This window comes from Lepisosteus oculatus, chromosome 14 (assembly GCF_040954835.1).
Source record: "Lepisosteus oculatus isolate fLepOcu1 chromosome 14, fLepOcu1.hap2, whole genome shotgun sequence".
NCBI classification, from domain to species: Eukaryota; Metazoa; Chordata; class Actinopteri; order Semionotiformes; family Lepisosteidae; genus Lepisosteus; species Lepisosteus oculatus.
The window spans coordinates 48,747,093-48,808,040 of NC_090709.1; the positions used below are offsets into that span (position 1 = coordinate 48,747,093).

The following is a 60,948-nucleotide window of genomic DNA, read 5'->3' on the forward strand; positions in this document are numbered from 1 at the left end:
ATCTAGGTTCTCCTGCTCTGATCTCCATTTGTGAATTCTCTTGACTTCTCTGACAAATGTAAAGGGATTTAAATCTGGACAGACAGCTAGACCACATGCTTGATTTCTCTAAAACAAGCTTTTCTTTTCTCTTCCCCAGGTTTGACAACTACAACAGTTACAACAGCTACTCCAGCAGCAGCAACAAGTAAATTACAAGGCTTTCCTGTTCCAAATAATCCTTATTCTCCATACTTATGCGTCTTCACATATCCAGTGCAGAAACCTTTTCTCTCTCTTCTTGGCATGACACTAACAGTTTTACTGGTCTGGTGGAGGGGGTTGGTTGACCTTCTGTTGGGTTCATCTGATTTAAGCTTCAAGGGTTTGTATTCAACCAACACTACATCTCACCTTCTGAGTTCTTCTCCTTTCCTGGCTTTACCAGGGGTCACTAAATCACCCAGACAGCCAAAGCAGGAGGCAGGAGGCTGGAATGTCCCGGCTGTGATCTTCTTCCCGTTGGGAGCTCTGGTCTTTGTGCTGCTGGTCCTGCTAGTCGGGCAGCTGCTGCAGAACAGGAAACTGCGTAAAGGTAAGGAGTGAGTCCAACTGTGAAAACCTGAGATGGTGTTTGTGTTTATTACACATGTAAAAGTAACTGTATGTCACGATTATTGTCCCTCCTCCTTAAGGGTGCTCGAGCCCTTTCACTTCAGACTTAATTCTGTGCACCTGACCCCTTTTCCCAGCCCACCTTAAAAGCCAGGTGCTGACGTTCAGCCTGGCTCTGCATCTGGTTTCCGCACCGTGCGAGTCCAGGACCTGGAAGCGCCTGGTCCCGTTAAAGTTTTAACCTCTGTTCCTGTTCCTTGTCCGCCGGTTCCGACCCGGTTCGTGTTTTTAATTCCTTGTTTGGATGGATCACCTGGCTATGGACTTTCTTGCTTTTTTGGATTCCCTCTATGGATTACTTTTGGATTGTTTGCCTCGGCCACACCTTCCACGTGCACCAGCGCACTTTGGACACGCCCCCCCCCCCCCTGTTTTCAGCCCCGTATTCCTGCATGACTTTTTCCTAGTGTTTCCCCACTTCTTCGGATTGTGTCGTCCGCATAGGGTCCGGAAAGAACTGTTCCTTACACTGTATATGCAAGTTTATGTTCAACTGTATATCTTAATAATCAAATGATACTCAACCTCAATGAGAAAGAATCTATTCACATTTCATTTCAAACTAAATATCACCCTAACAAGTTGAGAGAATCTTCCCAGGTCATAGACTCCAAACTAGGTGTACACACCTGTGCAGCAGCAACAGGTTTACATTGATCTGTTCAGACTTTCACAAAAGACATTTAGTCAAGCTCTGGGATGTGTGCTGTCTTTCACAGAGCTTTTACCTGACAATAAATTATGATCCAGGGATTCTTGGTGGGATTTCAGTTTGGGGAGATCACAGGCCAAGGTTCCGGGACTTTGGGTTTTGTTTCAGTGTGGGGTTCTTCTACAGTTCACTTCATTCTGTTCTGCTCTACTGTGTTGCTCTTGGGTGTTCTTGTGTGTTCATTTGTTTAAGTGTTATGTTAGGTCCCATTTATTGGTCAGAGCCTTCTATGTGTGCTCACTATGTACACATTGAAAAGTTCTTCACCTTACCAAATTAGGACAACTAATGGTGTCCTCTTTTCCCTTTGTTTCTGAAATGGCTACTTAATTGCTTGGCTATGGATTAGACTGCTTTCTTGTATTCACATCGTGATCCTTGAGAATATTCTCTTCTGCCCTATATACAATGTGTAAAGTGCATGATACATAAGTAAGAATTTATTGTATCTTAATTTCAATAAGATACAATAAGAAGGAACTTAACCTCACAAATATTGCCGGATGTTGCTGAAAGCTGTGTCTCACAGGAGTTCTGTATTTTCCAGAGGCTGAAGGAACTAAGGAAGGTGAACAGGAACTAGAGAAGACAGAAACAGGCAGGGAAAGCAGCCACTGCAAAGGTGCTGGGCAGTTTAGCCTCAGGTCTTGGACCTCAGGTTTCGGGGTTCACTGCTAGCATGTCTCTAGTAGCAGCTCAGTTATCTCAATGACAGAGCACCTTTCCAGTGGATTTTATACAAAATGCCATGTTTGATCAATGGGAAGACTGAGTGGCTGATTGATAGGATGACAGACGTATTAACAAATGGCCAGAGTGTATTTGAATAGGAGCCTCAGAAGAAATGTGATCATACATGGTAATGCTATGGTGTCCCGGGATAGCAGTAGTTTCTGAGCTGCTGTCGGTTTGGTTGCAACATTGTGCAGTTATGCAGTGACAAGTGGTTTTGTCTTCCCTCTGTTAAAAACACCCATAAGAAAATATAACAAAAAATTAAATATTTTTAAGATATCCATTAAGCTGTGTGTCCCCTTGTCTGTTCTTTCCAAAGCTTTAGCTGAAGCAGAATTCGAACCCATGAATGTCTACCAAGAAATTCCATTCAAACAGACTGTAGAGGGGGCCCACCGCACCGCCAGGAGAGGTGAGTGGACACACACACTGGCAATGACAGCACCCCCTCTTGTACAGGAGACAGGAGATCACACTGTTGACCACTCAATACTTCAGTCTCAACAAGTGAACAAACACACTGACACAGAATGTTTTCACAGGTTGTCATTACCGACTCTGTGAACCAACTGGATGTGCTTTCTCAGCGAGCAATGGATGCACAGCAATCTTCTACACAAAACATTTCAATTTCACACCTCAGAGCAATAGTGAAGTTACTCTTAGGGACACTGTACCTGGGGAAGGATAAAGACTTATCATTGTTGTCACGCCCTCTGCAGCCAGACGGCGTTCCTACCCTTTCCTGTCCCTAGTTTCCTGTGCTTTGCTTTCCTTCTGGTGTCTCTATCTCTGGGGCTATATATTTCCAGGTCTCTCATTCACCTTCACTCAGCATTGACATTCAGATGGCCTGAGACCTGCCTAGCACCAGGTTGCCCCAAGTCCGCTGCCTGAGGGCATTGGTCTATACGACTCCAGAACTGCTGAGCCGGGCTAATCTCCCATTCCGCCGCTACGAATAAGATCTTTTCTGCTCTCCTGCCATTCCACAGTTTGTCCCTTCCGACATCCTTAACAGAATGCTGAGCCTCCTACGGACCCCGCGAGTGGCGCATTTTTGTTTTTCCCGCAGGTTTTTTTTTTCTCCCTGGGCTTTTTTTTCTCTCAGCTCTCCTATTCTAATAATGGGATGCTAATTCCGACTGTGAGCGGGCTGCGGCCTGGCTTTCTTCGGGTTGTCATTCCGGCATCTGTGATTGAATGTTGAGCTGGCCCTCCTCTCCTCATTGCTGGATATCACTCCGGTCATCCGTACCTGTGAGCGGGCCGTGTGCCTGGCTTTCCTCGGGTTGTCCACTCCGATATCAGCGATAGGGTGGTGAGACTTTTTATCTCTCCCATTCTCATTGCTGGATATCACCTTCCTGACATGCGTGCCTGTGAGCCGGTCTAGTGCCTGGCTTTCCTCGGGTTGTCTTCTGCCGATATCAGCGATAGATTGGTGAGCCTTTTTGCCGTTCTTCTATTCTTATTGCTGGATATCACTCCAGACATCCGTACCTGTAAGAGGGCTGCGGCCTGGCTTTCCTCGGGTTGCCCACTCTGATATCAGTGATAGAATGTGAACGTGCCTATTGCGCAGTCGGCGGTATTTTTCCGGGGTTTTTGTGTTTTGATTTTTAGTTTTTGCTTGGTGTTTTGATTTTTTCACTTCCTGTTTTCCCCTTCTCTCTGGTGCCCCTTCCCCATGTGTCTCGGAACTTTTGGTTCCTATCTGTTTTTTGTGGTTTGTTTCCCTAGTCTCCCATGTTTATCTTTGTTGTGGTTTGTGCTTGTGTACTTTGTTTTAAGTTTCTGGAGCTCTACCTGACCCCCCCTTCCTCTACCCAATAAAGGTTTATACCCTGGAGGAGGGGGCAGCTCTCAGCCGTGGACTCCCGGAGGTTTCCTTTCAGTTAAATTAGGTTTTTCCTCCCCCCAGTGCTGTGCAGCTCATTTATTTGTATGGGCGTTATGAGCCGCCCATAAAGGGAGGGGGGGTTCTGTCATGCCCTCTGCAGCCAGAGGGCACTCCTACCCTTTCGTGTCCCTAGTTTCTTGTGCTTTGCTGTCCTTCCGGTGTCTCTCTCTCTCTGGGGCTATATATTTCCGGGTCTCTCATTCACCTTCACTCAGCCGCTATGCATAGGGTCTTTATCTCCTGCCATTCCACGGTTCGTCCCTTCCAACATCCGTGACACTTGGCCCATATGACATCCGTGACAGTTGTTTAGCTAAATAGAAAGAATTCAATGCAGTATTCACCCGGTCTCTTCTTAGAAACACAAACTCTGTGTTACTGTTCACTCCTAGTGGGAACAGCCAGTAGAGGACAGGGAGGCTGCTGTCTGACTGCAGGTATTACTGGTCTGTCCTCCTGTTCACAGGGAGATTCCTCTCTGATGAGCTGACTTCTGAATATGACAATCTGGAGGATAGTAAGGAGCACCCTGTCCCAGGTAAACATTGCCCACTCACACATGTGTACTCTATCAAGATTTGGATAAACTCAATTTTGTTGTTTTGCAAACCTCAGTAAATCAATTTAGCCCGTGTTTGTAGGAAAAATGCAAGAAGCTCATTGACTTATTTTTAACATGCTATTTGGTATTATGATGATGTTGGACATGTTAATGCCCACTCCGATCTTGAGTTAACTTTTTAAGTCTTAAATCATCAGACTGTTATCTTGTCTTACAGGGATATGTGTCCACATCAGTCCTGTGGCCAATATACACTGTCCTCCAAAATTTTCCTCTGTTCTTTATCTACAACAGTATTTTCTTGATTTGCTATTACAACTTATTACTTTGAAGTTGTTCGGAGTAATTAAAGAAATTAGAATAGAAAATCTAAACAAATTCACAAGTAATAAGAAGCAGCAGAAGAAAATAGCAGTGTGTTTGTTGAAATTAATTTACTAGCTGAAACACATACTGTATTTAATTGATCTCTTGTTCCCAGGAAAACTCCTCTGTGATGAGCTGCAGTCTGAATACGATGATGTTGAGAACAATGAGAATGAGCCCATCTCAGGTGAGGGCTGTGGTAGTCAGGGGAGCTCACATTGGGGGTGGGAGGTTAAGCAGGTTACATAGAGTGGGTTTTACTCAATCCCTGGAGTGCCAGCTGGAATCCCTACTCAGAAACGTTACATGAAGTCCTGACTAAAAAACACATCTATTAGTCTATTAGTATATTCTATTAATATATTCTGTTTTCTACAGATTTTAAATTGGAAGAAAGTTTAGATCCCAATCCCATTTACTGTTCTCCTATATTTAAATTGAAAGCAAAAAGGATGTTGGGACAGGCTATACATTTACAGTAATGTATGTATGGTTTGTGGCATTACTTGGGGGCGTGTTCAGTGTGGAGGCGGAGCCCTGGATAAAGGGTGGCGCGTTGCCCTAGCAACCACAGCTGTGTGACTGCTTAAGGACCACAGCATTTGAGGCCACGTTTTCCTCTGTTTTACTTTCTTTTTTCTTTTCGCCTGTCCCGCCGTGTATCTCCTACTGGGACAGGTTGAGTTCTTTTTTGTTTTGGCCTCGCTCTTCTTTTCTTCCATACTGGATCCCACTAAATAGGAATAGTCCAGTCTGGATGCCACTGTCCCAAGCGATCTTTCTTTTCCCCCAGGGTGGACCCCTGCTAAGAGTGATAGTCCAGCCTTTTTTTTGGTTTTCGCTATCCTCACACTGATGCCTCTGCCCCATCAGATGGGGCGTCGAACTTAAAGGTGGTCGCCGTGGCTCCTCCCACTCCCACACTGTTGCAAATAATATAAACAATATAACATTTTTAGAATTTTTAAGGAAGACACATTATCTAATTAATCTGTTTTTGATGTTTCTTGTTTCTATTTTATTGGGGATATGAATATCTGTTTACAAAATACATATTTTGTAATTTTAAAGTTTTCTACTGTGTCTTTTTTGTGGAACTTTGTCAGATTTGTGGAACTTTTTATATAGAGCCATTGTTGAAGATGATACCCTGGCTTTTTTTCAAGAACTACCTGGTTAATATCCTGGATCAATTAGTTACTGGGAACCACTAGTTACTACTGATTTTCTTGAAAATAACCTTTGTATGGTTGTATATGCTATAAACAAAGGTGAAAACAGCTACCATTTTCTATATATCCTTTCATTAAACAATTAATAGGTATTATATTCTGACATTAACTTATTTCACTCACATTTCACATTTTCAAATTGTGGGAAGAATGCCAATTGTAAACTTCTCAGCATTGATCGCCACATGTATCTTGACAGATGCTTCGGTTAATTTATATCTTTTCTACAAGCTTGTTTCTTTGACTAACTTTTCAGCCATTGTAGGCCTAAGTGACTAAACACATATATGTGCTTTCAGCACTACACTTTTCATTACTAAAAACACTTTTCTTTAAATATATCACATATTAATCTCCAATATTCTCTAAACACCACCATTAAGTTTGTTTTCACAGTAGCAAAACTATTGTGTAATAAACAAAACAATAGTATAATGCTGACAACAGCACTTCAGACAGAAACTGCTATTTCTAAATAGCAAAATAAACTAATATTTATATTAGGAAAAACAAGAACAGCAGCACAGACTACATGTCACAAGACACAAGGCAAGCCAAGCTTTTCAACAGTGTGTTTCATAACCAGGTACCAAATAATAAAGCAAATTAATCTTTTTATAGGTATATTTATGTAGTGTTTCAGTTAAGAGAAGCTCCAAACTCCATCCATAATTCGCAATTCTCAAAAACAACATCACAAAAGCAAATATTTGCCAAAATATATATGAAATATGCCAAATATAGTGAACAAAAAAAAGAAATGGCTGCCGGAGAACCTATTATGTTTTCAAATAGACCGGGCTATGGAAAACATTGATTTAATAGTTAGAAATAGCTCCCATAGCTCCTAGCTGTTCATCACATTGCCTTGTGTTTTTTATCCATTTTTTTCTGTCAGTGAAGATCCCATTTCCTCTTGTCAGGCTGAATCTATTTGCTGGGGCCTGTCTTCCTCTTGTGCTGACTGTGTTTCTCTTGTAGGTGTCTCTCCTATTGCCCCTGGAGTGCGGAGTCTCCTGGCCAAAGAGCCCTCAGAAGACGAAACTTCCTCTGTTGACAGCACTGACTATGATGATGTCAGAGTCTAAGCAGCTGTGTGAGCCTGACTGTGTTAGATTATAGCTTGGGACTGAGTAAAACCAATATAATGCACCTTTTGTTCCTGCACTGCCACTGTTAAAATACTATTTTTTCTCTCCCTTAATGTTTTCAGTTCTATATCTTATGAGGATTATGAAGATCCACAGAATTATAAGGTTAGGGCAGTGTACAGTAATTACAAAGTCACTGGCCTAGTGAGACCATGTTAATGTGTCTCCTGCTGTTTCTGCCAGGCTGTGAGACTGACCTACACATTTACTGTATACCTTTAAATTGAGAGACATTGCATTGCCACAGAAGGTCTAATGTCCAGCAATTCTGAGATCAGCACTGAACATTGTGATCGTGGTTACCTGTTAACTGCTGCTGACAGACAGATGTGTCTTATTTCCAGCACATGTAGATAAAAGAATGATCAATCAATCGGGCCTGATTTCATCTAGCAATTTCCAAAAACACTGCCTTCACAGAGCACTGAACAACAAAAACAATGTGTATACATCAGGGGAAATACAGAGATAGATACAAGCAAACAGAACAAGCAGCAGAATTGTTCAAATGATAAAAACATCTCACACGTAGACAAAAATGACTAAAATAATCCTTACTACATTAATCCTAGGCAACTGCAGCAAGGCTCAAACTCTAGACTCTTCAGTCAGAACTGATGAGTCATCTTTTCAAATTAGGTTTTGGAAGACTGAATGTAACCCGAATGCTTTTAGAAGACTAATTATTTTTGTTTTGAAGTACTCCAGGATGGTTGGGTATGAACTTTGCAAAATAAACATGTTGTCTAATAAACATGTCTGGATGAGTGTTGCCGCAGACATCTGAACACACAGATTGGAAGTCACGTTCCTGCTCAGTGGCTTTTTTGGCTTTGATATAGTCTAGCTTTTTATACTTACATAAGTCATTTTTAATATGTTTGTTATATGCTTTATGTACTGTAAATTGAATGTATCACTTTGGGCTAAATTTGTAAATAAAGCTTTACTTTTCACAGACCTGGTGAAAGTCTTTTTCCTGGTTAATAATATAATATTGAAAGTGACAGTAGGGTTAAGAACTACAACCATATACAGTACATATGGTTCAGCCACAGAACCAGGAGATCATATCTCCTTCTTCTAATAATATTATTGTGGCTTTGTTTTTGTTACAGAGAGATCTTGGTACATAGTATATATATAAAACAATTTTTTGTTGTAATTCAAGGTTCTGGATCGTAAAAAAAAATATTTTTCCTTGCTGAAAGTCTAACACACAAGAGAGAATGGTGATATACATAGAAAAATTGGTACCAGATGATAATTTATAGCGGCTTCCTGAATATTTGCCCTGTAAGAGGCACTTTTTTGTGGAAACTATCAGGTTTTGTTGTACTATCGTGTGAACTCTTGCTCTTAAGATGGTAAGAGATTGCATTTGGTATTGCATGTAATTAAATGGCAATTCTTTTATTTGCTCTGTTTCCTACAGTATATCAGGAAAATAAAATATATGCTCAGTAGAGGGGCAAAGGTTTTGAGTAGTGTTGTAGGAAGTTTCTCTAAACACTTAAATAAAAAAGCAGAAAGAGATTCTTCTTCAAATAGCGAATATGATGCCTTTTTGGGGCCGAATATTAGACAGAGTCATCGTGCGGAGTTTATTCCTCCTCTACCGCAGTCTCTGCCTTGGACCCACCCCTCTTGGTACATCAATTTTCTGTATAGAACACCGAATATCTTGAGGAAGTCTTGCAAGCGAGGACTGCTGGATTATTGAGGTACAAACATTGGTTCAAAATCAACATCCTCTGCTATTGCCGTTGCTTCTTTGATAGTTTCTTCAAATTCTTCATCTGACCTTCAATATCGAGGGATATTTATCATAATACTATACAAATAAACAAGCCTCTTTTACAGATATTTAAGATGGTTGGCAAGGTGTAATCCTCAGCTAAAATATTTTAAAAGTACAACAAAATAACATAATATTGAACAGCACTTACAGTAGGTTAACATTTAGAATTCAAATTAAGGTAAATATACGAAAATATTAAAGTACAACTCCGGTCGACCTGTTGTTTTGGCTTGTCAAGTTCTTAAACAATTTTGCGTTGTATTTTAAATTACTTAAGTTGAACATGCTCACACAAGCTCACACCTGAAGAAGGCTTCACAGCCGAAACGTTGTTTTCTCTCTTCTCTGTTCAGCATGAAATAAACCTATTACTTGTTCCCCTGCAGACTACGCATACTGATGCAGCTACCCACCTGAACTACTTTTATTAATAAAGCCGTTTATTGATGAAATTCATTCTGAATAGTTGTGGTGTCTGGAAAGGAATTTTATTTAAAATAACAATAATCTTCAATCGAGTGGTAAATAAGTTCATTACTTAGTGTCTATATTATTTCCACTACATTGAGGGCAGTTCCAATTGAGGTCAGCTGCAACAATCATGGCTGCTGAAATTTGTCAGCAGCTCTGTACAAAACCTATTCTCAATTGCAACAAACGTAAAATAACAACTGCTGCCCATTAGATGTTACTGAAGTAGGAGACTAACAAACCACCTCTTCACAGGTTAAAGCAACTCAGTAGGGGACTAAGCAGAACATTACATTTGTCCTGAATGTAGTGGAAATAATATAGTCACTAAATAACGAGCTTATGCACCACTCTCTTGAAAATTATTATTATTATATTTAATTACAATTGTTTTCCATACACCACAACTATTCACGATCAATCTTATGAATACACGTCTTTTATTAATAAAAGTGTTATTTATTAATAATTGTGTTATACGTGTAATAAGATACTATGTCGTTCAGTTTGTCTGTTTGAGCGTCGTCCTGAAATTCACACACGAGGGAAGTCATACGAAAGAAATCACAGAAAAGATATACAGTATCGTAGAAAGAAATCCAGAGTGGAGACACCGACAATTGAAAACGGCTTCAGACACGCGATGCATGTGGTCTACCACTGAACTTAACTCCACAGTGCTCCTTTCGCTTGCGGTTCTTTAATTGTGTTCGGAAGAGTGGGAGTCGACTGAACATTTTAAAGGTCGAAGCAAGACACCGGGGTAAAGTTAGCTTGAAGTTCGAAAACGATTTTGGCACGCCTGTAGCGTTTACACGAAACCTCTTAGAGTTGCGAGAATACTTCCTTTGTGTATAAAATATATTGTGAATGCTTTCTCAGCATTTACTTTTAGTTTTTATGACATTTGTTTGACCAAGCACGAATATTCTTTTGTCGATATCTTCGCAATGGAAGCACAGAATGCCTTCAAACCAAATGCATTTTAAAGACCACGACTTGTGGATATTTCCACAGCCTTTACATCAAACTATCAGTGAGCTAATTATCTTTTTTAAAACCTCCGGGTTTTCATTGATGCTTAATTACGCACTGGAACCCGGGGACCGCTGTGTACAGACGTTCACAACGCGAGAAATACTGTTCAATACGGCTTTGTGTGAAAAACCCGTATATGACCATAGGAAGCAGAACAGCCCTGTCTCCAATTACCCAGACTGTAAGCACGGGAATAAAGCTTTGTTTGATTTCTGAAACCCTTTCTTTATGTCCTGTTTTCATTCAGGTAAGGGTCAACTATATTGACAATACTACTGACAGCAGGAAGATTAAAATATTCTTTACTCAGCAGCTTATTAAAACAGCTCCCATGACGTTCAAACCGACTTTTTTCACAGAACACTGACACAGCTTTGTGTTCTGAATCTCTTTTCTCGTGCTTTTATTTAATGTGGCACAATGCACTGAGATAACGTGCCAAAACTGTTTTCGAACTTCAACGTAACTTTACCCCGGTGGAGGACGCTTGCTCAGCCAGCAGACTCAGCGCTTACAGAACGCAGATGGCTCAGAGCGGTGTGTCCAACCGACTGTAAAAGAGGCGAATTCTGCCGGCGCCGTAGCTTAGTTGCTTTAAGTACCTGTCTCGTTAACTGGAGATCCTGGCTCCACATCCCAGCTGAGCCTTTCTTCCTGTCTTTTTGTGCAGAAAGTACCATTTTGGACAACCGCGTAGGGCTTGATTTAGTTTAATGCATGAATGCATTTCCTTTCTGCAACAATTTGTTTTTCAAGACATTAATACAGCTTGTGAAAAATGAAATTTAATTCTTGCCTATCAGAGCAGAAGGAATATTGCCGACAGGCAAGAAAATGCAAGCAATGTTTATTTTTTGACCGGAAAAGTGCGAATGGAGTAGAGCCTCTCTCGTCAGTCTCTGTGGCGCAATCGGTGAGTGCTTTCAGCTGTTAACTGAAAGGTTGGTGGTTCAAGCCCACCCAGGGACGATCTTCTTATTATTGTCAATGTAAACACTGCCTCCGCTAAAGCCGAAACCTTAAACCTCTTTATATTTGCCGAAAATGCAAGTCTTTTGCCCGTGTCCAACAACAACACTTGAGACCGGGGAAGTCCAATAGTGATCAACACCGCAACTCCCCAGACAACCATATTCACCCATGGAAAAGTATCTTTGAAGGGCTGGCGGGAGATATCATTTACACTCCTGTTGCGTCCTCTGCTAAAATAGTTTAGAAATATTTTGATATATTTACCTTCATTTTAACATAAATATAAACATAAATGCTGTATAATCTACGCTGTACAGTCAAACACAGGTATATTTTGAGTCTCGTGCTGATCGTCCTGTGGATCCAAAAGAAAATGTTAAAGCTGATACATTTTCGATTGCATCTAGCTATAACGTCCCTGGAAAAGAGATTTTATTAGTTGCGTGCAATCGGTATCTTTTACTTTACGTATGGTAGTGGAAATAGTTTTAAAAATGTTTTCTAAAGAAGATTGTATTGCCAGGACCTGCCTTTAGCGCTCAGTAGCGATGACGCTGTTGATATAGATGGAGAAGAAATGTAAGATGAATTGATGATCTAAGCTAAAATATCCCTAACACGCCTCCTGTAACAGTGTTTGTATTCATAACAAGTAATATTCTTTTTCAAACCCGAACGTTGCTTTTGCATTAAGTGTTATGTAACCATTAGCGGTTTCGGTAGCTTCTGAAGAGCGCACTTTTCCAAACTGAAGCCTATAAGAACATTATTCAAGATGCACCATGGCCCAGAATCGTGCATCGGGACAAGGATCAACATCAATTGAAAGTACTCCCAAATAAAAGATTTGACCGAAAAATTGAAAGAGTAGGCAAGTATTAAAACAACACTATAACTTCTTGACTTCCAAACTCTTTCCTGGTTCAGGCCATGTAAAATGACATCATCAGTGGAGTCATGCCAAGGTTGTGAGTTTAAGCCTCACCTGGAGCAGCCTGGTTTTCTGTCTTGACAGGTAAACAGTGTTTTGTGTTATTTGCTTAATGGAGAGAGGATTCTGTGTTAATTGTGCTCTCTCCTGGGAGAGGTCAAGATGAGAAGTTCACGAGGCTGGTGGTAAATATCCTGTCCAGGAATATCGGGGCTGTAGGGGGTCAGATCTATAGATGTAGTAAACACATCAGTGGGGACGGTGTGTCTGCTCTCTGTGAGAGAGCCGGGCGGAAAGAATAATCTGTGGTCTGGGAAGAAGAGACCCTCGTTGGAAGAGCGGCGCTCCTCACAGGAGAGAATGAAAAAAATATTTTTCAGGGACGCTGATTGTTCTCTTTGGGGGAATTAAAAGCACATGTGGCGAATGACCTCGTGGTGCAACGGTAGCGCGTCTGACTCCTGATCAGAAGGATGTGTGTTCAAATCATGTCGAGGTCAGCTGATGTGTTTGCAGGTGCTGCTGGTACCGAACCTGGAAATTACACCACACAGTTGGGTTTTATCTGTCCACCACATAAATAATCTGAATGAAATAACAGTGCAGTACAGAACACCCAGTCAGGAGCGTATGCAGCAAATCATCTTGAACACGACAACAGAAAAGGCACACTGCACATGTGCGAAACATCACGTCCGACTTTAGAGACAGTAACATCAGAGAATAGAAGTTTCAGACCTTCTTTCTGTTACAGGTTCAAGCAAACCTGAAAGTTAGGGAGTGTTTGGTCACTTTTGTATGAAAAAGTGTCTGAAGCCTGTAATTATAATTTGCCCTTTTTTAATTGTGGTTGAAATCAACTCCCATGTACCAAGACCTTACAGTATATTCATGTTTACTTAAATGACTAACGCTATTGGACATTAGTTGGTGTTTTGTTTTTGTAACGATTTGCTATTTCATGCAGGAAAGAAAGGAACCCAGACCCACCGTTTGCTTTCAGGTGCGGTTCATTTACATAACGGACATCTATTTCTGAGGAGCCTGATTTAAATCACACAACCCCGGTAGAAGTCGAATCGACAATCTAATAAACCGAAATCAGACGCGTTATCCATTAAACCACTAGCCCGTCACGTAAATGAATTGCACTACGGTGAGTTCAGCGCCGCTACTAGTAATACCCCACCCCCATCTTAAATTTCTAAATGAGAAACGTGTTTTCTACATTTTTATCAGTTTTAAAAAATCATCACTTTTAAGCAGACAAAGCCTTTATTTGTCGCTCTGAATTTCTAATTGATTTAGAATTCCAAGAAAAAAGCATGTTGTTCCACAGCGGCGTGAAAAATTCATGTCTTTCACTCTACTTCTCTCTTGTAGTAAAGCAGATCTTGCTAGGTGAGCATTTGCTCCGGTAAATTAGGTCACTTTTCATGTTAACTCACTTCTTCTAAACACAACATTTCCTGGTGCATGTTTTCTCCATGAAAAAAAGACATTTTCCCTTACATGATTTCTGGTTTTGTTTCATCAAAGAGTACAGAAAGAAGAAAGAAAGGAGAAGTGTCGTAAATGAACTCTGTCATCCTTGGGAGATGTCAAGAGCATTGGACATGAAAAGTGCCCGATAAAAGCCATTTCTGTACGTTTCTCTTAGTGTCGGGGCCCGAATGTAAAGGAGGCAACATGCTCAGCCAGCCGACTCAGCTTACTGAACGCAGGTGTCTCCGAGCGGTGTGTCCAAGGGGCAGTAAAAGAGGAGAATTCTGCCGGCGCCGTGGCTTAGTTGGTTAAAGCACCTGTCTAGTTAACGGGAAATCCTGGCTCCAAATCCCAGCAGTCCATCGCCTGTGTTGCACTAGACACCCTGTAGATAATCAAAAGCATATTGAGCTCCTTGTTAATGAAATTGGCGGATAAAAGCCATTTCACATCCTTTCTCAACTTGCTCAGTGAGCAGGCTCACCGCACACCGAACGAAGATATAACAGAGCAGTGTGTCCAACTGGCTGAAAAAGGGCAGTGCTTTGCCGGCGCTGTGGCTTAGTTGGTTAAAGCGCCTTTCTAGTAAACAGGAGATCCTGGGTTCAAATCCCAGGAGTGCCTTACTTCCTGTCTTTGCCCACCGTTTATTGTTACAGACAATATGCTTCTGCATTATGTTTAAATGAAGTGTTCATTTCGTTTTTGGCACAACTTATTTTTCAAGAAATCCACACATTGCGAAAGATAAAATGCTCATCTTTCTTATTAGTGCAAAAGAATTACTGCCAGCTGGCAAGAAAATGACAACGATTTTTTTTTTTACTTTAGCCAAAAATCTGTGAATGTAGAAAAATATGACATGTGTCAGTTTCTATGGCACACTCAGTCGGGGTGTGCTTCAGTTAAACACAACGTTGGTAGATCAAACGCACCCAGAGACACACTTCGAATTAATCTGATCTTAACATTACCTTCTCTAAATGTTATTGAGTTTCTTTCCACGTCCTTAGCCATCTTGATGTTTGCAGAGATTTTCAACTTTTGACACGAGTCAAACTACAAGTAAATAGTGGAGTTCCTAAGTCAATATCACCGGGAATGTGAATATAAATGTAAACATCAATATTTCTGCTGTCTCCCGAGAAACACAAGTAAAGAGTCAAAACACAATAAATAATACCAAAAAAACTATTCAGTTAACACCCAGATGTGACAAAACACATTTAAGACTTGCATCCCCTTTAAATATGTATTTCCTTAATATCAGTTCTCTTCACTCGCCAGGATACCTGCAAATTCACTATCGCATATTAAAAGCTGTGTGTAAGTCTTACGTGTGCTCTGTCACATCTGGGTGTTAAATTAATAGATGTGTTGTGTACTTTAATATGATTTGGCTCTACGCTTGTGTTTCTCAGGAGACAGCAGAAATATTGGGGATTTGCGGCTTCAGGAAATAATGTGAACTTTACAGGCAAATGTAAGGTTACGTTAAAGAAACAAAAACTTATTGTCACCTTTTTCAACGTGATTTTTTAAGACATTTGTTCGGAATAGTATATCTTCTCGTGTCTTTGGCTGTTATCCTACAATAACGGTGTTGAAATAGCAGGAATGTGCGGAAAGAATCGGAGATGGAACAGAAGATTCACCCAGTCGATAGTAAGGTTGTGTATGACCGCACACACTACGGTACCAGTGTTGAGTAGCTTGGTTTAAACCAGAAAAGAGTAGAAATCTAAGGTCTTCGGATCCGTAGTCAGACACGTTATCCATTGCGCCACTGGCATTCCTATAGCATTTCCATACAGCACCACATTGAGCTCAGAGCCGCTATTAGTAATACATCGCTCCGGTCAACATTTTCTCAATTAGATTCACGTGTTTTTGTACGTGTGTCTAATTACTAAGTCTTTCATTATGTCTGGATTAAAATAATGTCTCTTTTAAATTGACAAAGGTTTTATGAGTCTCCCCGAAATTCACACACGAAGAATAAAATATATCCCGTTTAAAAAGAATCCAGAGACGCCGGCAATAGAAAACGGAGCGTCTTAAGTGTGGGCTATCACTGAACTAAACTCCCGATCGGTAAGTTTGTCGGCGGCTTTTTAATTGTGTTAGGAAGAGCAAACAGTCCACAGTGTACATTTTAAAGGTCTAAGCAAAACAATCAGACGTGAGGAATTATTCAGAAAAGGAGCCTCTCCTTTGTATACTGAGCTTTCGGGTGAACGTCAAAGTGAAAGACAAATTCGCAATTTTCACTTTTTGATTAAGGAACAAGAAAACACCATCCTTCAAACTGGATTCAGACCAGGGACATAAGAAATACTCGCTGCTTTTTCTACAGTCTTAAGAGCTAGCAACTGAGCTATCGAGAGGTCGGAAAATAAACGTTTAATCACACGCCCAGTCTAGCCCAGTCTAGTGTAGTGTTCCTCTTTATTTAAATCCCAGTTCGACATCAAAATACTCACATCCATAGTCTCGTTTAGTAGAAGAAATGGACCAGGCTTCTACTCTATAAACGTCCAGAGTTCTTATAAAACATTTAAAGGGATATCAGTGCAGGCGGAAATTGACTCTTTTTCTGATGGGATCAGGGTCACATAAAACCTTTCGTTTGGATTGAGAAGAGGATCATGGTGACACTCAAAACATACAGATGCAGCCATTCAAAATGCGCGGGCGATACCGCATTAATTTCCGGTACGCTGTACGCAGTCTACCGCAAGCTACCGGTAAATACCGCGAGTTACCGTAAATTCTCCTATAATACGACAAGCAAAATAATAGTATCCGGAATTTCCGCAAGGTGGAGCTAATAAAGCTCAACCTCTCATGTTTGAGCTGTGGCCATCAGTCTTTAACGAAGATATTACTAATAGTAATAATAATGAATGACCTTGGACAAGCTGTAAGTGTAAACTCAAAGTATTGCCCTGGTCAACATTCTTTTTTTCATTGACCGTCTTTGTAAAAGTAACACCACAGGATTTCGCAATCACACATTTGTTTCCAATCATGCAAAGTACAGTGATTCACCATGCCTTTCACATGCTCATAAAAGAGATTGATTTAGGAACATAAACATATTACTGTATGAAAACTGTACTGTATATGTATATTTAATGTCTTAACTGTGCCCGTTTAAGTATTGAATATTCATATCTAATTTTACCACTGAAGGGAAATCTTAGTAGCTGAGCATAAAAAGAATAAGAGCATACTGCAACGTGTGTGAAGGCCATAAACGATATTAATTTTGGAACATAAACATACAGTATATAGCTAGTCTTGGTACTTTAAAGAAAAAAAGACACACCAGTATTCCATTTCTCCCTAAACATTTTAAGTCTTTAACTAACATGATACCGGAGTTAACAAGCATACTTTTAGAATTTGATTAAAAGGGAATATAATATGGAATAGCGTATCTAAAGAATTTAATAACGGTATGATTATATTCGTGTACTGCGACAGGGCTGTGTAAGGCTGTTTCGCCTCCCTGTTCATGCGAGTTGTCTTGTAGCCTACTGGTCTATGTGTGTGACTAACAAAGCACAAGTTGTGTGTTTGAATCCAGCTGGTGCTGGACCTTTCTTTTAACAAACATTTCTTCGAAAAAATAGAATAGCGATATTATGGACAATCAATTGACTTTTATATTTCAAAATATCGCAACATGATCGATTCTAAGTCATTTTTGATAACAATGAATAGTCACCTTCTTCCCTTCTCACAACGGTTCCTGCTTCTATTGTGTGTGTGTGTGCAACAGAGTAAATTTTTATTGAGAATTGGAGGCTGGACAGTATGCGTTACAATATAAACATTTATATTGATTTAAATCGTGTTCTGATTTAAATCGCAAACGCGTGTTTAAATATATGTGTTTAAAGGCGATATACTGTATAAAAGCGCTGATTCCTATGGAGTGTGTCCCGCCGGGGATTCAAAAAAATTATTTTAAATTGGCTGATAGAGCTTAGACTACTGTAACTGTATTCTAGCCTGTATTACAAAAGAACATTGGACAATGCAACGTAAATTGCAAAAATGCACTTGGAATCTGTCCAAGCCCTCCTACAAAAATTATTTAAACTGTGACACTGATCATTCATCTCTAAATAAACTTTATTTTATATAGCGTTTTAAGCGAATAGGTAATTAGATTGCTCATAAACCTAATCGCTTTTTCTACATAAACACAGCATGATTGCTCTCTGAAAATGCATTTCCTTTATTTATACAGTAGGCTCAGATTTCAACTATAGATCGTATTATTATTAACTTTCTTGGAAAAATGTATTTTATGTAAACCATGTTTGCTATTAATTCATTTAGTGCTAAAATACGTTCATTGTCTTCCAATCGAGTCGAGTTGACATTGGAAGCCTGCCACACCCGGACTGTTAAACCAACGCATTAGCACGTCAAAGCCCATTGAGGGTATTGAGCCAGTATTGGCTTTAGTATTCCCCCCCTCTCCCCTCAATTCAATTCAATTCAAGGTGTTTTATTTGCATGACAGATGGGTACAAGCAGTGTTGGGTATGTATATTGTAACGCTTACGGCAGACAGGCCCTTTGTAAGAGCCGGCGCACCAGAGCAGCGCACCGAGGGAGCGTCTGCATTTATAACTTAGTTTTTAAAATTAGTCAAGCAATATGAAGCATCTCCTTTTACTTTTAAGTCCCTTAAATACATTGAGCACAGCTTTCTCACCACTTAAGATTGCTTTTGATACCATTCTTACACAAAGCAGAAGGGAGATCTTAGTGCCTGAGCATAAAAAAAATAGGAGCATACTGCAACGCGTGTGAAGTCCATAAACGATATTAATTTTGGAACTTAAACATACAGTATATGGCTGGTCTCGGTACTTTAAAGAAAACATACACACCAGTATTCTATTTCTCCCTAAACATTTTAAGCATCGAAGTCATTAACTAACGCGATACCGGAGTCAACAAGCATACTTTTAGAATTTGATTAAAAGGGAATATAATATGGAATCGCGTATCTCAAGAAATTAATAACGATATAATTATATTCATGTTGCAAAAGAACTGGAACGGACATAAAAACTCCGTTGCTTTTAACAGAGCGTTCCATAATTTCTAACTACGAAAATGCCAGGTGAAAGGATTTGTAAACATATTTTGTTAAAGCAAGTCAGTTTTTTCCGCAACACATAAAATACATTTTTCCAAGAAAGTTTAGCCTTTGTCACTAATGAAACCACTAAATAAAGACATAAATATAGAAATCTTAAGATTTGTTTTATTTAATGTTGGTAGCAGGATGAACTGTCAGAGTGTATATTTTGTCGCAGAGTTGCTGCAAGATGTTAACAGTGAAAAAGGTATTTAGAAAAGAGTTATTTCAAGATGAAAATTTTCAGAATAATTGCAAATCTAGCAGGATAGAGAAAGCACAGAAAACTGGCAGTTAGATTGATCAGATTAGTATGAAAAGTCATTTAGCAAAGGGAATGAGAAGAGTGACAAACTAGTATACTTTAGATCTTTTTTTCTGAACCAGGGAAAATCTGATCATGTTTCCCTATAACAATAATAAAAAACTTTATTTGATATATCACCATTAAAGGTGGCATCTCAAAGCAATACAGTAGATGTAAAAACAGATAAAAGGACCACAGATTACAAAGTAAATGCATATAAGAAAGACAAGCAGTTAGAGGTGCTACCAAAATTAGAAAATGAAGCAAATACAGACACTAAGTCTTCTGAAAAGAAAGGTTCTGAGGTTAGATTTAAACTGGCCCTGGTGTGTGTGTGTGTGTGTCTGTCTGTCCTGTGATGGATTGGCGCTATGTCCAGGGTGTATTCTGCCTTGTGTCCGTCGCTTACTGGGATAGGCTCCAAATCCTCTGTACTGGATAAAGAGAATAGAAATGGATGGAAGTAAAGGCACTGTGTGGATGGAACTATACACAGTGTTAGAAACCCACTATGAAATGGCAGCATCTCACTGAGAATAAAACATTTTATAGTGCTGGCTTAAGGAAACAGCCTTTCCACCTCTCTTGCACATCAGCATCCATACCTAGTTATTTAAACAAATTGCCTCTAATTATAAACATCTTAATATGCTGGCTCTATGGATCCGCATCAGCTATGTTTGCCCATTCCTTCAATTCATGTGCATCAACGCTAGCAACTACACAAAATCTAAAATATGAGCTCTACTTGCCACTTACAATACCAACAGTACCAGCTAACTTTAGTAGTGACATTTTCATGGATCTTTTTAACAATAAAATTTACAACATCAGACTTCAGACACAATTAAAAAGGCCTCAAAAACGTCCGGTACAAACATTTTCAGCATGGAATAAACCTTTACTTTAATGGTATAAACCTTAAATGGATTCATATTCTCAATAAGATTTGGTGCTCAGTAACATGACTTAGAAAATGACAGAAGACATACGTATCATGCTTATCCTTCTATTTTTCATAATCGTAAACTCCTTAAGGCAGTTACATTTTCTCTGTTCTGACCTGGAGTTACAGAGAAATTTAAATTCTAATAAGAGATTTGTAATGAGGAAAGTCATACCAATCACTCATACCAGGATTTGCAATTACAATACAAATACTTTCTTTCTGTATGTGTTTATTTTGCAGTTTGAGTCTATGGCATTCCTTTGGGGGTCTATACTCCAAGGCATGACTTTTTTATGGGAACATGACATTTTTTTAAAGTCTTTTAATGCAAGCTTCATATAAACCCTTAGCAGTGGTTACTGTCTGGAGCAGGTACTTGAATGGCACAGATTCATTGAAATGATTCAATTTCTTTTGAAAATATTTGGGATAATACATATTCCAGAAATCACAGCCGTTGAATTATCCAGAAATTAATTTCTCTCAGGGTGTATTTAACCCCTCATGGATGGCATTGTATGAAATGAGTTTGTAGTTCCCCATTTGCCTCTATTATGAGATGCTGTGGACACTATTTTATACATTTTAGGAGTGTCCATAGGAAGGTATGTTATAGAAAGAGTGAACTTCTGTTTTGCCATTATTTTTAATAGGGACGTTACATGTTTACACTTGGTGCTCCTACTAGAGGAGAGGATATGATTAATCTAGGCTTATCACAGAAACTGAAACACATCTGGTTGGTGAGTCTACTGTGGGTAAAATGTTACTGGTACCGCATGTTGTAAAGCTCAGTATTTTCTCTCTTGGCCTGACTTTTTTTAATGTCTGAGTGTTAGAATCCATGTTGTTGCTGGTAAGGGAACGGTAGGTGCTGTGATTGACACAGTCAAAGCCTTGTACAGAGATACCATTGTAGCTGTTTGACAGTATTTTAGATGCCCTTAGTTAAAAGCATGGGAGGAAGTACTGCCAAGGGGAGGGGGGGGGAGCAAGGATTTTTTCTTTGAGTTTGTGAGGTTATTTTTTGTTATATTGTGTTTCAGAAAGCAAGAAAATAAAATTTACTGTATGATAAAAAGAGAAAGAGCTGGAGTAGATCCTCAGATCAGTTTGCTACCAGCAATCAAACAAAAAAAATGGAAAGAATTGTCTCCTCCTGATTGGAACCTTTCTTACTGTCTTATAATTTATCAGGCTACCTTTTAATTTCCACTGAGAGAAGGAAGTCACTTGTCATGCAGCTATTTTATTCTTCATTGCACAAAATGCTCTAAGTTAGCAAATGAAACATGAACACGTATTGAAATAAATCAAGAATACGATTAACATGAATGTATAAACATCCAAACTATACTTTATCACATTTAATTATTGGGTTAGCTTTTTATTGAGCCAAAATGTTATAAATGTGTGAACGTCTGTAAAATGGAAATATTTATATTTTTCTCTTTTCTGTTACCTGCCTGACAGCATTTTGTATCCCATTCTGTATATTACTGGAAAATATTAGACCCAACCTAAATAATTCATGGGGGTAGTGGGACACAGTACTGCAAAGAGTCTCCTTAAGGGACAGAGCTATTAGCACTTATGTGTTTGAGTCTGGAGAATATAGTAAACTCTAAACATTAAGGGAATGCATGGAATCGGAAAATATAAATTGCATAGTACACAAGACTTAACTGGTTTTATTCTAGGAAAGCAGACAAGACTGAGTCATGGGACTCAGAGGATCCAAGTCTAGACTGAGTATAATAGGCTTCGGGCTTCTACAGATGCAGCCATTCAAAATGAGCGGTAAAAACCCGCGGTACAGTACCCAACCCGCAGGGCACCGTAGGGCACCGCGGTAAGTGATTGGCTGGCCAAAATGACCGACAGGGGCACTCGTGGTGCATTGGTTGGTAGTGAAAAGATTTAATCATATAATGTCTTTACTGTGCACATTTCAATCCGCTTAGTTTTGAATATTTATATGGAATTTTACCACTAAAGGGAAATTTTAGTAGCTGAGCATAAAAAGAAGAGGAGCATAACGCATCTGAAGGTCATAAACGATATTAATTTAGGAACATAAACATTACTGTATGTACATAAACTGTACTGTGTATGGCTGGTCTTGATAGTTTAAAGAAAAAATACACACCAGTCTTCCATTTCTCCCTAAACATTTTAAGCATGAAAGTTTTATGAAACGATACCCAAACATGTGATTGCTGTATAGAATGAATTTTAATTTTTAAAAATTATTTAACACGAAAATTAGGCTGTTTACATCTTCCGCCTGAGAACAGTCAACCGTTGCTACCCAACGCAGAAACACAGCCACTAAGTAGCAAAGAGAGGACATTAGCTAGCCAATATGATAAAGAAATAAATGATTATTTTGTATATTTCTTTTGCACATTTATTTGAACATTTCCATCGATTGTACAAGCACTTGGAAACTGTCCAATCCCTAGTTCATCAAGCATTTACCGGTCTGGCGCCGGTCTGTGTCTTCTAGGATATAATGCCAGCGAACTCTTGTTTTTATGTCCACTATAACTACGCTGGGCAAACATTCCAAGGTCAAATTCTTCCAGCACGGGGGTACCTTTAAAGCGGAGACGACGGCACCAAATTTTTTTGGCGCGCCTTCTCTTTTAAGCCCTGGCCAAATATGAAGACAGTACGTACAGTTATAATTCAAACGGAATTAAAAACTACACATCCCAGTTACCATGGTGGTGCTTGTGATCATTGCGTTTAACCAACGAAACAGGGCGAAAAATTAGTCACATGACTTTGGGGCAGAGTTTCGAAAGCTTAACCTATCAGCAACAAAGCGAAATTTACACGATAGGCTACCTCAAACTGTCAGTTACACGACTGTGTATGTCGCTTAAGCCACTCCTATTTGGCATTTTAGTTATGGAGGCGAGAAGACGCCCCCCCCCCCTTCTCTGGGTGTCTGATTTGCCGCCATGTTTAACTGTTCGGTGTCCGAATCGGAGTAGCTACGCGTACGAAATAAAGTTAATCCCAACTACAAAACATATATTTTTGTGGTAAGAGGGCGCAAAACATCAGTATTTACTGCTATTAATTACTGTACGATTTATAGTTGAAATTTGAGCCTAGATATAAAGTTAGATATAAAGTTAAAATCTCGACAAAGCAATGTAGGAAATACAGAGAAAATAAATCCTTTCTGACATCTAAAATCAGTTTCGATCAAGGTCTCTAAAACGAGAAAAGAAAAAGAGGATTTTCGGAGGGCAATTACGCTGTGTTTATATAGAATAACTGATTTATGAGCAATCTAATTTCTTGTTCGTTTAAAATAGTGAAATGTCAGCTGCAAAAGATCGCACCAGAAACAGCACTCTCTCTGCCTGTCATAGACGTTCAGGAAAGGCTGAATGAAGTCATGTCAAGTACAATAATTCGGTGATCAATAATAACAATTGTAGGACAGTATATAAGGAGGATAAGGATTTTGAAGTTGACTCGAAATCTGATAGGTAACCAGTGCAAGGACTTGAAAACAGGTATAATGCATCCCTGATAGGATTCTTGCTGTCATATTCTGAACATATTGAAGATTGCTCAGTGTGGATTTAATTTCCCCAGTGAACAGGATGTGCATTTATTAATTCTAGAAAAAAAGCCTTTCTTGATTTCTCTAGTTCTTAGTTTCTCTAGTTCCCTTTAAAATAAACTATTATTCCACAATGCAGAGTATTACATGGCCAGTATTTACACATGATATTTGTGATTTAAATAAATTAACACAAGCAGCTTTTGGAGATTTAAGTGTTGGCTGAGTTATTGCAGGATAAAAGACTAGAGATGTTGGCAAGAAGAAGATAATTTGGGGAAAGCTGAGGAATACACTTATAACAAGAACACTTCCTAATGGGGTTAGGCATACTTTTGATGAAGATGATGAAGTTAACAGACTATATGTTTACATAGATACTGAAATAAGGATTGTATTTTAGATGATGTGTAGTTGCTGGCATTGAACTGTGTGTTGGATGCACATGAATTGAAGTAATGGGCAAACATAGCTGATGCGGATCCACAGAGCCAGCATATTAAGATGTTTATAATCAGAGGCAATTTGTTTAAATAACTAGGTATGGATACTGATGTGCAAGAGAGGTGGAAAGGCTGTTTCCTTAAGCCAGCACTATAAGATATTTTATTCCCAGTGAGATGCTGCCATTTCATAGTGGGTTTCTAACACTGTGTATAGTTCCATCCACACAGTGCCTTTACTTCCATCCATTTCTAATCTCTTTATCCAGTACAGAGGATTTGGAGCCTATCCCAGTAAGCAACAGACACAAGGCAGAATACACCCTGGACATAGCGCCAGTCCATCACAGGACAGACAGACACAAACACACACACACCAGGGCCAGTTTTCCCATAAACCAATTAACTTACCAGTATGTTTTGGAGTGCGAGAGGGAGTCATATCACACATATGGAGAAAAACCATGTAACCCGGAGAGAACATGTAAACCCCACACACACGGGATGGCAGGAATTGAACCTAGGACCCCAGTGCTGCAAGATAGCAATGCTAACCACTTTGCCACCATTATAAATGGATGGATATCTTAGTTATCTTTCTAGTTCACAGGTTTGCATGCATAATTTAATTTTGAAAGCCACTGAGACATCAGGTACTACTGATGTATTTATGAAAAAGAAACAAAACAAAAAACATACTAACAACTGTGCCATCCTACTCCTTAGTTAATACATTTTATTTTAACATTGTTAGAAAAATATTTTGAATTATATTTAACCCTATTTTTTCTTTAGTTTTGTATTTAACATATTATATGATAGTCAGACTTAATGTATATTTGAACAATGAAAATATATTTTTACAAGATGCGGGGGAAAGTGCAACAGCTTATTACAGTGCTAAATTTAATATTATTGATTGCTAATAGTTTATGCTAACACCTAACTTTCTTAATTAGATGTATTTAAAACAGTGAACTAAGTGTAACATACTATTCAGAAATACAATCGAAAATAGTTTTGTGGTGTTTGTATGGATGAAACGTTTCTAAAATGTATAACGTAACAAAATTAAAGACGATTAAAATCTGTAATCTTTCCACTTGTAATGTCATTAGACAGAACAACACGTTTCTGGTTTGTTTTAATTAGCTAGTATTAGTTAGTAGTTAGTAGTTTTAATTTAATTAGTATTGCAATTCGCACTGATTCCCTTGCGAAGATATGGACTTAAGAATATTCGTGCCTGGTCAAAAAATGGCATTAAGCACTTAAAATTTATATGGTTAATAATAGTAAACTGTAACATGCTGTAACAAGATCGGTTAAACTGCGAAGAAAATGCTTTCAGAGAAAATGTTTCAGGTGTTTAGAACATAGATCTCCAATGCAATTTCAACCAAACCTGTTCCCACACACCCTGCCCCCACTACCATTAGAATATACACAAAGCACTGAAATCTTTCGAGCTAATGATCAGGTGACCCGAGAGAGAGCGAGAGAAACACCAAGGGGTGCGGAACCAGGGAACTATTTACATGTAAAACGGGCGATCTCCCCAGACTGTCCGCCCGTTTCACTGTTACCTGGATACCTCTTTATTTAGAACTCACTAACACTGATTTTTAGTTTAGAAGGATTCAAGTAGGGTTTTAGATGAAAGGCAAATACCTTAATCAAGCCCAAATCATAATTGAACCCATTCAGAGCCTACATTACATTTTAGCGTTTCATTCTGAGCAGAAGACCCTCACACCTGAAGAAGGGGGAGGTGTCTTTCGCTGGAAATCTCGCCTGCTTCCACTTTACGAGTACAACCCCCTCTCTGCTGGAGTGCTGGCTGTGACGAAATAAACCGGTTTCACAGGTTTCAATCAAAGACCATGTGACATGGGAGTCAGGAAACTAACACACAGCGCCACTGGATTTGATAACGCTATAAAAACGCTATAAAATAATGTGACTAGGCACAGAAGAAGTTTACAGCACAGTACAATAATAAATGCTGACCACGACTTTAGAAGCATAAATTGCCTTACACTCAATTTAAACACAAGCTGTCTTTAGCCCTCTAAGCTGGTTCATACAGAAATGTAGAGATCCAGGCTCAGAACACACAGCTTCATTAGCGAATACATATGCAGGACAACTAGAGAAGACGTTTTACAGAGGATGGATTTTTAGAAACATCCCATCAGTGACATCACTGAAGTCAACTCCTAGGTACTGGAACTGTCATGTGGATAGTTTCACAAGAATCAGACAAAGGTTTAAGCATCGCTTGTTCTAAATAGAACTGCAAAAAAAAAAAACAACCCATAATGTACTTCTTTGCAGCTCTGTTTGCCCAAATCATATATTCACAACGTGAAATCTAGAAAATAATATTACGTAACCAAAATCCGCAATATGGAAACAGAACCTGTATAATTGTTGATAGATGATGTACTCGTAACATTTTTTCAAGACGAACTACAACATTTAAAAAATGACTTGTATGTACTTGATATCTCTAATCAATCCATGGGTCCCAGCACAAAACGAAACTAAAACGCATACCGTTTCGCGCTTCTTATAAGTTGCTCAAAAGTAATTTGACCGTATGAAATGCATAATATAAACCTAGAAACATATATGTGAGCAGTAATTAAGCACTGTAGTATCGGTGTTAAGACATACCTCTCAAAAAGACATACCTCTCAACTTGATGTAAATCAAGTTAAAAATATCTCGACCGATTCTGGTCATAATGAAACCATGTTTCGTGTATGTTTTCTTTAAAGTACCGAGACCAGCCATATACTGTATGTTTATGTTCCAAAATTAATATCGTTTATGGCCTTCACACGCGTTGCAGTATGCTCCTATTCTTTTTATGCTCAGCTACTAAGATTTCCCTTCAGTGGTAAAATTAGATATGAATATTCAATACTTAAACGGGCACAGTTAAGACATTAAATATACATATACATACTGTATACAGTACAGTTTTCATACGGTAATATGTTTATGTTCCTAAATCAATCTCTTTTATGAGCATGTGAAAGGCATGGTGAATCACTGTACTTTGCATGATTGGAAACAAATGTGTGATTGCGAAATGCTGTGGTGTTACTTTTACAAAGATGGTCAATGAAAAAAAGAATGTTGACCAGGGCAATACTTTGAGTTTACACTTACAGCTTGTCCAAGGTCATTCATTATTAATACTATTAGTAATATCTTCTTTAAAGACTTTAATAGCCACAGCTCAAACATGAGAGGTTGAGCTTTATTAGCTCCACCTTGCGGAAATTCCGAATACTCTTATTTTGCTTGTTGTATTATAGGAGGATTTACGGTAACTCGCGGTATTTACCGGTAGCTTGCGGTAGACTGCGTACAGCGTACCGCAAAATAATGCGGTATCGCCCACGCATTTTGAATGGCTGCATCTGTATGGTAACGGATTTGGGTTCTAGCTAGCAAGACCTGGGTTCGAGCCAATACAGTGAGGCACGAAGTAGGGTGGGAGCGGCAAGGGCACAAGCCCTAGAACCCGAATCCGTTACAATAACAAAAGGACAGACAATGAAATATAGGCTATTTCGAAGTTGCAAATGTGAGATATAAAGTCGGAGTTGTGAGTTACTAAGTCGCAATTCTGAGTTACTTAGTCGGAATTCTGCGATACCATAGCGCGTTTTTTTGTAACTCCCTGGCGGAAACGGGCTTTCATACATTTCAATTAGTCTGATCAGTGTAGGACAAGTTAATGTAGAACCATTGCTATGTGTGTCTCTTGTTTGTATATAAATGAATGTCTTTGACAACTTAATGTTAGTTTTTAATTTAGTTTTACGATGTAGGTCATGCGTTAACATATGCACGAGCATACGAAATGTCTCACTCCTGATTCAGCTCATGCTCCATAGGAGAGAAGAGATTCCTCCTGCTTCTCGTACAATCATATCAGAACAGAAGCCCGTGTCACCCAGCTCTGATTCAAGAGCGACTTGCATCTTCAGCCTTTTTTTTATTCGTGATCCTAATTTTCTTTAGTTATGATCAATATTGAACTTTTTCTAGATAAAATGACAATAATCAAACATGCAGGCAGATTTTTAAAAAGTATTAGGAGCTGACAGGGTGCCCCTTTGGAATAGTCGTCAGAAAATGTGAGAAAAGGAAAGTTACCTAAGCTCTCACACACAGCATTAGAGATTGGAATCTGATTGTAAAAAAACACTACCTGTCTCCCCTTCATTTAAAGGTGCTGTTGTTTTTACTTTACATACTGTTAGCATTTTAATGAATTGTTAAAAGATTGATACACAAATCGCTAAATAAGAAAACGTAAAAACCCAACTGTAAGCAATTGACTATTCATATTCCTGAATTTTAAATCCCTGTGTTTATCTGTGTCCAAGTGCCTGGTGCAGCTATTTTGAAAGCAGAGTCTATGATTTATTGCGGAAGCGCATTTTTGCCACCCAGGAAAAAAATCTTAATTAATAAATACCAAATTATCTCCTAATTACGAGATAGCAACGATGTCATATGTGTGTATGAACAACCTGTTACATTTGCAATGGCAGTACCTACAGGCTATCGAAAGGTTTGCTGGCACTGTGGGTTTAGTTTTCCTGACAATGTGCATGCTGAGAAAAGCGCATGGACTGACTTTCTTCTCGCAATGAAAATGTTACCGTTTGTAGCTCATGTAAACACAGTTCTAACCATTAGCACACTCGTATATATCCTGAATCAAGAACGAATGTGACCTAGAATCCATTGTACCGCTTCAAACTGAAAGTCAGATATTTAGTCTCAAAACTACATAACTCAGGATTTTTTTTTTCCTTGATGGCAGCATTGGCTTCTGTTATTTAGATTCAACCACTGAAGAGGTTGATTTTGTGTTTTTAGCTATTGAACATAACTGGTAAATTTAAGTCAGTTCTTGTAACTCTTTCCGCTCGAAAGCGCTGTATTAATACCGGCGCACCTGTCTCCACAGGAAAGTTATTGCTGTTCCAAAACCAATGTACTGCAGCTTGTGGCCACGTGTTCCTGCTGTCAGCATGTGATACCATGTTCTTCCACCGCTAGAAATATTACTGCTCTAGTACAGGAGTAAAAGAAGAAACAAATGCAAACACCGTTTAGAAAAAACACACACGTCTCAGGCTAACCCTAACCATGACAAGGATGAGATTTGAACCTAGAGGAGCAGGTCACAGTGGATTAGCAATCCAAAAAATGACTCCTGTTTAATTTTCTTTACGCTTGCTCGATTTGTAGTACGCTCCTCAATCCTTACAACCGATAAACAAAACGGCTTCATGTGCCACAGCATTCTGCTGCAGGTACGGGTTGCACCGTGTATTGGGCGAACCCGAATGGAATATTTCAAATATGTGAAGAATTTCATGAAACCTGAAAAAAGATGATCACAGCCAATGTCAACAGTTCAGAGCCTGTAGGTAGCTTCAACAGAACAAAACGATCTGAAGCCGCAATAATTTCAGAGTGTATTGTGACACTCTAACCACGTTGTTGCTATTACTGCTACTTCTGCTGCAGTTGCTTTAAACTCTACTCAGCGGGCAAGTAAAGTTGTACAAGAAATAGACTACTTTGAGCCGTCCAAATTCCATTATGTGAATTTAAGCTTTTTTATTAATAACAGCATGAGTAATACAATGCATGCTCAGAAACGTTACTTATAAGCTTATGAAGCAACAGTGTTTCGACAATTTGCGGTCTTCAAAAAGTAAACACTGAAGTTTTTATACTTCCTTGTGAGCAGATCACCTTTGATTTAGAAAAGGAAAACTTACTCCCCTGTTGCTTTCAAAGCTAAGAAAGCTGAAAAACGGAGAAGTAATAAACCCGATTTTAATTTAGATACACATTTTCTAATGCAGCCTGCATTACAAGACACTCTATTTCTCGAAAGCGTGTTATGTAAAAAAGAGGAAAACGAAAATATATGGATGACAATATTTAAAAGATGAAGATTTTACTTTTGAGAAATTGTCATTTTATGTATCTAGACGCTTTTCAACCGCTGTTTTTAGAACTTTGCTGTGCTTCCTGAATCATTTTCAGTGTTATAAACTGGGTGTGGAGATAGCGATCACTTTGTAGAGCAGTTGATAGGCTGGAGCTGTTCAGACTACTCTTGTTATTTCTCAAACGCTTCCATCATTTTTCTTTCATGCTAGGACGCGAGTGTGTACATGCGTTTGGTTTTCGTTTCACTGATTCTCATTGAAGATTTGGGAATTAACGAAGAAAGAATCAGTAACCAGGAAGGCAGAAGCTTTGGTTCTCAACGATCTTGAAGACGCCTATGTAGAGCAGCGTGTGATGATTTGTACTACAAAAGACCAAGTGCTCAGTGACGTCTGCGTTTACCGTTGAAACTTTTCATCTCAGGTGCAAAAGCAGTTGTGTTAAACATAGCTGAGTGGCGCAGTAGAAGCGTGCTGGGTCCATAACCCAAAGATTGATGGATCAAAGACATCCTCTGCTATACATGTTTAATGCATGACTGATAAGCACACCATCAGTTTAATGATGTGCATTGAAACTCATTTCTTCTCTCGTGTGTGCAAACTTCACACTTACGGTGCTCTTTAATCTTTACAAATATGCAGATGCCCAAATGTTTCTTTGGTTGTTCTGACATCCTTTATAGATTCCTCAAATCCTTCAAATGAACATCCATATCAGCACAGTTATGTTTATATCTTTTAAAATTAAAGTACATACAACAAAAATATCAATGTACATTTGTACTGTGCTCATTTAATAATGATTGTCAAGTTCTCCAACAACTCTGTGTTATAATTTTAAAATATTTTTGCTAAGGATACACAACGGGTGTATAAGGCATTCTAACTACAGCCAGCTGAAGATAAAATTCCACACGTGAAAATGGTTTCACGCACATTTCCTGCAAAGTTCAAGAGGGCTTTTAGCGGAGATTATGTTTACATCGAAACAATCCGAAGCGCGTCCCTGATCACCAGCCCTTTGTATAACAGCTGTACAAAGACACATGCATAAGGAAATGTTGTGTTTAGCAGAAGTGAGTTAACATGATCCGTGACCTAATTTACCAGAACAAATACTCACCCAGCAAGGTCTGCTTTACTACAAGAGAGAAGTAGAGTGAAAGACGTGATCATTTCACGCCGTTGTGGAACAAAACGCTTTTTTCTTGGAATTCTAAATCAATTAGAAATTCAGAGCGACACATAAAGGCTTTGTCTGCTTAAAAGTGATGATTTTTAAAAACTGATAAAAATGTAGAAAACACGTTTCTCACGTAGAAATTTAAGATGGGGATGGGGCTTTACTAGGAGCGGCGCTGAACTCACCATGGTGCAATTCATTTACGTGACGGGCTGGTGGTTTAATGGATAACGCGTCTGATTTCGGTTTATTAGATTGTCGATTCGACTTCTACCGGGGTTGGGTGATTTAAATCAGGCTCCTTAGAAATAGATGTCCGTTATGTAAATGAACCGCACCTGAAAGCAAACGTCGGGTCTGGGTTCCTTTCTTTCCTGCATGAAATAGCAAATCGTTACAAAAAAAAAAATACCAACTAATGTCCAATGGCGTTAGTCATTTAAGTAAACATGAATATACTGTAAGGTCTTGGTACATGGGAGTGGATTTCAACCACAATTAAAAAAGGGCAAATTATAATTACAGGCTTCAGACACTTTGTCATACAAAAGTGACCAAACACTCCCTAACTTTCAGGTTTGCTTGAACCTGTAACAGAAAAGCGGTTTGAAACTTCCGTTCTCTGATGTCACTGTCTCTAAAGCCAGACGTCATATTTCACATTTGTGCAGTGTGCCTTTTCTCTTGTCGTGTTCAAGATGACCTGCTGCATAAGCTCCTATCTGGGTGTTCTGTACTGCGCTGTTATTTCATTCAGATTACCTATGTGGTGTACAGATAAAACCCGACTGCGTGGTGTAATTTCCGGGTTCGACACCAGCAGCACCTGCAAACTCCTCAGCTGACCTCGACGTGATTTGAACACCCAACCTTCTGATCTGGAGTCAGACGCGCTACCATTGCGCCACGAGGTCACTCGCCACAAGTGCTTTTAATTCCCCCAAAGAGAACAATCAGCGTCCCTGGAAAAGATTTTTTTTCATTCTCTCCTGTGAGGGGAGCCGCTCTTCCAACGAGAGACTCTTCTTCACAGACCACAGAATATTCTTTCCGCCCGGCTCTCTCACAGAGAGCAGACACGCCGTCTCCACTGATGTGTTTACTACATCTATAGATCTGACCCCCTACAGCCCCGATATTCCTGGACAGGATATTTACCACCAGCCTCGTGAACGTCTCATTTTGACCTCTCCCAGGAGGAGCACAATTAACACAGAATCCTCTCTCCATTTAGCAAATAACACAAAACACTGTTTACCTGTCAAGACAGAAAACCAGGCTGCTCCAGGTAAGGCTTGAACTCACAACCGCAGCATGACTCCACTGATAACGTCATTTTACAAAGCCTGAACCTGGAAAGCGACTAGAAATCGAGCACTTAGGGCCTTGATTTAATACTTGCCTACTCTTTCAATTTTTCGGTCAAATCTTTTATCTGGGAGTACTTTCAATTGATGCTAATCCTTGTCCCGATGCACGATTCTGGGCAATGGTGCATCTTGAATAATGTTCTTATAGGCTTCAGTTTGGAAAAGTGCGCTCTTCAGAAGCTACAGAAACCGCTAATGGTTACATAACACTTAATGCAAAAGGAACGTTCGGGTTTGAAAAAGAATATTACTTGCTATGAATACAAACACTGTTACAGGAGGCGTGTTAGGGCTATTTTAGCTTAGATCATCAATTCATTTTACATTTCTTCTCCATCTATATCAACAGCGTCATCGCTACTGAGTGCTAAAGGCAGGTCCTGGCAATACAATCTTCTTTAGAAAACATTTTTAAAACTATTTCCACTACCATACGTAAAGTAAAAGATTCCGATTGCACGCAACTAATAAATTATCTTTTCCAGGGACGTTGTAGCTAGATGCAAATTACAATCGAAAATATCAGTATCAGTTTTAATATTTTCTTTTGGATCCACAGGACGATCAGCATGAGCCATCAAAGAGCCTGTAGCGGTAAGAAGTTTAAAAGCGCACAAGTGATCTGTCTTTGGTCAAAGGAATTGCTGGAGCAGTAGGACACAGAGCAATATCTAGCAGCTGTAGACGATGTTCGGGGAAGAGATAATTCTGTTTTCAGCACAGGGAGTGAGAATGAGCTCAGTCCGGCTCCCAGCAGAATCCATTCTGGTTTGGTTACTGTCAGACTGTGCGTCTGAGGCTCTTTGGATCGCAACGTGAAAAAAAAGAACAAAAAACATTTGCTCACATCTTGTGATTTCCACGAGAGAAGAGAAGATATCACTTTAAAAAAAATCAGAACTGAAGATTTGGATCCGGGACCTCATACTTGTCAAATGATTAAAATAATAATTATGAAAATATCAGGTTGTGTTTCTGCAACATATCGTACACAGTATGCCATTTTTTTCTAAAAATACAGTAGATTGTACTTAATAAAAATGTACAATTCACCGCTGGTATAAACAGATGTGTGCTGTGTTTGCCTTTGTAAGCATTTGTTTAAAAAATAAGTTCACAATACGATAAAAAAACACAGAAAGCACAAACGTAATAATATAATGATACAAAATCAATACCAAATCATAAAGCCAATTAAGTACCTATCCTTTGAAAACAGTGACATTTGTATCTACTTTTGAATTACAAATCAGACAGCGTAGTCCCTTAATTCAAAGATAAGATATTTGCCAAAACAAGACAACCAGATGTTAGCTGAATTCGGAACAAGAGCCTCTGCTTCATCGTTTATTGAGCTTTTGATCAACGTCTGAGTGAAAAAGATGAGCTATTTTAACTATTCGATTAAAGTTCACAAAAGCACCTTTCTTCGAGCTGGAGTCAAAACAGCGACTTAAGGATTCCTAACTGTTTCTAATACAGTCAGCTGCGCTACTAACTGAGCTATCGAAGGGATTTAAAGTGCACCTCTCTGGCACACATTGCCCAATGTAGTGAAATATTCCGGGTACTTAAATTCCAGTTCGACATCAAGTTTCCAACTCGTTTCCTTAGTCTTGTTTACCTTGAATTTAAGCCACAAACCAGGATTCTACTGTATAATCTTCCGGGGATGTTACAAAATGTTTGATGGGGCATCAATCATTACAGGCGGAAATTCACTCCTTTTTTTTCTCGAGGCATCATATTAAACATTTCATTTGGATCGAGAAGAGGATCACCATGAGAGACAGAACAAACTGTTTGATTCCGTCTTTATTGGGAGCTGTATCACAGCTAATGCATGTAAAGCCTTCAGTATGCGATAGTGAGAGTTCAGTTATGCCAGGGAGTGGGAGTGAAGACAACTGAACTGAAATTTAGTAAATTCATATTTAAATAGAGTGTAAATCATCAAAGTGTTCTGTCACTTAAAATTTATTACAACACTACCAGGAGTGGGGATTGAACCCACGTGGACATTTGTCCATTAGATCTTAAGTTTAACACCTTAACCACTCGGCCATCCTGGTCTACAGCAATATGCTTTTCAGTTGTTTAACATTTAAATATGATTCAACAATTAAAAAAAATTAAACCACGAAACCTCTTAGAGTTGTGAGAATACTTCCTTTGTGTATAAAATACATTGTGAATGCTTTCTCAGCCTTTACTTTTTCGTTTTTATGACATTTTTTTGACCGAGCACGAATATTCTTTTGTCCATATCTTCCCAATGGAAGCACAGAACGCCGTCAAACCAAATGCATTTTAAAGACCAAGACTTGTGGATATTTCCACAGCCTCTACATCAAACTATCAGTGGGCTAATTATCTTTTTTTAAACCTCCGGTTTTTCATCGATGCGTAATTACGCACTTACTGGAACCCGGAGGACCGCTGTGTACAGACGTTCACAACCTGAGAAATACTGCTCAATACGGCTTCGTGCGAATAACCCGTATATGACCATAGGAAGCAGAACAGTGCAGTCTCCAATTACCCAGACTGTAAGCACAGGAATAAAGCTTTGTTTGATTTCTGAAACCCTTCCTTTACGCCCTGTTTTCATTCAGGTAAGGGTCAACTATAGTGACAATACTACTGACAGCAGGAAGATTAAAATATTCTTAACTCAGCAGCTTATTAAAAACAGCTCCCATGATGTTCAAACCGATTTTTTACACAGAACACTGACACAGCTTTGCGTTCTGAATCTCTTTTTCTCTTGCTTTTATTTAATATGGCACAATGCACTGGGATAGGGGTATTCTGTTCACAAACCAATAGCATTTAAATCACAGCACCCACAATGCTGCAAGTAAGTGTTTTGCACACTAAGCAGGTCTTCTGACTTTTCCCAGCTTTGTTTTGGGTTGTGGAACCTTTATTTTTTATGATTTTCTGAAAATAACACTACAGGTATACACTTTTTCATGGCTCAATAGTAATTCAAATACAACAGCCACACTGCTGAAACCATATGTTTTACACACCAGACAGGGCCCCTAACCTCATACAACCTTGCTGTGGCTGTGGCCTCTTTCTTTATTTTTTTATGATTTTCTGAAAGTAACACTACAGGTAATACACTGGGACAGGTGGGTCTTCTTCATGGCTCAATAGTGTAGTGGTTTGATGGGTTTACTTAGACAATTATTAATTGTAACAGTAATCACGAGGTTGTTCGTTGTAGCTTTTAGAAAATCAATCGTCAGAAGAACTAACAACACACACACACGGGTTCAATACACGAGATACATTTCTTAATATAAATTGTGCACCAAAGATATACTAGTCTGCCTGGATACGAGCGGCAGACCTTACTGTGAAGGTTATCAATATACAAGGTATATAATCTCAAAGAGATGCAAACACAAAGAGATACACAACAGAGAATATATGTCAATATATATCGTTCGGTTACCAAATCGCTAACCAGTGTTATTACCCACTGTTACTCTAAACTCGGAAGTAAATACATTACTCATGAATTAAATTGATAACAACTTGTGTTGAGCTACAATTGAATTCTCGAGACGCAATGTAGAACATGGGGTTTACTTATCCACTGTGTATGGATTTGGAATCTCCCGGCACGAACACCAAACCAGCTGACAGGCTCTGTTGCAGCCTCTGTTCCAGCGGTTGTCCAATGGGCGTTGTCCCGGCGTTCTCTGGTTACTGGCCCAACCAGTCGAGGTGCAGCTCGGAGTAGGACGGGCGGAGAAATCTGACTGCGGCGCGCAGGGCAGTCGTTGCTCCGAGGGGATCTACCAGCAGTCCGGCTGGCTAGTAGAAAGTCTCTATGCACAGAGTGTGACCGCGAGTCCTCACAAGTCACTCTTTTGCCTGGGAAGAAGCTGGTTCGTTCCCGGTCTAGCGCTGCTTCTGAATAAGCTATCCAGGTTGTCGACGAGGGTCCAACTGTAGGCTGCCGTTGATCAAGCGGAGCGTTCACGTTGGTAGAATTCTGAGTACGTACGGGATCCTCGGCCTCGCGCTTAGAACAAAGTCCAAGTCCTTTTGCAGACAACAGCAGTTGTCACGTGATTGTCTCTGAGGATGCGCGAAAATGACCAAGGAGAGCCCCGATCTGAGCTTGCGCTCCCTTTTTGACCAAGGCCCAGATGTGTGCTGATTGGTTGAGAGTTTGGCGGGCATTTGAGACCCACATGGTATTACCACGCCCTGCGAGTCCCTGATTGGTTGATCAAGATGAGATATAAGTCACTTACTCTTGACACTTAGGAATGCAGTCCAGATGTCCATTCGGCACTCTCTAGACTGATAGGCGCCAATGGATGACCATTGATCATGATAGCCAGGCTTAGCTAAGTGCATCCCCGTCTGGGAGCTTGTTTCTTATCAAAAGAAAACATCTTAAATCAGCCTGCATGAATACTTTCTCTGTGGCTGCACCACAGAGATGGAGGGTGAGATGGGGCTTCCTTTAGGACAGCATACCAACGCTTAATTCTGTCTTATTAACAAGCATTGCCGCTACAATAGCAATTCAAATACAACAGCCACACTGCTTAAACCATATGTTTTACACACCAGACAGGCCCCCTAACCTCATACAACCTTGCTGTGGCTGTGACCCCTTTCTTTATTTTTTATGATTTTCTGAAGGTAACACTTCATGTAATACATTGGGATAGGTGGGTCTTCTTCATGGCTCAATAGCAATTCAAATACAACAGCCACACTGCTGAAACCATATGTTTTACACACCAGACAGGCCCCCTAACCTTATACAACCTTGCTGTGGCTGTGGCCCCTTTATTTATTTTGTAATGATTTTTTCAATATGGCACCATTAGACAGCCGGTACATGGGGATAGGGGGGTGGTATTCACGAGTCAATAGCTCTTCAAGCACAACAGCCACAGTGCTGCAACCAGGTGTTTTACACACCAGACAGGCCCCCTAACCTTATACAATCTTGCTGTGGCTGTGTCCCTTTTCTTTATTTTTGTATGATGTTTTCAATATGGCACCATTAGACAGGCGGTACATGGTGATAGGGGGGTGCTATTCACGAGTCAATAGCTCTTCAAGCACAACAGCCACAGTGCTGCAACCAGGTGTTTTACACATCAGACAGGTCCCCTAACCTTATACAACCTGCTTTGAGTTGTGGAACATTTCTTTATTTTTTAATGATTTTTTTACTGTAATTAAGTGTTGTGCTCATTAATAATAATAATAATAATAATAATAATAATAATAATAATAATAATAATAATAATAATTGCTTACACTTATATAGCGCTTTTCTGGACACTCCACTCAAAGCGCTTTACAGGTAATGGGGACTCCCCTCCACCACCACCAATGTGCAGCATCCACCTGGATGATGCGACGGCAGCCATAGTGCGCCAGAACACTCACCACTATCAGTGAGGAGGAGAGAAGAGAAATGTAGCCAATTCAAAGAGGGGGATTATTAGGAGGCCATGATTGGTAAGGGCCAATGGGGAAATTTGGCCAGGCCTCCTGACTTTTCAAAGTCATGCTTTGTTGTGTGAAACTTTAATTATCTTTTTAGGATTTTTTGAACATGGCAACTTCCACCGAGATGGGTGGGGGGTGTTGGGGTGCTCTTCAATAGCTTTTTCATCTATACACACAAACGGATGTAACCAAGACACTCAGAACCTGTCACGCAGGGGCTGACTGCTGAGGATAGGGATCCAATGCGGTGCCCTTGGTAGGGTTGGCGCGAGACGCAGGCGTAGTCGGAGTAAACAGGCAGGGGTCCGAGTCCGGGAAGGCGTATGTCGAAGAAAACTCAGTCTTCACTCAGGTTGGGAGATTGTCAACAGAGATCTTTAATACAATCAGCTGAAGGGGAGCATATCACAGAGAAAGGGTTTCCCCTAGCACTCAAGACATGCTCACTGGACTTCATACTTTATTCTGAAGTTATACTTTCCTTTTTTATACATTAAAAGTAGGCAATACTTTAACATATCAAAGGAACATACAGGGAAAGGGGCAGTGTCAGAAGTCAAACAAACAGGACAGGGGGGTGCCATTTGACATCCTACAATCTGTTTCAATTTTCTCTGGTTGAATGGGTGTGAGGAATCACAGGCTTTAGTTTGCACCTAAGACAGTGGTCTTAGGTGCGAACAGAAATCCTTTCCCACGCATAGTCACTGTCCTGACCTTTTGACTCAGTCTTCCACATGTAGCACAGGCGTAGGCACAGAATCGGCAGGCGAAAGTGTAGTCAAGGGACTGGCAGGGGTCGGAGTCCGGGAAGGCGTAGAAGTTGCGTCGGTGTGGATTCAGAATGCAGAGGCGTAAACGAAGAGACAGGCTGGGGTCGGGATCCGAGAAAGCGTAAAACAGGCGAAGGTACAAAATCGAGTGGCTAAAGCGGTAGTCGGAAAAGCGGGGTCGAGGTCCAGGGGAGAAGTCGTAGTAAGGCAAAGGTGTAGTTAGTAGGTAAGCTCCGGGAGAGAATCTCAATCGTGAGCAATGACCGGGGGGCAGATGAGGGTTTAAGCAGAGGACTGATTGACACGTGCACGTTTGGTATGGGGAGAGCTCGTAGGAATGCGGGAGCGCTTGCCTGCGTGAGGGAGATTCGTGACAGAACCAACAGAATCAACCTGAACTCACAGAAAAACAAGAATGCCCCCGAGACACCTGCACCCCCCCCGGACCACTCTGGTATCAACACCCCCAAACCCATCCATACCAGCTAACAAGACTCAGAATCGGTGCAACCCTCCAACCGGGACCAAGAGCAGGATGGGACAAGACCCTGCACCACACTACGCACCCCTCATCCAGACCAGCAGGACAGCCAGACCACAGACAGCACCATCATGTAACCCCCCTGTTCATTCCAACAGAAAAGCCAAACTGACCCCCACCAGCATGGCGACGCTGCAGCTCTGGTCACACCAGCAGGCCCAATGGGCTCAGAGCTGGGGGACATACAGATGCAGCCATTCAAAATGCGTGGGCGATACCGCATTATTTTCAGTCTACCGCAAGTAACCATTAAATACCGCGGGTTACTGGTAAATACCGCTAGTTACCGTAAATTCTCCTATAATATGACAAGCAAAATAATAGTATCCGGAATTTCGGCAAGGTGGAGCTGATAAACTCAACCTCTCATGTTTGAGCTGTGGCCATCAAAGTCTTTAACGAAGATATTACTAAAAGTATTAATAATGAATGACCTTGGACAAGCTGTAAGTGTAAACTCAAAGTATTGCCCTGGTCAACATTCTTTTTTTCATTGACCGTCTTTGTAAAAGTTACACCACAGCATTTCGCAATCAAGCATTTGTTTCCAATCATGCAAAGTACAGTAATTTTTGAGAATCGATTCACCATGCCTTTCACATGCTCATAAAAGAGATTGATTTAGGAACATAAACATATTACTGTATGAAAACTGTACTGTATACAGTATGTATATGTATATTTAATGTCTTAACTGTGCCCGTTTAAGTATTGAATATTCATATCTAATTTTACCACTGAAGGGAAATCTTAGTAGCTGAGCATAAAAAGAATAGGAGCATACTGCAACACGTGTGAAGGCCATAAACGATATTAATTTTGGAACATAAACATACAGTATATGGCTGGTCTCGGTACTTTAAAGAAAACATACACGAAACATGGTTTCATTATGACCAGAATCGGTCTTGAGATATTTTTAACTTGATTTACAGTATTTGAGAGGTATGTCTTAACACCGATACTACAGTGCTTAAGTACTGCTCACGTATATGTTTATAGGTTTATATTATGCATTTCATACAGTCAAATTACTTTTGAGCAACTAATAAGAAGCGCGAAACGGTATGCGTTTTAGTTTCGTTTTGTGCTGGGACCTGTGGATTGATTAGAGATATCAAGTACATACAAGTCATTTTTTAAATGTTGTAGTTCGTCTTGAAAAAATGTTACGAGTACATCATCTATCAACAATTACACAGGTTCTGTTTCCATATTGCGGATTTTGGTTACGTAATATTATTTTCTAGATTTCACGTTGTGAATATATGATTTGGGCAAACAGAGCCGCAAAAAAGTACATTATAGGTTGTTGTTGTTTTTTTTTGCAGTTTTATCTAGAACAAGCGATGCTTAAACCTTTGTCTGATTCTTGTGAAACTATCCACACGACAGTTACAGTACCTTGGAGTTGACTTCAGTGATGTCACTGATGGGATGTTTCTAAAAATCCATCCTCTGTAAAACGTCTTCTCTAGTTGTCCTGCATATGTATTCGCTAATGAAGCTGTGTGTTCTGAGCCTGGATCTCTACATTTCTGTATGAACCAGCTTAGAGGGCTAAAGACAGCTTGTGTTTAAATTGAGTGTAAGACAATTTATGCTTCTAAAGTCATGGTCAGCATTTATTATTGTACTGTGCTGTAAACTTGTTCTGTGCCAAGTCACATTATTTTATAGCGTTTTTATAGCGTTATCGAATCCGGTGGCGCTGTGTGTTATTTTCCTGACTCCCATGTCACATGGTCTGTGATTGAAACCTGTGAAACCGGTTTAATTCGTCACAGCCAGCACTCCGGTTGTAAAGTAGAAGCAGGCGAGATTTCTAGCGAAAAACACCTCCCCCTTCTTCAGGTGTGAGGGTCTTCTGCTCAGAATGAAACGCTAAAATGTAATGTAGGATCTGAATGGGTTCAGTTATGATTTGGGCTTGATTAAGGTCGCTGCCTTTCATCTAAAACCCTACTTGAATCCTTCTAAACTAAAAATCAGTGTTAGTGAGTTCTAAATAAAGAGGTATCCAGGTAACAGTGAAACGGGCGGACAGTCTGGGGAGATCGCCCGTTTTCCATGTAAATAGTTCCGCACCCCTTGGTGTTTCTCTCTCTCTCTCTCGGGTCACCTGATCATTAGCTCAAAAGATTTGAGTGCTTTGTGTATATTCTAATGGTAGTGGGGGCAGGGTGTGTGGGAACAGGTTTGGTTGAAATTGCATTGGAGATCTATGTTCTTCACACCTGAAACATTTTCTCTGAAAGCATTTTCTTCGCAGTTTAACCGATCTTGTTACAGCATGTTACAGTTTACTATTATTAACCATATTAATTTTAAGTGCTTAATGTAAAATCTTGTAAAAATATATTTTCATTGTTCAAATATACATTAAGTCTGACTATCATATAATATGTTAAATACAAACTTAAAGAAAAAATAGGGTTAAATATAATTCAAAATATTTTGCTAACAATGTTAACTGTTTATGAATAATAAAATGTATTAACTAAGGAGTAGGATGGCACAGTTGTTAGTATGTTTTTTGTTTTGTTTCTTTTTCATAAATACAACAGTAGTACCTGATGTCTCAGTGGCTTTCAAAATTAAATTATGCATGCAAACCTGTGAACTAGAAAGATAACTAAGTTATCCATTTATAATGGTGGCAAAGTGGTTAGCATTGCTATCTTGCAGCACTGGGGTCCTAGGTTCAATTCCTGCCATCCTGTGTGTGTGGGGTTTACATGTTCTCTCTCGGTTACATGGTTTTTCTCCATATGTGTGATATGACTCCCTCTCCCACTCCAAAATATACTGGTAAGTTAATTGGTTTATGGGAAAACTGGCCCTGGTGTGTGTGTGTTTGTGTCTGTCTGTCCTGTGATGGACTGGCGCTATGTCCAGGGTGTATTCTGCCTTGTGTCCGTTGCTTACTGGGATAGGCTCCAAATCCTCTGTACTGGATAAAGAGATTAGAAATGGAAGTAAAGGCACTGTGTGGATGGAACCATACACAGTGTTAGAAACCCACTATGAAATGGCAGCATCTCACTGAGAATAAAACATTTTATAGTGTTGGCTTAAGGAAACAGCCTTTCCACCTCTCTTGCACATCAGTATCCATACCTAGTTATTTAAACAAATTGCCTCTAATTATAAACATCTTAATATGCTGGCTCTGTGGATCCGCATCAGCTATGTTTGCCCATTCCTTCAATTCATGTGCATCCAACACACAGTTCAATGCCAGCAACTACACATAATCTAAAATACAATCCTTATTTCAGTATCTATGTAAACATATAGTCTGTTAACTTCATCATCTTCATCAAAAGGTTATGCCTAACCCCATTAGGAAGTGTTCTTGTTATAAGTGTATTCCTCAGCTTTCCCCAGATTATCTTCTTCTTACCAACATCTCAAGTCTTTTATCCTGCAATAACTCAGCCAACACTTAAATCTCCAAAAGCTGCTTGTGTTAATTTCTTTAAATCACAAATATCATGTGTAAATACTGGCCATGTAATACTCTGCATTGTGGAATAATAGTTTATTTTAAAGGGAACTAGAGAAACTAAGAACTAGAGAAATCAAGAAAGGCTTTTTTTTCTAGAATTAATAAATGCACATCCTGTTCACTGGGGAAATTGAATCCACACTGAGCAATCTTCAATATGTTCAGAATATGACAGCAAGAATCCTATCAGGGATGCATTACACCTGTTTTCAAGTCCTTGCACTGGTTACCTATCAGATTTCGAGTCAACTTCAAAATCCTTATCCTCCTTATATACTGTCCTACAACTGTTATTATTGATCACCGAATTATTGTACTTGACATGACTTCATTCAGCCTTTCCTTGTAACGGACACGGACTGGAATCCGTGTCGGATCTTGTAGAGGACCCTATGGGATGCGGTAAGAGCTGGAGAAAACAGGAGGCGTGGTAAAAAGGAACACACAGGGGTTTAATAGTGCACAAAATAATAGTGACAGTCCGTGAGACGGTGTACGGGGAAGACAAAGCGGCTTCCAAATCCAAACGGGTCCAAGGGCAGGTCAAAGCACGGTCCGAAAGTCCATAAACTGGAAATCCATCCTGGAACGCGACAAAGTTAAAATCCCCGGGAGGGGGGAGCACACAGACAAACGAAACATGGAGGTCCAAGGGTGACGGGGCGAGATCCTCCAGACCCCGGGCTCAGGAAACGGGAGGTGTCGGGGATGAGGCCTATGCCCTCAGGAGATGGACGTAGGGTTTCCTGGTGCTAGGCGGGCCTCGCGACAACTTAACCTAATGATGAGCCCCGAGGACTGGAGGAGCTGGTCTTTAAATAAGAATACTAAAAGGGTACACCTGAAGAGCTAAATGACACGAACAATAATGAGAGCAGTGGAGCGCCCTCTAGGGAGGGATGTCGGTTGTGACAGTATCCCCCCCCCCCCTTCAAGGGCGGCTCCTGACGCCCTACACAATTAAAAATAAGGGCAATACTATCAACAAGAATATCACAAGCACAGACTATATACAACCAGAGAAGGAAATTCAGAATCACTATATACACAAGAGATAAAACCGGAGAATACTATATACAAAACGGTAGGGCTGTCCACTCTCAAAATAGTTCCAGCGGGGAAAGAAAAAACGGAGAAACAAAACGGTCCAGGAAAAAAAAATCCAAGAATTCCTTTAAAAAAAAATCCACAAAAAATACCTTGTCCAGCGAAACAGGAATGGATCTTGACAGAAAAACAGGAAGGGCATCTTGAAAAGAAAAAGGTCCAGATGAGGTTCCGGGTGTTCCAGATTACCGCTCGCGGGGTCTAGCGTAGGCTCATCATTCTGTAACGGACACGGACTGGAATCTGTGTCGGATCTTGTAGAGGACCCTATGCGATGCGGTAAGAGCTGGAGAAAACAGGAGGCGTGGTAAAAAGGAACACACAGGGGTTTAATAGTGCACAAAATAATAGTGACAGTCCGTGAGACAGTGTACGGGGAAGACAAAGCGGCATCCAAATCCAAACGGGTCCAAGGGCAGGTCAAAGCACGGTCCGAAAGTCCATAAACTGGAAATCCATCCTGGAACGCGACAAAGTTAAAATCCCCGGAGGGAGGAGCACACAGACAAACGAAACATGGAGGTCCAAGGGTGACGGGGCGAGATCCTCCAGACCCCGGGCTCAGGAAACGGGAGGTGTCGGGGATGAGGCCTATTTCAGGAGACGGACATAGGGTTTCCTGGTGCTAGGCGGGCCTCGCGACAACTTAACCTAATGATGAGCCCCGAGGACTGGAGGAGCTGGTCTTTAAATAAGAACACTAAAAGGGTACACCTGAAGAGCTAAATGACACGAACAATAATGAGAGCAGTGGAGCGCCCTCTAAGGAGGGATGTCGGGCGTGACATTCCTGAACGTCTATGACAGGCAGAGAGAGTGCTGTTTCTGGTGCGATCTTTTTCAGCTGACATTTCACTGTTTTAAACGAACAAGAAATTAGATTGCTCATAAATCACTTATTCTATATAAACACAGCGTAATTGCCCTCCGAAAATCCTCTTTTTCTTGTTCGTTTTAGAGACCTTGATCGAAACTGATTTTAGATGTCAGAAAGGATTTATTTTCTCTGTATTTCCTACATTGCTTTGTCGAGATTTTAACTTTATATCTAACTTTATATCTAAGCTCAGATTTCAACTATAAATCGTACAGTAATTAATAGCAGTAAATACTGATGTTTATACATAAAAAAGTCATGCCTTGGAGTATAGACCCCCAAAGGAATGCCATAGACTCAAACTGCAAATATAAACACATACAGAAAGAAAGTATTTATATTGTAATTGCAAATCCTGGTACTGTATGAGTGATTGGTATGACTTTCCTCATTACAAATCTCTTATTAGAATTTAAATTTCTCTGTAACTCCAGGTCAGAACAGAGAAAATGTAACTGCCTTAAGGAGTTTACGATTATGAAAAATAGAAGGATAAGCATGATACGTATGTCTTCTGTCATTTTCTAAGTCATGTTACTGAGCACCAAATCTTATTGAGAATATGAATCCATTTAAGGTTTATACCATTAAAGTAAAGGTTTATTCCATGCTGAAAATGTTTGTACCAGACTTTTTTGAGGCCTGCTTAATTGTGTCTGAAGTCTGATGTTGTAAATTTTATTGTTAAAAAGATCCATGAAAATGTCACTACTAAAGTTAACTGGTACTGTTGGTATTGTAAGTGGCAAGTAGAGCTCATATTTTAGATTTTGTGTAGTTGCTAGCGTTGAACTGTGTGTTGGATGCACATGAATTGAAGGAATGGACAAACATAGCTGATGCGGATCCACAGAGCCAGCATATTAAGATGTTTATAATTAGAGGCAATTTGTTTAAATAACTAGGTATGGATACTGATGTGCAAGAGAGGTGGAAAGGCTGTTTCCTTATGCCAGCACTATAAAATGTTTTATTGTCAGTGAGATGCTGCCATTTCATAGTGGCTTTCTGGGTTTCTACAGTGCCTTTACTTCCATCCATTTCTAATCTCTTTATCCAGTACAGAGGATTTGGAGCCTATCCCAGTAAGTGACGGACACAAGGCAGAATACACCCTGGACATAGCGCCAGTCCATCACAGGACAGACAGACACAAACACACACACACCAGGGCCAGTTTAAATCTAACCTCAGAACATTTCTTTTCAGAAGACTTAGTGTCTGTATCTGCTTCATTTTCTAATTTTGGTAGCACCTCTAACTGCTTGTCTTTCTTATATGCATTTACTTTGTAATCTGTGGTCCTTTTATCTGTTTTTACATCTACTGTATTGCTTTGAGATGCCACCTTTAATGGTGATATATCAAATAAAGTTTTTTATTATTGTTATAGGGAAACATGATCAGATTTTCCCTGGTTCAGAAAAAAAGATCTAAAGTATACTAGTTTGTCACTCTTCTCATTCCCTTTGCTAAATGACTTTTCATACTAATCTGATCAATCTAACTGCCAGTTTTCTGTGCTTTCATTATCCTGCTAGATTTGCAATTATTCTGAAAATTTTCATCTTGAAATAACTCATTTCTAAATACCTTTTTCACTGTTAACATCTTGCAGCAACTCTGCGACAAAATATACACTCTGACAGTTCATCCTGCTACCAACATTAAATAAAACAAATCTTAAGATTTCTATATTTATGTCTTTATTTAGTGGTTTCATTAGTGACAAAAGCTAATCTTTCTTGGAAAAATGTATTTTATGTGTTGCGGAAAAAACTGACTTGCTTTAACAAAATATGTTTACAAATCCTTTCACCTGGCATTTTCGTAGTTAGAAATTATGGAATGCTCTGTTAAAAGCAAGGGAGTTTTTATGTCCTTTGCAGTTCTTTTGCAACATGAATATAATTATATCGTTATTAATTTCTTGAGATACGCGATTCCATATTATATTCCCTTTTAATCAAATTCTAAAAGTATGCTTGTTGACTCTGGTATCACGTTAGTTAAAGACTTCGAAGCTTAAAATGTTTAGGGAGAAATGGAATACTGGTGTGTATTTTTTTCTTTAAAGTACCAAGACCAGCTATATACTGTATGTTTATGTTCCAAAATTAATATCGTTTATGACCTTCAGATGCGTTATGCTCCTCTTCTTTTTATGCTCAGCTACTAAAATTTCCCTTTAGTGGTAAAATTCCATATAAATATTCAAAACTAAGCGGATTGAAATGTGCACAGTCCAAAGACATTAAATGATTAAATCTTTTCACTACCAACCAATGCACCACGAGTGCCCCTGTCGGTCATTTTGGCCAGCCAATCACTTACCACGGTGCCCTGCGGGTTGGTTACTGTACCGTGGGTTTTTACCGCTCATTTTGAATGGCTGCATCTGTACCAGATTCACCCTCACCTTTTTTCTATACATACATTGTCATTGATCTCTGCAGTACTAAACACATCATACTGAATTAAAGGTCCGGAAATATATGTTTCTTGTCTTCTTACACAGCTCGACAATAACAAAGCAGATTTACACTCACCTGTTTTTATACAAACGGGATGTTTACAGTGTTAATTACAGTCCAGATTCAGAGCGGAGTTTTACAAACCGATATTTTACACAGAAGATTGACACTGCTTTGCGTTGTGAATCTCTTTCTCTATTGGTTTTATTGAATGTGGCACTATTAGACAGGCAATGCACTGGGATAGGGGGATGCTGTTCATGAGCCAATAGCATTTAAACACCCACACTGCTGCAACTAAGTGTGTTGGGTAGCGCACACACAAATCTTCATTTACAGAGCTCCTGTAGCCTTTTTTCAGTGTTGGCCAGTACTCAGGGAAGAGACATTTACAACCCATTCGACAAGGGTTAAACACACACAAGGGCAATAAAATGTATGACATTACATGGACAGATCTGAATGAAATTTCAGGCTATCGAAAAAAGTAAATAATTAAATAGCCCATAGCCCAGGACAGAAGACAAGACTGACAAGTAGCCCAAGTTTCTGTCCGTGAAGAAAAAAACTTGCCGCTGCCACCAAACAGATGTAAAATCTTGGGTTCAGTTTAGTGTTTTGGGCTTTCATATGAAGGTAAACAGAGCTTTCACTGGGCTATTATATCAATTTATTGGGAACTAAACATCTTACAAACTACAACTCCCATAAACACCCTTAGCCACTGTAGGAAAACCGTAGCCGTGGGATGCCAAATATGTAATGTTATTGGCTCTCTGAAGGCACCAGTTCTGTAGGGTTTGGGCATTTACTGAGACAATTATTAATTGTAGCAGTAAATCACAAAGGTGATTCTTTTGATGGCTTTAGAATCCAACCATGTGACATAACTCAAACAACGCGCACACACAGGTACTAATACACGAGGATACATTTATTAATACATAGAATATGCATATAAACCTAACAGATCTTATCGAGAGAGTTATCAGAATACAAAAGGTATATATTCAATCAGTTACAAAGAGTTACATATATCAAGAGGACATACGTTCAGTATATCATTCATTAAGACCGTTTCATAAATTAACTTGGTTACAACTTCTACATTAGATACTCAAACAAGTACATAACTCTTAGGAATTAAATTGATATCAACTGGTTTGGATAACAATTGAATTCTCGAGCTGTAATGCATTGAAGTTGAATACTCATCCAATCTCTGGGGATCTCCTGCGGGCACAAAGAAACAATTGCAGGCTTGTTGCTGTCCAATCCGCGCTCTCTGGCTCTGTGCCAGGCTGTGCTGTGCGGCTTACGACGGTGCGCTGCTGATGCTCACTGTTGGCTTTAACTAGCAAATTTTGTGCACAGGAGAAAAGATGACTGTGGGTCCCAGCAAGTCAGGAAGAGGACCGGTTCGTTCCTGATGAAGAGCTAGTTCTGAATAGTGATTCAGCTGTCCACAGTTCCGACCTGTTCACGAGGCCTGCTGCTGATTACTCTCTGGCAACCTCCACTCTAGACTCTTAGAACAAAGGAAAGTTCTGGCACTCAGACACACTGGCCGTTCCGTGGTTGTCCGGGCTGAGTCTCAGGATGGTCAGGAGGCGCGCTGCGAGAATGTCCTGCCCTTGGGAGCCTTCTGCTCCTGGGCCGTCCTGCCCTGGAATTCTCCTTTGAATTCCCTTTAGAACAGTCCACAGAATCCTCTCCAGAATCTTACTGAATCTCTCTGAAACTCCCCTTCTGAATCTTGTTGAATCTGAATCTCCCAGGCTCTCTGTGTTGCCTGTTTTTACCTGGAGGAACTTCAGCTCATTGATTGGCTGAAAGTTCCATGGGCATCAGAGTCCCACATGGGTTACTCAGCCCTACCAGTCCCTGATTGGTTGATCAAGGTGAGATATGAGTCACTTAGTCCTGACACTTAGTAATGCAGTCCAGATGTCCAACTGGCACTCCCTAGACAGATAGGCGCCAATGGATGACCATTGATCATGATAGCCAGGCTTAGCTAAGTGCATCCCCCTTTGGGAGCTGTCCCTTATCAGAGGAAACCTTAAATCACCCTGCACTAATGGTCTCTCTGTGGCTCCAAATGGGGCCTCATTTGGGAAGCTCAGAACACTTAATTCTTTCTTATTAATAAGCCTCGCCGCTACACCACTTTCTGATGGCATCACAGTGCCTATTCTGCCTGGCTGATGACGTCAGCTGGACTCCCAGTTCAGGCAGCTTTACAGTCACCGGCACGTGCAGGAGAGACTCACACAGGATTTCATTTTTAATTCATTTCAGTTTATTTTCTCAAAATTCGAAAAAAAAAACAACACGAGAGGGTTTCCAGAGATATTTACAAGTCAGGAGTACAGCATGCTGGTAGCGAGGAATATCTCCCTCTCTCGTATATGTTATTTTCCTGTTTTAATCTTTTACTGTAATATAACATGTTTAAACATGACACAACATCGACATCATCTAAAATTACTATTAGATTTTTGACATCATCTCACTACCCGCCGTTAAACCCATCTCCCAGTATGAGCAGTGGGACAGAGAGCTGGGAGAGAGTCAGCCTGTGTTCATGAGTCAGTGACTGGTTTAATCTCCACACTGACAGCAGGCAGCAGCTCAAGGTCTTTGTTACGATCCACAGTCCTGAAGACAGGATAGATCTTCTCTCCCTGAGTGAAGACCATGTCAGTGAAAGTATAGAGATGAGCTCTGGACTCCACTGTGTAAAAGGAGACATTCCTCTCCTCAATATCCACACACACCCCCAGCTTTCTGGGCTGCAGACTGTGGGGAAGATGAGTCACAGGTTCAGTGAGAGCAGATAAAACAGAGAGGTAAGAGCTCAGAAACCAGTAACCCTGCTGGGGAGAGAAGCTGAACCCCCCTTGCCTCTCTGCAGACTCTCTGGTCACTCCTATTGTCCACCAGTCGTTCACCTCCACCTCCCAGTAGTGTCTCCCTGAGGTGAAGGCCTCCCTGCTCACGACACAGGACCAGTGATCAAATCTGTGAGGATTGTCAGAGAGACTCTTCCCCTGTCCCTGTCTCACTCTCTTCCCATCCTCAGACAGGCTGAGAACACAGTGAGCTGTATCAGGGTCCAGAGTCACAGCAGCTGGGGAATAAAACAGCAAACATCACAACAGGCTCCTGCCGATTACATTCCAACTTAACTCCATTATACTGTGAAATGTCTTTATTTAGGAGTGCTGGGTCTTCAAAGGAGAAGTCTAAGATACCTCAATCGTATATATATATGGTACTACAAAATATCGATGGCAACTAAAGAGAAAAGTGTAGCAGCTGGAGGGGACGTGGAAAGAGTACTGGAGATGCGCCTGTCTGTTAAAACGGTTTATTTCAAATCCCAGTTTAGCAGCTCGTTCATCTTCTCTAAGACCATTTTCCTGATGACGCAGAATAAAACAGTGCTGAATTCAAAGACGACTGTATAATGCCCGTTTTTACACAAAAACAATATAATTACAAAACCAAAATCTTGCTTAAATATAAGAAAACCTTCACACTTACTTTGAAAATGTGAAGAAATGTCCAAAGTATTCAATTTAAACCAGAAATAACACATCCAGAAACCCAGAGAGAAACAGAGGCGCAGCATTCAAGATGGCATTCAGGTGGGAGGTAAAGTTTAGAGGCTGAGGAGTTGTTTTGAGTTTTTCATGACCTGAATGTTATTTTTTTGCTTTTTTTGACTACAGAAAAATAAGGACATTGTTGCAACAGTGAAGAGTATCTGTAAAAGGACCCTGCCGGACCAGGAGGGCATGATATCGGCCATCAACACTGTTCACAGGCTCGGGAGAGCTAACATGTCTGGGCAAGTGCGCCCTAGAATGATTATAATACAGTTCACCAAGAGGACGGTGAGGGATATGCTGTGGCCAGCGGCGAGGGGGAATGAGTATTTGAATGAGAACAAACTGAGATTTGCAGAGGACCTGTCCGCCCCAGACAGGAGCACCAGGAACCAGCTGTGGCCCAAGGTTGAAGCTGCCAGAAGAGAGGGGAGGAGAGCCTACTTTGTGGGAGCGAGGGCCTCTGTGGACAGGAAGGAGATTCGCTCCCAGTGACTGCTCAGGTAATGATTATGTTTGGTTTAATTTGTTATAGCAGTATATACTAATGTTTATTTAGTGTTAGTTTGGAATGTTGTAGTTATGTATTAAGGACTGTTATAGTTCTGGTTCTTGAAAAACTCAATAATTTAGACAATTTAAGAGTAAGTTATCTGCTTTTGTGTATGTATTTTTCATGAATGCCAGAGGTACTCGAAGTGTTTAAAAAGAAAAGTGTTTTTATTTGTTTTCTAAAAAAGTGAGTGCTGATTTTTATTTTATACAGGAAACGCATGCATGTTGAAACACTATTTAAATTCTATATATAATTGAGAAATAATAAAGCAAGGGAAACATGATATATGTAAAAAATACAATTTGATCACATAATTTACTTCATTACCTCTGGTGGTTAAATGTTTTTTTCTGTTGTGTTTTTTTTCTCTTGTACCTGTTTCTGATCCTCCGGTTGTAGTTGTATTTGTAAATTCTATTCGTTTAATAAAAAAAAAACTTTTGTGACTGTGGCGCTCATACTGACTTCAGACTGTTCGCGCTTAGCTGTCTGCCTCTCTGATAGGAGACACCAGCTGTCAATCAGTGAGCTCTGACCACTGAGAGACGGGGGGCGGGGCTTATACATGTTCATTGTGAATGGGGGTTTTGATCAATTCAATTCAAGAGGCTTTATTCGCATGACCAATGAACACTGACTTAATACTCTCCTGATATTTAATACTTAAATACAAACTCTTAATAATTAATAAAAACTCTCCTTCTATTGTCTGCTGGTCAGTCCAGTGAAGATCAAAGAGATTCTTCTCAGTTCTTATGTTTTTACTCCTGGAGAATAGAAAGGCTGTAAAAAAGAGCCTATCCAGTATAAATAATAGACATATATTGGGCACGGCCTGGAACAATAGGTATCTACATGTGCTATAATTTGAATAATCATTTTTGAAGAAATGAAATGTGTTTTTTCGGGGTGGCGGATATTTCTTCCTAGAGTGTGTACTGAGTAAGATATATATAAATCTGATGTTTCAGACTTGATGTCAAGATGGTTCCCTGAATTCAGACCCTGAACCAGGCCTGGACTTGCTATACTGTCCAAGATATTGCAAGATGTTCAGGCCACAAACACTCCAGGTGGAAATGACCTTTGAGGCGCTGGGGGTTAAAGAGGTTCAACATCCTGACTGTATCATGATTTTAAACACAAAAAGCAACAACATGAGCTGTTTAGCAATAACGTTTATCTGCCTGATAATGTTTATTATTCCCTCAGCCTGAACGTAGTCTATATAGAAGCCCATCCTGCCTGTACTGTGTTTGTATGAACATCCTGATAACACAGTCAGAGGAAATAGGGAAACAGACGAAGAAAAGGTGATTTTATAAATATAAACTCTCATTTGTTTCTTCTTGCTGACCCATCAGCCTGGTTGACATGTGAAGAGAAGCAGCCATTTCTCAGACAAGAGAGAGGCCTACAGGCCCCAGAGGAGCCCCTGTACCAGAGTCCCACTGCTGCCTCTCACAAGAGGCTGTGTGTCTGTGAAACTTCAGGGGAAGAATACTGTCATTATACCATCCTTTTTTCCACAACCTTTAACAGTGTTTCTCCTTAGGATTTGAACAGCTTGTTATTATGAGACTGGCTCTGCTCCTGAATTCTCCTGATATTCCACAGTTTTTCCAGTCACTGGTTCTGCCACATTCAGTCTGTAGACCCTCATTCAGGAGTTAGCAGAGACCAGAGCACGTGGCCTTCGGGGAAAATGAGTTTTCTATACTGTCAGTCCTGGAGAGACTCATACTGGCCATTAGATTGAAACACAGGACGGAGATAGAAATTCCCACCATGAAACTTAGATTGATCTTCACAGCCCACATGTAGGATGTTACAGAAACATGAGATTGAAATACATCTCCTTCTGTTTACAGATCATATCACACTAAAGAGACCTTCTGGACTCAAGACCTCAATAACCTCAGACACTAGGGCTTAAAACAACACCTCTGTCTTCAAGAAGAGACAGACCTACCTGCAGCACTGCACAACCACTGCCATTCTGAAACACAGATATACAGACACTGTTAATCACAGTCTCACACTGGAACACAGAGACACAGATACTGTTAATCACAGTCACACACTGGGACACAGAGATACAGACACTGTTAATCACAGTCACACACTGGGACACAGAGATACAGACACTGTTAATCACAGACACACACTGGGACACAGAGATACAGACACTGTTAATCACAGACACACACTGGGACACAAAGATACAGACACTGTAATCACAGTCGCTCACTGGTAATAACACGTCAGTAAAGTCAGTACTGTCTGTCAGCAGAGTTTCACACAGTGTACATACGTGATTTAGGGATAGGAGCTCGCTTCACAGGATCTGCAGAGAGAGAGAGAGAGTAGATCTTTATTGTACTAAAGACTGTTATTGCTTCATACCTGTTATTATACCAGAGTTTATACTACAGTCTGCAGTCAGTTTATTTCAGGATCCCCGGTCTCCACTCCAGTGTGGATCAGAGTCAGTGAGGGTGAGCAGCAGTGGCTGTAAGACTGGAGTCTCACTCAATAAGACTGAGCAGCACAAGGCAATAAGACACACAGACACATCACAGGACACCCTGGAGTCCGGTGCTTGAGCCATTGAGAAAGATAAGAAACACAGTCTGTCCACAGCAGTGAGCAGTGATTTCATAAAGAACCAGCAGTGATACTGAGAACTGATCAATGCTCAGTCAAATGCTTCTCATTGTTGTGTGATCTCTCACAGCATGAGTGACCTTTACCAACAGTGACCAGTAACATTGTCTGAGTGACCTGTTCCCACAGTAACCAGTATCACTGACTGAGTGACCTGTACCCACAGTGACCAGTATCACTGACTGAGATACAGAGATGTCCTGCTCACTGGACACACTGCCTGATCTCTGGACATCAGCTAGACAGTGAGAGGTGTCAATAATCCTGTCCAAGCTACTAGCCAGCAGACTGAGGACCATCCTGCCCCACATCATCAATAGCGACCAGACGTGTGGGGTGGAACAGCGATCCGTCAGCTGGAACCTCCAGCTCACGAAGCATAACGGAGGCATGTAGGATGAAGCTATTTAACTAGGTAGCCTGGTGGGGATTCTCCACGGAAAAGTGCACTGGACAGGACAGAGAGCTCTGTACAGGGACTGAAGAAAGCTCAGAAAACCTGTTCCTTAGTGCTCCTGTTGAGAAATGGACAATCGCAGTTTCAGAGCCAGGACTGCAGCCAGTGGTAACACCCAGGAGGCTTGGAGGGGCTCTTATTGTGTGAACCAGCCTCACTGACCACTTGCGAAATGGAAAGTTTGATAATGAACAATCACTCTCTTAGAGACGATTTAAATTCTGTTGAAGTGTTGTTGTTATAATTGTATTTTTTGTAAGAAGTGTGCTGTACACATTGTTGTAATAAAGTGCATTTTCTGAAAAAATGACCCCCACTGGATTTTCTGTCTCTGTCCATCTGTGTGTTTCTTACACAGTGTGACTCTGATCCACACAGAGTGACTGTCTGCAAGCTTGACTTTCTGAATTCAGACGTGTATCAGCAAGTATCAGAGTGTGAACCAGTGTGTGTGTCAGAGTGTGTATCAGTTTTTGTATCACTGTTTCTGCTTTGTGTTTGAGCTGTGAAAACAGACTCACAGTGTAAAAGCTCTGCTCTGGACCCGGGTTCTGGAGTCAGCAGACTATAGACTTCAGTAACTGGGGAGACACACAGAGAAATGTTTCATCAGGGCTGCAGTAACAGATTAACAGGAATAACAGAGCTATTCTGCTTCACTTGGGCTGTAGATCCTATTGTAACAGGACTGATCTACTGGACTGAGACTGTGGCCCCTATTCTCACGATTATAGTCCCCTTTCCTTAAGGGTGCTCCAGCCCTTTCACTTTAGACTTAATTGTGTGCACCTGATCCCTTTTCCCAGCCCACCTTAAAAGCCAGGCGCTGATGCTCATCCTGGCTCTGCATCTGGTTTCCGCACCGTGCGAGTCCGGGACCTGGAAGGGCCTGGTCCCGTTAAGGTTTTAATCTTTGTTCCTGTTCCCTGTCCGCCGGTTCCGACCCGGTTTCTGGTTTTAATTCTTTGTTTGGATGGATCACCTGCCAATGGTCTTATTCTTGTGTTTTGGATTGCCTCTATGGATTGTTTTTTGGATTGTTTGCCTCGGCCACACCTTCCCCGTGCACCAGCGCACTTTGGACACGCCCCCCTGTTTTCAGCCCCATATCCCTGCATGACGTTTTCCTAGTGTTTCCTACTTCTTCGGATTGTGTCGTCTGCATAAGGTCCGGAAAGAACTGTTCGTTACACCTATGGTTCTACTATACAGGGACTGTCGCTCCTATTAAAACATTCCTGTTAAACTACATACAGCACAATATAACAATACAGTTACTGTCATAAAGATTTGTGAGACTAAAACTTTAAAGATATTTCACCTAGAATTTGAATCATTGACTGGTAAGCTGCTCTGATAAATACAATCACTGAACAGAAAATCCATTAACAATATAAGAGAAATTCATAGTCTATCCAGAAAGACATCAGTGTGTTTCACCACCAACCTGTCATGGAAATCTTTATTGATTCCTTCTTGCAGATGTCCTCCAGTCGTTCTTTCAGTCCAGAGACAGCTCTCCTCACTGCCTCAGGAGAGAAATCTGGACGGACAGGGATGCTGGGTGAGTGTCCATCTCCAGGAGGGACACAGACAGACTGGAAATTCTGAAGAGAAGAGAACAGAAAGAGGAGTTTCCAGTCAAACACAACACACAATCCTTGGGAGAAGCCAGGAGCAGCTCTGTGTGAGAGACACCTTTCTGTACTGCAGAATCACAGAGCAGTGATGTTACCTGGAGGAAATGGATGTGATCCTCTGTGTGTGAGAGCTGGTTCAGCTCAGCATCTCTCCTCTTCAGCTCAGTGATCTCCTTCTCCAGTCGCTCTAGAAGTCCTTCAGCCTGACTCACAGCAGCCCTCTCTTGAGCTCTGATCAGCTCTGTAACCTCAGAGCGTGTTCTTTCAATGGAGCGGATCAGCTCAGTAAAGATCCTGTCAGTGTCCTGTACCGCTGTGTGTGCAGAGCTCTGAGGGAGGAGACACACAGTAGATTATTACACAGGAAAACTCTCAAACTACATTATGCAGTATGTTGTGTTTCCAAAGGGTACTGTCCAGTGTTCAGCTTTGGAAATGTGTGTCAATGCGTCCACTTCTCTGGTCAATACCCACTCCGAGTGACTCCACAGCCTGTGTCAGCTCCTGAAGCTCCTTCTCTCTCTTTTGGAGTCTCTGCTGGGTTTGTGTCTGTGTCACCCCTAGCTGATTCTGTGGAGAAACAGAGACATTCAGGGCATTTCTGCTGTAAGAGAATCACATCACAGAGATGCCCCTTAGAGTCACCCAGGACAATTGACACTCTGTATCTCTGATGTCTTATCCACACGAGCTTTGTTTCCTGGTCCTGTCTGACACACTCCTGTTTCGTGTCTAATCTACACCGGCAGCATGTGCAGCGCAGCAGACCACGAGTCTCCACCTCCTGCTCGACTTTTACTCCTCGCACCTGGGTCTGCACATCTGTATGTGAAGTGAAAACACAGAAATTATATCTGAAACACAATCTAGAGACTTCGCTTTTCATTCTTACAGCTCAATACTGTGTCCTAACTGCTCTCTGCTCCTCACAACAAGGGATTTCAGCAGTGCTGATGAGCCCAGTGGCTGCAAGTTTCAGGATGGCCCCGGGGCCAAGATGTATACCGTGTCCCGTGTTGAAGATATAAAGTCCAGCTTTAAATTGTTTCTGCCAAGGGCTATTGAAAGGACAGCCCTAGATGTGACAAACCTGGAGGGGAGACTTGTGCATAGCGATAGCTGGAGGGAGGTGGACTGAATAGACTCTCAAGCATACGTGGGTCTGTTGATTCTGTCTGGCGTATACAGATCAAGGAATGAGGCCACCACCAGCTTTTGGCATGCCGAGTCTGGTTGGGCCATATTTTAGGCTAATGTGTCAATCCTTTCATATTCTCTCAGGAGCCATTTGCTTTGACAAGCGGGACACAAGACCTGCCCGATGTCAACAAGACGAATTCGCTGCACTGGAGATGTCTGGGACAAGCGCCTGCCACTCATCTACAGTCTCGGCCCGGAAGTCACTGTGGATGAACACCTGGTCCCCCTGAGAGGTCGTTGTTGTCATGACCACCAGTCATCAGAGATCGATCCACAAACCACAGACCTGTTCCAGCAGCAGACTAATCACAACAAGCACCACCGCCGCTGCATGTGTTAAACCATCACCACCTGCTGTACCGTTCTGCACTCAGCTCTATTTAAACCCTCTAAACTGGCTACTAACTGCTCGCTATTGAGTTCTCTCCTAGCGAGCTCCTACCTCGCTCCTTTTCTGGAAACCTCTCTTGTACGACTACTTTCAGCTTTTTGAACTTACCTTTGCTCTTGACCATGAACTCGCCTGTCGATTCAGATTGGACACCTGTGTTGTTTCTGCCTCTACTCTCTCTCGTCATCATAGGATTCTACTAATTCATCACTTGAACTTGTTACAACTGTCCTTCCCAACAATACATGCCGAGTAAACCAGGCAAATATGGCATAAAGATCTGGGCTACCTCCCCAGCAGCTGCCCCCGACAGAAGAACAGACAGCTCTGTGTCCCAAGGGATGTAAAAACCAGCATCGTAAACCACAAAAACACGCCATCATTACCACCCGCTGCACTCATGTGCGTGAACACACGCACACACAAACACACATAAAAAAGGGACTGTTCATTTTATCTGAAAGGCTAGTTGAATTTGTGATGTTTGCAAAATAAAGTGTCATTTGAACACAATTTTTTACTCACTGTCTTTTCTTTGTAGATAAAATCATAAGGTCAGTTTTGACTGGAAACGTAACAGAAATAAATATGTGGCAACTTGCAAAATTTGAAATGCTTTCAAAACTAGTATCTTGGCTAAATACATACCAGTCTTTGATAATCACTCAACATGTTTGGAGGAGGAGGAGGAGATAATAAACAACAGACAGAAGAACAGGAGACACTTCAGAGACACAACCAGTGTGGATCACAGCTGAGTACATGAGCAGGACTCACCAGTGGAGAGATATAGCATTACAGAAACAGTAAATACAGTCCAGAGATCAGTTAGAGCCCGAGATATCCTAAATATCAATTTTACATCTTGTACTAGAAAATAAATACAGACTCAAAGTCCTCACCTGTTTCTCAGTCCTTACTGCTGCAGCTGAGACAGTATCATGGTCTCTGTGTTCATCCATTACACAAGCATAACAAACACACTTCTGGTCAGTACGGCAATAGAACTCCAGCAGTTTGTGATGAGTGGAGCAGATCTTCTCCTGCGGTTGCCCTGTGGCATCAGCCAGCTTGTGTCTCTTCAATGGAACAGCTTCATAGTGAGGCTGGAGGTGAGTCTGACAGTAAGAGGCCAGACACACCAGACAGGATTTCACAGCTCCCCTCTTTCTCCCAGTGCAGACATCACACAGCACATCTCCAGGGCAAGCAGGACTGTGAGCAGGAGGAGGACCACTGAGTTCTTTCTTCTTCAGTTTCTCCACCACTTCAGCCAGGATGGTGTTTCTGTGAAGATCAGGTCTTGGGGTGAAGGTCTGTCTGCACTGGGGGCACCTGTAGATCCCAGTCTGATCTTCCTGATCCCAGCAGTTATTAATACAGCCCATACAGTAACTGTGTCCACAGAGCAGAGTCACTGGATCCTTCAGCAAATCCAGACACACTGAGCAACTGAACTGGTCCTGAGAAACTGAAATATTGCCTTCTGCCATTTTTCTGACAAGTAAAAACTGCACAGAGAGGAGCAGTAGAGACGGAGCTGCAGTGAGGCTGTTTCAAGTGAAACGAAACTGATCTCTGAGTTTCACTTCCTGGATCTGCACAGAGCTGCGGGGCTGTGAGTGCTAGGGGGTGTCGTTGTTAGGGGTGTGATTAAGATTATTAGGGGGAGTGGTTTAGAAACAGCTGTGATTTCTTTGGTGGTTGTTGTTTAAAAGAAGGAGGTGGTGTTGTAGGGGAGGTGACTTTTGGTGTCATTTTGGACTCAGGCTGACAGAGAGAAGTTTTTTATGATTTTTTAAGATGTCAGTAGCTGCTCATGTACAGAGATTAATGTGAAGTCAATCTAGTGGTTTGTGTTCCCAATAATTAAAACAATAAAATACTAACTCACTCACACAGCATGAGAAGATCAGACCCTGATGGGGACAGACAAGAGGAGGCCAGTTGGCCCATCCAGCTGTTGTAACAAACCCCTGATCTCTGTGTGAGATTGACAACATCCTGTGTGTCTGATTATTATTAGAAGCTAATTAATCTAACTATCCCATCTCATGTTACTCTAAAATGTTGTGGAACCTGTTTCACACTCCCACCACTGTTTGTGTAAAGTAGTAATCCTGTGCTGTGATGGAAACCCACTTTCTTGTCAACACCTCTGAGAAGTTAATCAGTCTGGATACAGTAAGTCCCTCCTGAATCTCCTACAGCTGAGATTCACTGGTGTTCAGTGTGACATTTTCAGAGGTTGTCTGGTCACAACCAACTAGAATCTCAAGGCTGTACTTCTGGAGGAAAGCCAGGATTTTGTCCTTAAGTCTTTTACAACAAAGGCATCCAAAAACACAAGCAAGCTCCCTCTTTTAAGAAGAAAAATACAATAAAATTGAATCTTTAATACAAACACCAAACTGCAGGATTACTCACTTTGTCCTTTTTAAGAGTCCAAGACAAGTCATCACAAAAACCAGACTTTCAAATCTCAGACAAAAGACCCCTGACTCCAGATGCAGGCACTTAAAACGTGCAGTATTTCTTCCTAATACAGTAAAGGTCGTGTGGTGTATTGCGGTATGCATTTAGCTGGCCAAAGATGATCAATAAGTGGCACTTGTGCTGCA

General features: G+C 40.6%; 2 protein-coding genes and 4 non-coding genes across 7 annotated transcripts in view; 3 read left to right on the top strand and 3 right to left on the bottom strand.

Annotated features, from left to right (window-relative positions):
* Window positions 1–8,154, top strand: part of LOC102691849 (antigen WC1.1-like) — an 11,772-nt gene extending 3,618 nt beyond the window's left edge. Inside the window, exons 6-11 of the mRNA XM_069198200.1 lie at window positions 140–187; window positions 428–574; window positions 2,421–2,513; window positions 4,471–4,542; window positions 5,048–5,119; window positions 7,146–8,154. Coding sequence (XP_069054301.1) covers window positions 140–187; window positions 428–574; window positions 2,421–2,513; window positions 4,471–4,542; window positions 5,048–5,119; window positions 7,146–7,252 — 539 coding nt within the window. The 3' untranslated portion in view covers window positions 7,253–8,154. The remainder of the gene's footprint in view (window positions 1–139; window positions 188–427; window positions 575–2,420; window positions 2,514–4,470; window positions 4,543–5,047; window positions 5,120–7,145) is intronic.
* A 4,802-nt stretch (window positions 8,155–12,956) lies between these two features.
* On the top strand, window positions 12,957–13,028 carry trnar-ccu (transfer RNA arginine (anticodon CCU)). Its single transcript has one exon. It is a non-coding gene; the product is annotated as a tRNA-Arg (tRNA).
* Window positions 13,029–14,563: 1,535 nt separating this feature from the next.
* On the top strand, window positions 14,564–14,637 carry trnat-agu (transfer RNA threonine (anticodon AGU)). The gene has a single exon. It is a non-coding gene; the product is annotated as a tRNA-Thr (tRNA).
* A 17,855-nt stretch (window positions 14,638–32,492) lies between these two features.
* On the bottom strand, window positions 32,493–32,564 carry trnaw-cca (transfer RNA tryptophan (anticodon CCA)). Its single transcript has one exon. It is a non-coding gene; the product is annotated as a tRNA-Trp (tRNA).
* Window positions 32,565–35,009: 2,445 nt separating this feature from the next.
* On the bottom strand, window positions 35,010–35,092 carry trnal-uaa (transfer RNA leucine (anticodon UAA)). Its single transcript has one exon. It is a non-coding gene; the product is annotated as a tRNA-Leu (tRNA).
* Window positions 35,093–49,436: 14,344 nt separating this feature from the next.
* LOC138243096 (E3 ubiquitin-protein ligase TRIM39-like) lies at window positions 49,437–59,910 on the bottom strand. 2 transcript variants are annotated; one of them, XM_069198599.1, is made up of 8 exons: window positions 59,230–59,910; window positions 57,211–57,306; window positions 56,832–57,065; window positions 56,544–56,703; window positions 55,618–55,677; window positions 54,287–54,319; window positions 53,945–53,971; window positions 49,437–50,935 (listed from the first exon to the last, which is right to left on the bottom strand). In XM_069198599.1, exons 1-8 carry the CDS (start codon window positions 59,818–59,820, stop codon window positions 50,388–50,390), a joined length of 1,749 nt encoding a protein of 582 aa, XP_069054700.1. In that variant the 5' UTR covers window positions 59,821–59,910; the 3' UTR covers window positions 49,437–50,387. The 2 variants fall into 2 exon arrangements, with proteins under 2 accessions (XP_069054700.1, XP_069054701.1); XM_069198600.1 differs by lacking the exon at window positions 53,945–53,971.
* Window positions 59,911–60,948: the final 1,038 nt, after the last annotated feature.

Bases quoted from the DNA above. Each gene is read 5' to 3' on its own strand.
- LOC138243096 (XM_069198599.1), bottom strand. From the start codon at position 59,820: ATGGCAGAAGGCAATATTTCAGTTTCTCAGGACCAGTTCAGTTGCTCA. The intron at 55,678-56,543 runs GTTGGTGGTGAA...GTGTCTCCCCAG, and splicing joins AATAAAGATTTCCATGACAG to TTACTGAAGTCTATAGTCTG. The intron at 53,972-54,286 runs GTATGTACACTG...TCTGTGTTTCAG, and splicing joins AGCTCCTATCCCTAAATCAC to AATGGCAGTGGTTGTGCAGT.